The following is a 60,948-nucleotide window of genomic DNA, read 5'->3' as shown; positions in this document are numbered from 1 at the left end:
TACATATTCATTTTGCATTACAATGTCCAAAAGTTAAAAAGTGTTGTGAATCTTCTTCAATCTCAATCTTTTCTAATGCTCTGTCTTTCATCACATAATGTACTTTATAATTTGATTCAAGAAGAACATGATCCAGTGAAAAACATTAACAGATTAAGCTACAGATTTCAGATTCAAACATGGCAATTATTCTGGAACCTGCCCTTTGCATAAATATGACTCAAGAAGTCTGAATTCTCTAAAGTAAATTGTATTTTGGTGTGTCTAAATGACAAATGGGAATTGCTGCATCAGATAAGATTTTCTTTTTTCATTTACAGTGGTCATGTGTAAGCAAAACCGTTCTTTGACTTTGGTAAATGATTAACTTGTTGATCCCCAAACAGTATCAGTATCAGAGTATCAGAGACAGACCAACAAAGATACTTGTGAATTGAGATCAAAATGAGAGCTCCCGTAAAACTCCTCGGCTTCTTCTTTTGGTTGTTTTTCTTTAATTGTGGCCAATGTCAAGGTAAGTGCTTTTTGTTGTTTTTTGTACTTTTTTTTTTTTTTTTTCATGTAGATTTTATTGAAGTGAACATGAATGTTATATTATACGCACTTCCCAAAACATTTAACTGTAGCTCTAGAGAGTGTTGACTAGTTGTGCAAGTACTTCAGCATTTAATGTGTCGTTGTGTGATGTTTGTGCTTCTCATAATATCTTTGAAAAAACATTAAATATGAAAACATAAAACCAGTTTAAAAATCTTAATATGCTGATATTGAAACAGTGATAGTGAACTGCATGACAGGTCATATCAGATTATATTGTACTTAAAAAAATAAGTAAAAAATACTTTCAAAAATATATAAAAAAGTGTAAAAACATTGTGTTCACAGTTTTTAAATGAAACGCAAATGAAATCAATCAGAGCTCATGGGTGGGATAATAATGTCCCTTTCTACGAGTTTATGCTTCCTTGGAAGTTTTTGTTTTTGTCTTTGAATTTGCCTTTATCTTGAACATTTTCAATATCCAATCAAATCATTATACATCTGCATAATGACGACTCAAAAATATATGAGATCAGAATTTTTATGTTTTTAAACTGTTTCCTCGCAGCAAAGCAGAGATCGTGCCGTGATCTATTTGTGGAAAACGGGTTCACATACAGCCACCCCTCCAATGAAGAAGAAATATTTTACTCCTGCAACACGGGTTATAAACCCTTCACTGGGAACTGGTGGGATTCAGTGACATGCAGCAAAGGCTCTTGGTCTGAAGAACCTCGGTGCATCCGTGAGTTTTATTATTGTCAGTCTCAGGTGTTAGACGAATGATAGTGTACTGAAATGTGTTTCCTGTTTTCTGTCTTTACAGGGGAGGAAGAATGTGGTGCTTTTCCCAGTGTTCACCATGGAAAACTAAAGCAAAGCCTTCATGGAACTGTTGAAGTGGAATGTGATCCAGGGTTCATATCAAGTCAAACCTTCATAACATGTATCAATGGTATATGGAAGAAACCAGTTTGTGAGGGTGAGCTTCTCGAACTCTTATTGTATTTTTGTGAGGAGCAGCGACAGCTTATAGTGGAAAATATAATCTATTGACAATGTTAATCTCAGTCTGATTGGAGGTCATGAATTTCCATACATTTCTTTTTTAGTGGGTGGGCATTGTGTCATTCCTCCAAAGGTGGAATATGCATTCATAACATCTAAACCTGAAGAATTTTATGCACATGGATCTAGTGTAACATATGAATGTCGAAGCTCATATTTAATGAATGGGGAAAAAACTGTTTTCTGCCGCAATGAAATTTGGGGGAAACCACCAACATGTGAAGGTAAGATTTTGATTGGTGATGATAACTGACTTTTAAAACGTCTTACAGATTAGTAAAAAAAATAAAAAAATCTTGTATGTGAAAATGAAGAGAGACTGTTAGATATTTGACCACAGATAATTTGTGGTGGGGACAATAATAATTATAAAATCAATTTGCTTTGAAGACTCAGTAAAATCATAATTTGAGTTTAGTCGTGCACTAGATTAATATGTTATTGTAATGTTAAACATTATCAGTTTTAGCTGATATATGCTGGATGACTCATCCTGCGCTACACAGTTTTACGTCCAATCAAATGCTCTCTAGAAACAAAATCAAATGAGTGTTTTAGTGCCATTGTGCTATAATCCTTTCTTATAAAAAAGTTTTCTAACCTGAGAAAAAGGATTGAGAGATTTAAAAATGGTCACAATAATCCTTGGTGAAATCGCTAAACCAAATGATGATAGCAACTCTTTAAATAAAGTAGTAGGGACACTAAGTATAATGTACACACCTGAATGCATCTGAAGCTATTAATGAGGGAAATCTAACTCCACAGTCTCTCTCCACATTCTTGTTTTGTTTTTTTGGCACATGAGAAAGATACGAGTATGAAAATAAAGAAATTCTGAGACACAAGTGCATAGAGCTATTCAATGAAATTCCAGAAGAAAGTGGAGTGAAAATTTAAGAGAGTCACTTAAAATTGAATGAATCAAAAATCACATTTACTTACATAATGGTAAAAGAGTACTAGATACATGAAAAACATCAGCTGGGACTGATGGTGAATTAAGTGGAAAAATGTAATTTGTTTTATTAATTTATTTGTATCACAAATCTCTCACAAGCTAACAGACCTTAGTCAGGATACCATTATATTGTATATTGTATTATATTATCTTGAATTTTTCATGAGGTTGTTAGGGATAGATGTACAGTATACTCCATTTTTAGCTCAGTTTTCTTGGCTGTAACGCTGCTTGTTGAATATATGACAAAAATGTTGTTATGCTAAACCACTACTTTTGCAAAAGTAATTAGCATAGTTACTCTTGAACACTGGGCCACAAAAGGTATAAAAGCTTCTGTGTGGATAAATATGTGATCTAATGTCTGCTTTCTCTAGAGGTAACATGTCCTCTAAACACAGCAGTGGAAGACTTAAAAATAGAGCGATTACCTGATATTGAGGGTTCAGTCAAACCTGGACACAAGTTAATGTTTTCATGCAATGGACAAGAGCTGATATTAAAAGGACAGAGTGAAATCTCCTGCTTGCCAAATGGAGAATGGAGCAGCCCTTTCCCTAAATGTGAAGGTAAGGACACAGACGACAAAAGCCTTGGATTGGACAAAGATAGATCAATGACAGATCTGTTGTTCACATGGAGGATGTTTGATTTATCAAATCTTTATGTTCTTTAGAGGTAATGTGTGTCGCAAACCTGCCAGTAAACATGAGATCAGACGGACACCCGGGGCCTGAGGTTTCAATCAGACCTGGACGCACAATAACTCTTTCATGTGTTGGGAAGGGATCAGAATTACAAGGACGGAAAAAAATCTCCTGCTTGCGAACTGGAGAATGGGACGAGCCATTTCCTAAATGTGTAGGAGGTAACCCTTAAGAACATAAATATATGGGAATATACTGCAAAATATAATGTGATATATTACATAATACATTTCCATAAATGGGAAAGTAGTCCTTATATTTTTCAATATACTGCAATATATGCATTGACCATGTATGGCTATATATTTATACATATAAAATATTTAGAAATTAAGGCAAAAACAGCATTACATGTAATATTCATAAAGTTGTATCCTTTATTGTGTACATATATTTCACATGCATGTTCCCATATAAATGTGAATGTATGTACACGCATATATACACACATTCACGGAATGAGTTGCGGCAGATTTCTAGTTCCCAGCATGCTTTGCTACTGACTGTAAAAGAAGAGTACATTTTACAATTAAGTGTTATTTCATGTGTTTCTGCTATTTAATGTTCTGTTATTTTGGAATGTAAAAGGTTTTCTGTTATGTGTTTTGGGGTTATTGTGCTGAAGAGTAGAGCCTGTGGTTAGGTTGACAATAATTGGCAAAACACCATTAAGACTATGAGCCCTATCATACACCCAGCGCAATGTAGCGCCAGGCAAATGTTTTGACGGCCTGCGCCGCATTGTTTAAATAGCATATGTGCACCCATGTGCGTGCTGGTCTGAAGGGAATGGGAGATAAGACTCTGATTAGTTTAAGTTAACGCACGTAAAGCCTAAAACACACCCATTACTCATTAAGAGAATAGGGACAACCCTCTTAGACCATACGCCGGGCGTGCCGACCACTTTTCCCGTCGTTAAACTAGCAAAAGTGGATTTGGACACGCACTAAGTGCACTTGCGCCATGCACTTTAGACCATGCGTTAGATCGTTAAAATAGGGCTCTATATGTTACTATATTTAAAAAGTAATGGCTGTGCACTCCTCTGCACAGTGAATAGTGTCTTTGCTAAATACTTTAGTACATGCAGGTGTGCATGTGTTTTTTTAATTATTTTTATTTTATTTTTAGATTGAAAATATGAAACATTTAAATAATTATAAAATATAAGAAAAGTAATACATTATATATTTCTCTATAAAGCCTATGTGTGTTTATACTGCATGAGTAAATATATCTGCAATATATTTATTCACATGCATGCCGTACCATATCTTACATCTATATATTATGAAGTGTACTGAATATAAAATTACAAACATTATGATATAATAGTAAATATATTGTCACATATTTACATTCACATATAAGGCAATTCCTTATGTATTTTTCAATATATGGTGATATATTAGCACAATATATTATTCTGAACATTTTCAAATATGTCATTAAATCGTTTAATATACTGATCATTCATATATAACGAAATATATTTTCTTTGCATAAGGTAAGGTTCACAGGTTTAGTTGAGTTTTATTAGCAGTGTTTGCAAGCATCACTATTGCTCATATTAAAGCAAATGCTCAACTTTGATACATAATTCATCAACACATCATCTCTCTTGATTTGGGCCAAGAAGATGTCCTAGCAACCACCCAGAATAACCTAGCAACAGCATAGCTACGCACTAGCACTGTGGCGATGAGCTTTACATGCATAACCGCAACTTCTGACTCAAATTTAGATTTGGTTATAATATATTATATAGAAATATCCACAGATCTCTTCAATACAGACAGGCATTTTTTAAAACATTTAAAAGAAGACCCCAAATTCTCATTTTAGTAATGTTCATTACATAAAATCATGTTCTATGGTTGAAGGTCATAAAAAGGCTTGTGGCTAATATTGAGGTTTATTAATGTCATTTGTCAATTTTTGTGGTGATCTAAAAATAAAAAAAATAACTTTGCTTTGCCTTCAGGGAAATGTGAGCGACCACCACAAGTAGACTTTGCAGATACAACAGAAATGACAAAACCTGAATACAATTCAGGGGATAGTGTTGAATACGTCTGCTTTAATAAATACACACTGGATCAGCGTCACCCCTACTCCAAATACATGACCTGTGAACAAGGCGAATGGAGAGGGAATATTAAGTGTTTGAGTAAGTATGAACACTAAACCATACATCAAAGGCATGTAAGGCTTTTCTAACTGTATTTTTTTTTTTTTTTTGTAAGTTTGATGTAATCTTGTAGTTGTTCTGGTTCTGATGAATCAATGAATGTATATTGTAACAGTGACAGTGAGATGTTGTTTGTTTCAGAGCCTTGTTCAGTGACGGTGGAGGAAATGGATAAAAGAGGTATAGAGCTGCGATGGGGTGGACGGCAAAAGATATTCTCACCACATGAGGATAAAATCACCTTTGCATGTCAGTGGGGCAAATATTTAATAGGCAGTATCCCCCTAATACAATACTGTAATGATGGAGAGATGAATTTGCCTGAGTGTGTGAGACAAGGAGAATAAAACATCACTGATGCATCAGCTGTACTACTAATAAAAAAAATACAAATAAAAAATCTAAATAAATCCTTTTTCCCAATTCAGTTTCTCTGTTTTGAATTCTTGCAATTAAAACTAAATGATAAAAGCAACATGTTTACAGTTTTTTTTCTGATGACTTACAGTTTTTTACAATCGCTATGACAGTTTTTTCAATACATTTAACAAGTTTCCTAAACTCTTAACACAGTTAGCACTACATCCGCCTGTGTAAGCTATACTATTAACACATTTCTTGTTGCTTTAACACAAAATGCATACAATTAACACAAATTTAAAATGCTTGAACTTCTTTTACACACAAGCTCAAACAAGACCAAAACAATGGATTTCTACTGCCAAATTTACCAGTGCTTTAACACTGTATGTCAGAACAGATAACACCATGTTCTAAACCTAACCTTACAGGCTAAAGTCAAGGTAAACCGCTGTTTATATTGTGAACTGAAACACAAATATATCCCCTGTATTTTATTCTATTCTTACTGAGAAACAGCTGATTGAATTATGCAAATAATTAGAAGATCTTTTTATTTATTTATTTATTTTTATTCTTCTGGTGCTTTTTCTGTTCGTATATTTTGTATTTTCACATTATTCCATTGCTAGTGAGAAACAGCTGATTGAAGTTATGCAAATATGGGACAATGTGGCATTCCACCATTCCCGTCTAGTCACAGCCTGGTTTGACGCCCATCAGAGGATGATGTCCATTTTCCTTGCCCCTTACTTCCCTTTCCTCAACCCCATTGAGGAGTTTTCTCAGCCTGGAGATGAAAGGTTTCTGACCATCGTCCACAGGACCAAATGTCCCTCCTGTATGCAAAAGATGCTGCATACAAGACATCACAGCTGAACACTACCAGGGGTGGATAAGGCATGTTACTGTAAAAGATTCTTCCCAAGATGCCTTGCCAGGGAAGATATCAGGTGTGATGTGGATGAGAACGTGGACAAATGCAGAAGACCGGGCAGATTAGAAGATGGCCTTTTCTGTATGTATTTTTTGTATTTTCACATACAGTAATACTGTAAATGGCAGCTATATTGCATATTTTTGTTATCTTTGTTATCTGTCCTTTTGCAAATACAGTTTTTTACGATTGCTATGACAGATTTTTCAATACTTTTAACAATTTTCCAAAACTCTTAACACAGTTAGCACTACATCCGCCTGTGTAAGCTATACTATTAACACATTTCTTGTTGCTTTAACACAAAATGCATACAATTAACACAAATTTAAAATGCTTGAACTTCTTTTACACACAAGCTCAAACAAGACCAAAACAATGGATTTTTACTGCCAAATTTACCAATGCTTTAACACTGTATGTCAGAACAGATAACACCATGTTCTAAACCTAACCTTACAGGCTAAAGTCAAGGTAAACCGCTGTTTATATTGTGAACTGAAACACAAATATATCCCCTGTATTTTATTATATTCTTACTGAGAAACAGCTGATTGAATTATGCAAATAATTAGAAGATCTTTTTTTTTTTTTTTATTATTCTTCTGGTGCTTTTTCTGTTTGTATATTTTGTATTTTCACATTATTCCATTGCTAGTGAGAAACAGCTGATTAAAGTTATGCAAATATGGGACAATGTGACATTCCACCATTCCCGTCTAGTCACAGCCTGGTTTGACGCCCATCAGAGGATGATGTCCATTTCCCTTGCCCCTTACTTCCCTTTCCTCAAACCCATTGAGGAGTTTCCTCAGCCTGGAGATGAAAGGTTTTTGACCATAGTCCACAGGACCAAATGTCCCTCCTGTATGCAAAAGATGCTGCATACAAGACATCACAGCTGAATACTGCCAGGGGTGGATAAGGCATGTTACTGTAAAAGATTCATCCCAAGATGCCTTGCCAGGGAAGATATCAGGTGTGATGTGGATGAGAACATGTGGACAAATGCAGAAGACCGGGCAGATTAGAAGATGGCCTTTTCTGTTTGTATATTTTGTATTTTCACATACAGTAATACTGTAAATGGCAGCTATATTGCATATTTTTGTTATCTTGCAGAAATGTCCTGTTGCAAATAAAGCCGTTACAGCAGTAATTCTGTCTCTGTCTTCTTTTTTTCATAAACCATACATTCCATAAAGCTACTCTAAGAAGGGTCATTTATTTTGTTGTATTGAATTTCTGCTGCAAAAAAAACAACAAAATGCATTTACATTACAAACAAAACAAAAATGTAGAGAGACTTCAAAAGAAACTGCAGTGCAAAACACAATCTATGATCAATACAATATCTATAGATATAATAGATAGTATAATATATATATAGAATAATATGTCTGTTGTATAAGGGCAGACCTGACACATATAAAATAATGCAGTTTCTGTAATTCCATCTGATGTTAGTGTTTTTTATGACATTGTGCTATGATTGACTAAATGTTCCTGGTGGAAGAGAACATGTGTTAATGTTTTGGTAGACATGGTGTATTGTGTTAGTGTATTATTGTATTTTGAAAATTAGTTTTGCAGTTTAGTTTATAATGTGTGATTTTGAGCATGAAATTAACCGTTTTGCCAATTGTGTGTTTTAGGTGTGTTGGTGCGTTAAGAGTTTAGGAAACTTGTTAAATGTATTGAAAAATCTGTCATAGCGATTGTAAAAAACTGTAAAGCCGTTACTGCAGTAATTCTGTCTCTGTCATCTTTTTTTCATAAACCATACATTCCATAAAGCTACTCTAAGAAAGGTCATTTATTTTGTTGTATTGAATTTCTGCTGCAAAAAAAAAAACAACAAAATGCATTTACATTACAAACAAAACAAAAATGTAGAGAGACTTCAAAAGAAACTGCAGTGCAAAACACAATCTATGATCAATACAATATCTATAGATATAATAGATAGTATAATATATATATAGAATAATATGTCTGTTGTATAAGGGCAGACCTGACACATATAAAATAATGCAGTTTCTGTAATTCCATCTGATGTTAGTGATTTTTATGACATTGTGCTATGATTGACTAAATGTTCCTGGTGTAAGAGAACATGTGTTAATGTTTTGGTAGACATGGTGTATAGTGTTAGTGTATTATTGTATTTTGAAAATTAGTTTTGTAGTTTAGTTTATAATGTGTGATTTTGAGCATGAAATTAACCGTTTTGCCAATTGTGTGTTTTAGGTGTGTTGGTGTGTTAAGAGTTTAGGAAACTTGTTAAATGTATTGAAAAATCTGTCATAGCGATTGTAAAAAACTGTAAGCACATTTGTTGTAACTATTGGCTATTTTTGCAAAACTCTACACACAAATAAGAAAACCTTTCACCAAATCAGCAAAACATTGTAGTTCTCTTGCATAAGCTAATAAACCTTGCTTAACTCTTCAAACCTTCGTAAAAATGGTATTTTTGTATCAAACAGTTAACACAAGCCATTACATTAATAAGCACACAATGCGCCAACTACACACTGATGGTATGAATAAAAAACACATCTGGCTTTTGCTTTCTCTGTGCACAAGGTAGGCTATGTCAGTTTGAGGTCATGCTTTTGTCATAGTTCTGTAAACATACAGGGATCCAAACTTCAAGTATTGGTGTTTATTTACACACATCAAAACAAACACAAGTGTTTTTTTTTTTCAAGTCAAAAGACAAAATAGTAATTTCACTGAAAATAAAAATAAAAATCAGTCTACATCATGTCGTCTCTCTGGGTCCGGCCACAAAATTTCGTCTACATCACATGCAATGTCCTCTAGTCCAAGGCACCGGGGAAAATATCTTCTGGAATGGCGTATCCAGGCCTGACATGATGCCTGGTCAATATCCCCACATGCCTCCTCCATTGCCTGTAAAAGAGCTATGCAGTGATGGGGATGACGGTCATAGACCTTCCAGCGCCAGGCAGAGAAGACCTCTTCAATTGGATTCAAGAATGGAGAGTATATGGGGGAGGTTGAGTACAGTGAAGAGTGGGTGATCTGTAAACCAGTTGCAGACCAAAGCAGCCCTATGGAAACTAACATCGTCCCATATGATGACGTATCTGGTCTGCTCTGGTCTCTGAACATTAGTGAGCATGTCATGTAAGGTGTCCAGGAATGTAATAATGTGTGCAGTGTTATATGGGCCTAGGGTTGCATGATGGTGAACAACCCCATTTTGACTTATAGCTGCACATATAGTTATGTTACCACCACGTTGTCCTGGGACATTGATTATGGCACGGTGTCTAATAATGTTCCTGCCACGTCTCCTTGGTTAAAACCCGACTCATCCACAAAGAGAAGCTCATGACCCATGGCATCTGCCTCTATAGCTCCATCACTCTCTGGACAAGACAAACCAAATGCAGCACAGCAGGCCCATGCACAGCACTACAGTATGCACTTCCAGATTCAGTACCAATGATACTATAGCTTACCTGCACATAGTCATATCGCAGTTGTTTTACACGTTCACTGTTTCTTTCAAAAGGGACTCTGTAGATTTTTTTCATTCGGATTCTGTTGCGGGCAAGTACACGAGATAATACAGAAATGCTCACATTGTGTATGTTTTGGAAGGTGGTGTCATCCTCAGTTATGCGCTGCTGTATTTCTCGTAGCCTTATGGAATTATTTGCAATCACCATATTGACTATATGGGTCTCTTATTCTGCAGTGAACATTCTTCCTCTGCCCCCAGCATCTGGACGTCTATCAATTCTGTAAAGTAACAATTTCAGTATTTTTACATGTATGGTATTGTTGTCTTTCTCATTAGAGTATGGCAGTGCTACAAAACTTAGTGCAAAGTGACTGTACTAACCGATTCTCATTTCGAAATGTCCTTATGATGCTTGCTACAGTGTAGCGGCTCAAGTTAGGCTGAACCCGTTGGCCAGCTTCCCTCAGGGTCATTCCATGGTTGATTACATGGTCCACTTCTGTAGCTCTGATGTCATCAATAATTCTATTTCTTCCTCTTCTTACCCTTCCTCTTCCCCCTCCTCATCCTCCTCTTGCTCCTCCTTGTCCTCTTCCTCTAACTTCACCTCCGTGCCCTTGTCGTCCTCTCCTTCTCGCTTCTTCACCTCCGTGTCCTCTTCCTCCTCCTCTTCCTCCTACTTCTTTACCTCTGTGTCCTCTTCCTCCTCTTCTTCCTCCTACTTCTTCACCTCTGTATCCTCTTCCTCCTCCTCTTCCTCCTACTTCTTCACCTCTGTGTCCTCTTCCTCCTACTTCTTCACCTCTGCGTCCTCTTCCTCCTCCTCTTCACCTCCGCGTCCTCTTCCTCCTCCTCTTCCTCCTACTTCTTCACCTCTGTGTCCTCTTCCTCCTCCTCTTCCTCCTACTTCTTCACCTCCGCGTCCTCTTCCTCCTCCTCTTCCTCCTACTTCTTCACCTCTGTGTCCTCTTCCTCCTCCTCTTCCTCCTACTTCTTCACCTCTGCATCCTCTTCCTCCTCCTCTTCCTCCTACTTCTTCACCTCTGCGTCCTCTTCCTCCTCCTCTTCACCTCCGCGTCCTCTTCCTCCTCCTCTTCCTCCTACTTCTTCACCTGTGTCCTCTTCCTCCTCCTCTTCCTCCTACTTCTTCACCTCCGCGTCCTCTTCCTCCTCCTCTTCCTCCTACTTCTTCACCTCTGTGTCCTCTTCCTCCTCCTCTTCCTCCTACTTCTTCACCTCTGCATCCTCTTCCTCCTCCTCTTCCTCCTACTTCTTCACCTCTGCGTCCTCTTCCTCCTACTCTTCCTCCTCCTCTTCACCTCCGCGTCCTCTTCCTCCTCCTCTTCCTCCTACTTCTTCTCCTCCACGTCCTCTTCCACTCTTCCTGCTCCCTCCATTGTACTCCACACGGACAGCTTACCTGTGGCTTATTTATAGTGCTTAGGCTGATTGCAAAGTGAACTAATTATCTAAAACAGTTTTCACATGTGACAGTGTGCCAGACAGTTGGCAAAATAGTGTAAATAATAGCCATACATGTGTATAGTTTTGCTAGGAGTGTGTTGATCATTTGGAAATTGAGTGTAAAGCAGTGAGTTGTGTTTACAGTTCCGCAAAAAGAGTGCTGTGCAGTGGATTGTACCAACAGTTTTGCAAAGTGTGTTTTACAAAATTGCAAACTGAGTGCAAAGCAGTATTTGTGCTTTTAGTTTTGCAAACTCAGTGAGTGGTTTTGCTATAAGTATTACAGTTTTAACGATTGTTATGACAGATTTTCTACAGGCACTACATCCGCCTGTGTAAGCTATACAATTAACACATTTCTTGTTGCTTTAACACAAAATGCATACAGTTAACACAAATTTAAAATGCTTGAACTTCTTTTACACACAAGCTCAAACAAGACCAAAACTTTTACTGCCAAATTTACCAATGCTTTAACCCTGTATGTCAGAACAGGTAACACCATGTTCTAAACCTAACCTTACAGGCTAAAGTCAAGGTAAACAGCTGTTTATATTGTGAATTGAAACACAAATACATCCCCTGTATTTTATTCTATTGCTACTGAGAAACAACTGATTGAAGTTATGCAAATATGGGACAATGTGGCATTCCACCATTCCTGTGCAGTCACAGCCTGGTTTGACGCCCATCAGAGGATGATGTCCATTTTCCTTGCCCCTTACTTCCCTTTCCTCAACCCCATTGAGGAGTTTTCTCAGCCTGGAGATGGAAGGTTTTTGACCATCGTCCACAGGACCAAATGTCCCTCCTGTATGCAAAAGATGCTGCATACCAAGACCTCAGCTGAACACTACCAGGATAAGGCAAGCCAAAAGATTCTTCCCAAGATGCCTTGCCAGGGAAGATATCAGGTGTGATGTGGATGAGAACGTGAACAAATGCAGAAGACCGGGCAGATTAGAAGATGGCTTTTTCTGTTTGTATTTTTTGTATTTTCACATACAGTAATACTGTAAATGGTAGCTAGATTGCATATTTTTGTTATCTTGCAGAAATGTCCTGTTGCAAATAAAGCCGTTACTGCAGCAATTCTGTCTCTGTCTTCTTTTTTTCATAAACCGTACATTCTATAAAGATAGTCTAAGAATGGGCATTTATTTTGTTGTATTGAATTTCTGCTAAAAAAAAATAAATAAAAAATAAAATGCAGTGCAAAACACAATCTATGATCAATACAATATACTGTCTGTTGTATAAGGGCATACCTGACACATAAAATAATGCAGTTTCTGTAATTTCAGCTGATGATAGAGTTTTTTTTGTCATTGTGTTATGATTGACTAAATGTTCCTGTTGGAAGAGAACATGTTTTAGTGTTTTGAATAATTATTTGATTTTGAAACATGTTTGCAGTGTTTTGTTAGACATAGTGTATTGTGTTAGTGTATTATTGTATTTTGAAAATTAGTTTTGAGTTTAGTTTACAATGTGTGATTTTGAGCATGAAATTAACCGTTTTGCCAATTGTGTGTTTTAGGTGTGTTGGTGTGTTAAGAGTTTAGGAAAATTGTTAAAAGTATTGAAAAATCTGTCATAGCAATCGTAAAAAACTGTAAAAACTGTGTGTTCTGATGAAATTGCTGACAATCTTTTTGTCTGTCGCAGTCGATACACTTGAAAAACTTGGTGTATAATTTAAAATAATAAATACAACCATAAATTTCTACTTTACACAGGGACCACTTGGTGGTGCAGTTGATTAAGGGATTCTGGAAGTAGATATTTAGCAGTTACCCAGTATTTTGAGGGGAGAAAAAAGGTTAAAATTGTGACATAATTTGGATGCTTTCTATAACAGGAACAAGACCAATAATCGCATTCCATTTTTTATATATATATATATATTTTTTTACAAACATAGTGTTGACTGCATTCAGTAAGCTAAACCTTCAACTCTGTTAATCAAGTTATTTAATCCCTACAAAAATAAAAATAGGTTTATCAGTACACTACAAACCAAGCTTTTAATTTTGACGTTTATGCAATGCTTATTGATGTAAAATATTCTATTCAATTCAGGGTTTTTAGTATATAAACATGTCTCAAATTCTGGTAATAGGGTTTCAAAAATCACAAACCTCAGGAAATAAAACAACTCCTTATATTTAGTTTGATATTTATGTTCACAGTCAACAATTTCTGAAGGTTAAGAACTGTTTTTTTCAAAAAAAAAAAAAAAAAAACCATATTCATTATTTGCCAAGAATCTGTTATCACATGACAGCCATTTGCAAATAAAGACCTTTGAGTTTAACAATTCTGTGTTTACCAAAAGTCTAGTAAGATCCAGTAAATGACATCCAGCTTTTACATTTCCAAAATTATTTTATTTTTTTTATTATTTTTTTTGTAATGTGACAGGAGGAGGTATAAGGTATAATGTATCATCTAGCCATAAGAGAAAACCAAAATGTCAAATACTTTAAGTGTCATACTCTTCTTTTTTTTTTTTTTTTTATCAGTTCAATAGATTGCTCAATTCTACTGGACACATTTGACCATTGCAATATTTAAAAGTTTGAAAGTGTTGTGAATCTTAAAAACATAAACAGATTAAGCTACAGAGTTCAGATTCGAACATGGCAATTATTTTGGAACCTGCCCTTTGCTTCATGTTCATATGTTGCATAAATATGACTCAAGAAGTCTGACTTCTCAAAAATAACTTTGCTTTTGGTGTGTCTAAATGACAAATACGCATCAGATACGTTTTTTCTTTTTTCTTTTTTTTTTTCATTTACAGGAAAAATTGCTTGTGTACAGAGTGGTCTGGTGTAAGCAAAACCTCTCTTTGACTTTGATAAATGATTAACTTGTTGATCCCCAAACAGACAAGAGTATCAGAGACAGACCAACAAAGACACTTGGGAATTGAGATCAAAATGAGAGTTCCTGTAAAACTCCTCGGCTTCGTCTTTTGGTTGTTTTCCTTAAATTGTGTTCGATGTCAAGGCAAGTGATATTTTGTTGTTGTTGTTGTTATTTATTTAAATGTCTTTTGAATTTAGATTTTATTGACTTGAATATAAATGTTATATTATATGCACTTCCCAAACTGTAGATTTAGAGACTGTTTTGACTAGTTGTGCATGTGCTTCAGCATTTAATACATGACAGTTACGTCTTTCTGTAACATTTGTTTGTGTTTCTCAGAATGTCGTAGAGAGGATATTAACTATAAAAACACAGAACCAGTTGCGAAAGAGTCATACGATGAAGGTGAAACAGTGAGGCTGAGCTGCACGACAGGTTTTACTGGAGTGTATAGATTAAAATGTGAAAAAGGACAATGGAAGACATCCATTGAGCGACCATGTGCAAGTGAGAAAATGGTCAATTCCACATCACCAATGACCACATCATTTTTGGTTATTAAATCAATGTTACAATGCAGAGTAAAACTTGTTTGATTTCTGCAGAGAAAAAATGCAGTCACCCAGGGGACACAGCAAATGGTGATTTTAGTCTTATATCAGGGTCTGAGTTTGTTTTTGGAGCAACAGTGGTGTATACTTGCAAGAAAGGGTAAATGTGCTTTATGCTTTTTATTCTCTTGTATGACATGCATACTGTCCTTTTCAGTTTAACACTCCTTGTACTTGTAAAAAGTGTGCACTTGTACTTGTGTTCTCAGGTTTGAAATGACAAGCAGAATCAGTCAGCGTACCTGCAGAGCTCAAGGATGGGACAATACTCTCCCTATCTGTGAAGGTACGCTTTCTTCAGTAACTATTTTTCTTTTTTGATATTTTTGATTTCTTTTGATTTCCTCTCAGTCATAAACTTCGGAACTATAGTGACTCATGACAAGAGAATTATAACAAAAAAAATTTATTGAGTGATTGGTTTGTTGGTTATTTTATTTTTAATTTGTTATATTTTATTGCCTAGCTGTGACATGTGAAGCCATTCGCACAGATGGGGATGTGATTGCATCGGGCAACACAGAGGAGGGAGGTTATGGTGATGTTATTCACTTTGAGTGTGCATCTAATGACAAAAAGATAGACGGAAGTAGTGACATTCACTGCACAGAGACGGGCGAATGGAGTGACTCTGTTCCAAAGTGCAAAGGTTCATTACACTGTTTATTTGTTTGTTTGTTTGTTTGTTTGTATCACAGTATTTGTATCACAGATGACAACTAGATGAAAAAGTTTGTAGACAAACTTTAAGTTGTCATGAAAAAGCCTTGCCAGAAAGTTTGAAGAATTTTTAAAAGCTTTAAGTTTGAAGGTTTTTAGTTTTAATTAGTTTAAGTTTAAGTTTTAGTTTAGTAGTTTTAAAAGTTTGAATGTTTTCAGTTTTAATTAGTTTAAGTTTTAGTTTTGTAGTTTTAAAAGTTTGAAGTTTGAAGGTTTTCAGTTTAGAAATATTAGATAGATTGGAAAATGAGTCTCGATGAATTAGAAATAGTCAACGCTGAGCCTCTCCAACTGTCAAAATGAGATTTTAGTTTGGAGTTAGTAAGAAAGAAAGATTAATTAGTTAGAAAGAAAGAAAGAAAGAAAGAAAGAAAGAAAGAAAGAAAGAAAGAAAGAAATATAAGATAGATAGATAGATAGATTAGTTAGAAAGAAAGAAAGAAAGAAAGAAAGAAAGAAAGAAAGAAAGAAAGAAAGAAAGAAAGAAAGAAAGAAAGAAAGAAAGAAAGAAATCTTAAATGAGTCTCAGTTGATTAGAAATAGTACATAGAATGGCAGCTGATGGAGTATAATGAGCCTCTCCAACTGTCAACATTTTAATTTAGGCAGTTGAAGTTTAAATACACTGTAAAAAATTTGTAACACTCCCAAATCAAAAATTTCAATTGACCGATAACATCTAAATGTTTCAATTGGCCCAAGTGAAAATCTGTACATTTAATTTTAGAATTTACAGAATTTCACTTGGGCCAATTGAAAAATTTAGATGTTATCGGTCAATTGAAATTTTTGATTTGGGAGTGTTACAAATTTTTTACAGTGTTAGTCTTGGCTCAATTTGAACATTCCGCAATGAAAGTCTATGGGATTTTTCCAAGTTTTGATCAGCAATTTTAGGAAAACAGCAAGTCTGATCAGTCTAAATAGATAAAGCAACTCGAGTCAGAACAGTTTGAAGGTCCTTAGTCCACCTGTGTTTAGTGGTTGTAGCTTGAACAGTTTAGGAGGAGATGCGTGGAGAAATTAGTCTAATAATAATAATAATAATAATAATAATCTTAAATACAATATCAGTAATTTGGCTTTTCCAAGCCAACTTAATGATCACAGATTTCTGAGCTTTATTCAAAACACCAATTTAACTATTCCTCTTTCCCTTGCTTTTCACACAGAGATAACATGCACAGCACCAGATATATCAAATGGTGATATTGTTGAGAAAATGCAAGAATACCAGAAAGATGCCATATTAAAATACAGATGTTCACCAGGGTTCAAGCCTAGAGAGGGAATCCCCAGATGTGCTAAATTTGGTTGGACTCTGAACCCAGAATGTGATGGTAATACACCATTATTTTTACATAATAAAGAATTCATATGGAAATAAAATCCTTCTATCCATATAGCTTTCATTAGGCAAAAGAAAATCTGTATTGTCACACTGAAACAATCTAAAATTAGATAGCCATTAACTTTAAATTAAAAACTGAAAAATCAATAACAAAACTGCAAGTATGTAGTTATTGAAAAATGTTACATACATACATTCAATAAAATATTAGTTTGATCTTAGTTTGATTTATTTTTATTAAAAAGTGTGGGCTTGATGAATGCAGTCAACACACCAATATTTGTAAAACGTGAGAAAACAGAATGAGAATATTTACTTAACTACAAAATTAGCTAATAACTAATTACTACTATGATAATCAATTTATCTGATTATTTCAAAATAGTGTGAATGTTTTATAATTTGTAATGTCAAAAAAGTAAAGAACTTAGGGGGTAATACAGATATTTGAAACTATACTTTTCATGCTAGCTTGATTTTCAGATAATAGTTTAGCAAATATTTATAAAGGTTCTTAAAATAGAAAATGTGCTTCCAATACAACAGTCTATTCATGTAAAGCTAGAATTTTATTTTTCCATTGTAGGATTTTTTGTTTTTATTATTGTCTCTTGCAAAAGACACAGCATGTAAATCAACAATTTTTTGTTTGCTTTATCTCTTAATTATGTTTTGTACAGAAGTAACTTGTGAGCTTAAGTCAACCACATTCAGAGTAAAAAAGATCAACCCAGAGGGTAAAACTATTTTCAGAGCTGGAGAAAGTGTGGAGATCACCTGCACTGAAAAATCCTGGATCTTTCAAACAAAAGAAACCTTCAAATCATTTACATGTGGAGAGAATGGGCAGTGGGATTATGAGCCTGTTTGTGCGGGTAAGATTATAGAGAAACACTTCTGCATTTATTGCTGAACTTACCGCATGATATTAAAATAATGTAAATCTGGTTTCAGAAATTAGATGTGAAGTTCCACATGGCCAGCATGTGTCTAGCCCAAGATATTACTTCTGGGGAGATCTGAAATTGGGAGTAAAAAAATCTTACTATTGCATGTCTGGATATTATCAAATGTCAGCAGAGGCCACATGCACACGAGACGGATGGACACCTAATCCACTGTGTGCTGGTATGTGCTCATATTAATGTTACAGTTTGTGCAAATGATTATCATATAATATGAATTCTAATTAATGATGGATATTTGTTTACAGTAAACATGTGTGCAACACCAAACATCCCAAATGCAGAGATTGTGGGAGATCAGAGAACACACTACGACATCTATTCAAGAATACAATATAAATGTCGTACTGGGTTTGAACCAGAGCAGCCTGTACAAATCACCTGTAATTCCCCGAATGAATGGACAGGCATACGACAATGCACTGGTATGATAGTTACATATACAGATACTGGAACTTTTTCAATATTCAGTCAAATCATTATATATCAGCACAATGATAATTCATAAAAGCACATGTAATCAGAATTTTGTGACAAGTTTTGAAACTGTTTCCTCGCAGCAAAGCAGAGATCGTGCCGTGATCTATCCGTGGAAAACGGGTTGATATACAGCCATCCCTCCAATGAGGAAGAAATCTTTTACACCTGCAACACGGGTTATAAACCCTTCACTGGGAACTGGTGGGATTCAGTGACATGCAGCAAAGGCTCTTGGTCTGAAGAACCTCGGTGCATCCGTGAGTTTTATTATTGTCAGTCTCAGGTGTTAGACGAATGATAGTGTACTGAAATGTGCTTCCTGTTTTCTGTCTTTACAGGGGAGGAAGAATGTGGTGCTTTTCCCAGTGTTCACCATGGAAAACTAAAGCAAAGCCTTCGTGATCGAGGAACTGCTGAAGTGGAATGTGATCCAGGGTTCAAATCAACTCAACGCTTCATTATATGTATCAGAGGTATATGGGAGAAACCAGTTTGTGAGGGTGAGCTTCTCAAACTCTTATTGCATGTTTGTGAGGAGCAGCGACAGCATATAGTGGAAAATAGACACTATTTATTGACGATGTTAATCTCAGTCTTACTGGATTTCATGAATTTCCATTAACTTTTCTTTTTTTTAGTGGACGTCAGTTGTAACATTCCTCCAAAGGTGGAAAACGCACTCATAACATCTAAACCTGAAGAATTTTATGTAGATGGATCTAGTGTAACATATGAATGTCGAAGCTCATATTTAATGAATGGGAAGAGTGCAGTTTTCTGCCGCAATGGAACTTGGGAAGAAACACCAACATGTGAAGGTAAAATTTTGATTGGTTATGATAACTGTCTTTTAAAACGTCTTACACATTAGTAAAAAAAAAGAAAAAAAAAATATATATATATATATATATATATATATATATATATATATTTTTTTTTTATGTGAAAATGAAGAGAGACTGTTAGATATTTGACAATCAAGAGGAATAACATCAAGTCCACAGATAATTTGTGGTGGGGACAGCAATAATTACAAAATCAATTTGCTCTGAAGACTTAGTAAAATCATAATTTGAGTTTAGTCCATGTGCACTAGATTAATATGTTATTGTAATGTTAAACATTATCAGTTTTAGTTGATATATGCTGGATGACTCATCCTGCGCTACACAGTTTTACATCCAATCAAATGCTCTCTAGAATCAAAATCAAATGAGTGTTTTTGTGCTATACTCCTTTCTTATAAAAAAGTTTTCTAACCTGAGAAAACGGATTGAGAGATTTAAAAATGGTCACATTAATCCTCAGTGAAATTGCAAAACCAAATGATGATAGCAACTCTTTAAATAAAGTAGTATGGACACTAAGTATAATGTACACACCTGAATGCATCTGAAGCTATTAATGAGGGAAATCTGACTCCACAGTCTCTCTCCACATATATTTTTTCTTGAGAAATTTTGGCCACATAAAATGAAAGGATGAAAGGAAAGATGAAAGGAAAGATGTGTACAGAAATAAAGAAATTCTGAGATACAAATGCACTGAGCCATATAAAGAAATTCCAGAAGGACGATGAATCTGTGAACATGGAAAATGGAGTGAAAACATTTTTCTGCACAAGAGAGTCACTTCAAATTTAATGAATCAAAAATCACATTTACTTACATAATGGTAAAAGAGTACTAGATACATGACAAACATCAGCTGGGACTGATGGTGAATTAAGTGGAAAAATGTCATTTGTTTTATTAATTTATTTATAACAAAAATCTCTCACAAGCTAACAGACCTTAGTCAGGATATGCATCATATTGATTTTTTCATGAGGTTGTTAGGGATAGATGTACAGTATACTCCATTTTTAGCTCAGTTTTCTTTACTGTAACGCTGCTTGTTGAATATATGACAAAAAAAAACTATTGTTATGCTAAACCACTATTCATTGCAAAGTAGTAGCATAGTTACTCTTGAACACTGGGCCACATAAGGTATAAAAGCTTCTGTGTGGATAAATATGTGATCTAATGTCTGCTTTCTCTAGAGGCAACATGTCCTCTAAACACAGCAGTGGAAGACTTAAAAATAAAGCGATTCCCTGATATTGAGGGTTCAGTCAAACCTGGACACAAGTTAATATTTTCATGCAATGGACAAGGGCTGATATTAAAAGGACAGAGAGAAATCACCTGTCAGCCAAATGGAGAATGGAGCAGCCCTTTCCCTAAATGTGAAGGTAAGGCCACAGAATGTAAAAGCCTTGGATTGGACAAAGACAGACCAATGATAGATCTGTTGTTCACATGGAGGATGCTTGATTTATCAAATCTTTATGTTATTTAGAGGTAATGTGTGTCGCAAACCTGTCATTAAACATGAGCTCAGACGTCACTGAGGACGGACACCTGGGGCCTGAGGTTTCAATCAGACCTGGACACTCAATAACTCTTTCATGTGTTGGGAAGGGAACAAAATTAAAAGGACAGAGTGAAATCACCTGTCAGCCAAATGGAGAATGGAGCAGCCCTTTCCCCAAATGTGAAGGTAAGTAAGGACACAGAATGTAAAAGCTTTGGATTGGACAAAGATAGACCAATGATAGATCTGTTGTTCACATTGAGGATGCTTGATTTATCAAATCTTTATGTTCTTTAGAGGTAATGTGTGTCACAAACCTGACTGTAAACATGAGATCAGACGGACACCCGGGGCCTGAGGTTTCAATCAGACCTGGACACACAATAACTCTTTCATGTGTTGGGAAGGGAGCAAAATTACAAGGACAGAGTGAAATCTCCTGCTTGCCAAATGGAGAATGGAGCAGCCCTTTCCCTAAATGTGAAGGTAAGGCCACAGAATGTAAAAGCTTTGGATTGGACAAAGATAGATCAATGATAGATCTGTTGTTCACATGGAGGATGCTTGATTTATCAAATCTTTATGTTCTTTAGAGGTAATGTGTGTCACAAACCTGACTATAAACATGAGATCAGACGTCACTGAGGACGGACACCCGGGACCTGAGGTTTCAATCAGACCTGGACACACAATAACTCTTTCATGTCTTGGGAAGGGAACAAAATTACAAGGACGGAAAAAAATCACCTGCTTGCCAACTGGAGAATGGGACGAGCCATTTCCTAAATGTGTAGGAAGAGGTAACCCTTATAAATATATGGGAATATACTGCAAAATATAATGCGATATATTACATAATACATTTCCATATAGGGGAAAGTAGTGCTTATATTTTTCAATATACTGCAATATATGCATTGACCATGTATGGCTATATATTGATACATATAACATATTTAGAAATTAAAGGGCACCTATTATCCAAAATTCACTTTTACATGGTGTTTGAACATAAATGTGTGTTGGCAGTGTGTGAGCAAAACCACCCTAGAATGATAAAAATCCACCCAGTGTTTTTTTTACAATCTCAATAAATCATAAGCACTGTCTCAGAATGAGCTGTTCTCATATTCGGCGCAATGTGACGTAGAATTGATCAAGCCCCTCCCACGACTGTTGAGTGACACTTCAGTTTGAGCCTAGACCCACCCTGGGTGAGCTGGACACAGAGTCCGCCATTGTTCGACGCTTGAGCAGCTGTAGACAAGAATGTCTCCTAAGCGATTGAGGTGTGTTGTTGATGGATGTAAGAATGAACATAGCAGTCTTCATTTACTCCCGTTGTTACTCAAGGATGGATCTGTACTGTTTGTGATCAAGCTTACACTCTCCGGAGCAACAGGCCTAACGCCACCTTCACACTGGCAGTTGAAATCAGCTCCGATACGGCAGCGAAACGACCGGAAGTCATTCATTTCCTATGGAGATTCGCAGACCGCATGCGAATGGGTCCGAACCAGGTGCGAACGAGTGCGGTGCGAAAAAAATCGTGTCCGTTGGCCATCCGGATGCGTTAAAAAAATTGAACTCTTGCGAAAGGCTACGGACGGTTTCTATCCGAAAATCCCAACGGAAGTTAGCGTTGCTATGGTACTGATAAACAAACCTGGATTCTTAACTTTTAATAAAATAAATAATGATTTTATAACGATTAGTTGTCATGTCATTTTTTTATTTTCATGATGTTTTAACGTTATTAGGGTAGTTAATACAATTAAATAATTCAATATTTAAATATACTCGCTTCTGAGGCTTCCGACGCTTTTCACCGTTGTGTACGTCCGCTGGGGGCGTATTGCGTATTACGGAGCTGATTTCAACTGCCAGTGTGAAGGCGGCGTAACGTGACTGGACACGGAAGAAATGAAAGTGCGAGCATGCTCTTTATGACAGCTATGTTGAGATTGTCCTGAGCGCGAGCTCGTGAGGCTCCGCCCCCTGTGCCGTGCAGCAGAAGTTAATTTGCATTTAAAGGGCACACACTAAAACAGCGCGTTTTTCTGAGCCCCAAAAAAATTACAATTTAAACATGCTGTAAAAAATGATCTGTTGGGTATTTTGAGCTAAAACTTCACATACATACTCTGGGGACATCAGAGACTTATTTTACATCTTGTGAAAAGAGTCATAATAGGTGCCCTTTAAGGCAAAAAAATAGCATTACATGTAATATTCATAAAGTTGTATCCTTTATTGTGTACATATATTTCACATACATGTTCCCATATAAATGTGAATGTATGTACACGCATATATACACACATTCATATACACCGCTCTACAGTAATTTGAAAGTGATTGCAGTACCAGTTTTGGCCACAATCTTACATACGGCTCCTTTAAAGGAGAGTACATTTTACAATTAGGCCTAAGTGTTATTTCATGTGTTTTGGTCAATATTAATGTAGTGGGAGAGCTGCTAGTGTTTAATATTCTGTTATTTTGGAATTTAAAAGGTTTTCTGTTATGTGTTTTGGGGTTATTGTGCTGAAGAGTAGAGCCTGTGGTTAGGTTGACAATAATTGGCAAAACACCATTAAGACTATGAGCCCTATCATACACCCAGCGCAATGTAGCGCCAGGCAAATGTTTTGACGGCCTGCGCCGCATTGTTTAAATAGCATATGCATGTGCGCCCATGTGCGTGCTGGTCTGAAGGGAATGGGAGATAAGACTCTGATTAGTTTAAGTTAACGCACGTAAAGCCTAAAACACACCCATTACTCATTAAGAGAATAGGGACAACCCTCTTAGACCATACGCCGGGCGTGCCGACCATTTTTCCCGTCGTTAAAGGGTTAGTTCACCCAAAAATTAAAATTCTGTCAGTAATTACTCACCCTCATGTTGTTCCAACCGCGTAAGACCTTCGTTCATCTTCGGAACACAAATTAAGATATTTTTGATGAAATCTGAGCCATGTTTCACTCCTCCATGTAATATAGTAATCGATTGTCAAGTTCACGCGCGTGATCATAGGTACTAAACCTATGCGCGTGAACTCGACAATCGATTACTATGGCCTTCCACCGAAAACAGGATGTAAACAAAGGTATGAGCGCTGGCTGAATTAACTTCATTTTTATTAATATCTCTAACATCTACTGCAGTCAGATCCACTCGTGTTCACTCGGAAGGAATCACTCACATTTTCTGTGCACTTGTAATGACACTTAAAGGATGTTAAGAGGCTAAAAAGCAGGCTTACTACTTGCCCCATTGAAGTCAATAGGGTGCAAATTTTAAAAATAGAATAACTCGGTGTAGGCAACACCGATTTTTGTCGTTGTTCTCTGTATTGACAGCACTCCAAATGTACAAAAAAATGAGCTCAATGTTAAAATTGACCGGAGTTCTCCTTTAAGGTCAGGGCAGGCGGCGAGAATCAGAATCCAGGTACGGTCAATGGTCACGGGGCAGGCTGCAGACAATCAGAGTAGTTAGTAACAGGTAGTGATGTTACGACTGACACCGACGCTCCGAAGCTTGCTTCAAACTCGAACGGTCCTTCCAATGAACCACTGCTTCGGAGCTTGTATCATTACGTCACTAGTCACGTGAAAATGACTTCTGAAGCAAACACACTGGTTCACTCCTGTAGTGAATCACCTGACTGCTTTGACAGCCCAATCCAGTGTTGACAGGTTTGAAACCTGGCGGCTGTATTTCTTATAAAAGCAAAGCAATATATCCTCATTTATACCAGCTTTCTAAACTGTTTTTGTGTACTCCTGCATCATCTGTTCCATGCGAGAGGATATCCTCTAAAGCTGGTGAAATTGTTTAAAAAAAAAAGAAATCGCCTTTCACCAAAGACTGTGGAGAAAATAATATTTCTGAATAAAAACCATACCATTTAATGAACACTTTGTTTAATAAGCCTTCTGCATGTACCCAAAGCACACCCTCTGCCACATTTTTTATTTTATTTATTTTTATTATTAATTAGAGAACATATGAACATAAAAACATGCATCAAAGACAGAAACTTCAAAAACCCTCTGCTACATTATACAAGTACAACCAGTTACACAAGCACATCCTTTTCAACATACAAAAATATCAGTCTCACCAGTTAACAAGTTATAGAGTTCTGATTCCCACAGCTAAACAAGATAAAGCTTTCACACGATACTGCGCTGCTAAAAAAAACTATAGAAACCATTACAGAAATTCTATTGGATTTAATGGTTTTCATGGGAATTTTATTGGTTGTAATGGGAATTATAGTGGTCTCTGTGGGTCTCTACTGATATGTGTTGGGTTCTATTGGTGGGGGTATTAAATCCTAATGGAATATGTCCCAAACACACAACAAAAAAGAATTCTGTAGTGGTTTAAATGGTAAAAGCCAATGGTTCCTATTGGTATTTTAATAGAAACCATTAGAATTTCTGTGATGGTTTTCAACTTTTTTTAAGCTGGTCTGATCATCTGTCCTTGTCTAAAGAAATAATTACACACACACATCTTTAATGTTTTATTATCAAGGTGAACACATGAAATTCATCAGTATCTGTAAAAATCACCTACATAAATGAGTTTCACAGCACTAACACTGTTTCAGCTTTGATCGCCTCGGTAAACACAAAACGGGGCGTTAACATATAAGCCTGCTTGCATTTTATGGTTGTCAGCTTTGTTGCATTACATTTACTTCACCAGGAGATGGTGCTGCAATTTCTATCTGAATGAAGCTTCGAGTAATGAACCATTTTCGACACAATTGTATCAGAAAGCAATAATGCTTCGAAACGCTTCATTTGGCCATCACTAGTAACAGGCAAGGTTCAAAGGCAGGGTCTGACAGGAAAAAACAGAAAACGCTCGGACATTCACAGTGAGACAATACTTCGCAAAGGGCGCCGAGATAACAAGGCGTATATATAGCTTTGGGACCAGAGCTCATTCAGATCCGGTGCGGGGATAATCAGGGTGAAACAATCCGTACTAATCTGAAGTATGCATGGCACTACAGTTCAGAGGAGAGCGCACGGGGCTGAGTTCACGGAGAAACATCAGGGCAGGACGCCGTAACAATTACATTATATATTTCTCTTTAAAGCCTATGTGTTTATACTGCATGAGTAAATATATCTGCAATATATTTATTCACATGCATGCCGTACCACATCTTACATCTATATATTATGAAGTGTACTGAATATAAAATTACATACATTATGATATATTAGTAAATATATTTTCAAATATTTTTCAAAATGAAAAGCAGCAATTCCTTATGTATTTTTCAATATATGGTGATATATTAGCACATATTATTCTGAACATTTTCAACTATGTTGTTAAATCGTTTAATATATTGATCATTTATATATAACGAAATATATTTTCTTTGCATAAGGTAAGGTTCACAGGTTTAGTTGTGTTTTATTAGCAGTGTTTGCAAGCATCACTATTGCTCATGTTAAAGCAAATGCTCAACTTTGATACATAATTCATCGACACATCATCTCTCTTGATTTGGGCCAAGAAGATGTCCTAGCAACCACCCAGAATAACCTAGCAACAGCTACGCACTAGCACTGTGGCGATGAGCTTTACATGCATAACCGCAACTTCAGACACAAATTTAGATTTGGTTATAATATATTATATAGAAATATCCACAGATCTCTTCAATACAGAAAGGCATTTTTAAAACATTTTAGAAGACCCCAAATTCTCATTTTAATAATGTTCATTACATAAAATCATGTTCTATGCGTGTGGCTGATATTGAGATTTATTAATGTAATTTGCCAATTTTTGTGGTGATCTAAAAAAAAAAAAAAAAAAACTTTGCTTTGCCTTCAGGGAAAGGTGGGCCACCACCACAAGTGGACTCTTCAGATACAACAGAAATGACAATACCTGAATACAATTCAGGGGAGAGAGTTGAATACGTCTGCTTTGATAAATACACACTGGTTCACCCATACACAAAAGAAATATATTGAAATATATTTTTGACACTTTAAAATATATTTCAATATATTTATTTTGTGTATGGGTGAACCAGTGTCTAACACTGCATACACACACTATTAAATAACTGTATTCAATTCTGTAAAAATAGGGGAAAAAACTGCATTCTGTGTGTTATTTCATACATAAAATTGTCATTTTAGGCCAATAAAGTCAGTAAAGTATGGAAGTTTTTTCCTAACATAATTAAAATTAAGATGCTTAAAAAGATCAAATAATAAATCAAAGGTTCTAAATCCGTGTATCATTCGTTCAGTCGTTTTTTAATTTAATATTGAAAGCAGAAAAATGAGAAAACAGTTCCTTTTTCGATTTTTCCTTTTTTCCAAAAAACGAAAAACAAGAATTCAGTTTGATTTTTCGTTTTTCGTTCTGAGGTAGAAAAAATGTATAAACAGCTGGAATATTCGATTTCTACACGTGGGCGGGAATGAAACGCCCCTTTCCTCTGATTTGTCAGCCGAAGATCAAACTGTCCCGTCATCAGTTCTTCCTCAGTTCTGCACTGCAGAATAAGAGTCTTCCGTTGTGCGGATTCTTAACGCGTTTATTGCAACTACATTTCATCTTTTTTTCATCAAACAACCAGACTAACGAATGGTTCGACACAACCCGTAGGCCTACTGGGAAATACACTAGACAAGGCTTTCTTCTGTGTATAAATTCACCTACGCTTTGCATCAGCTGGGTATGCAGGGTAGCCTAAATGACGGCTGTGAATTAACCTACCATGGTCACCATGGTCGCCCTTGCCCAGTAATTTTTTTTTAAATAATAAATGAAGATACAAATCAATATAATTAGTTGTAAATTAAATATTTTTAACATTAATACAAAAAGAAAAGAATAATGCATTGACAATAGTATAGGCCCATATTAACGTAAACGCATGAACTGTCATTCAGACTGACTATCTAACAACCGGAGAACAGAGAACAACGGAGATATTAAAATACATACTCTTCGGAGTTTTATGATGTAGGCCTTGTGTTTTATTAAAATGTATGAATTTATATCTCAAAGATGTGCGCTTGTGCGCAGCGCATCAGGTCATGTTGAGAGGGAAACAAACGCATTTTATTATTATCCTATTCAGAAAGAGTGTAAAAAACCGGTAAATAAAATACAACATTAACATTATAAACACTATTAATAACATATAGGCTATGTCTATGCGTATTTGACTTTCCCTTACTGTATGTCAAATCCTTAAATGAATGGTAGGCCATATAGAAAACAACAAGAATAAAAAATAATAGCCACCTAATTAAGCCACGTATAAAAATATAGCCTAATAGCTTATAGAAAATACCCTATTGTGTCTATTAGTATAAACAACATTTAGCCAATTTTAAACGCCAAGCCTAAACAAATTTATTTGGATCGAAACTGAAACTGTACCGACGTTGATTTCGCGCATCTCTCATTTGTTCCAAAGTTTCCATATTCGCAATGTAATATTTGGATGCTAACTAGTAATGTAAAGAAGGCTTTATACTTCAGTCGAGTCCCAATATACACGTATAGGCTAAATCAGCATCTTCACAGCAAGGGAAATTAGTTTGGAATAACAGCAAGTTGTGCGGCACAGCCTTTACAACAGACCAATTAAATTAAGTAGAATAACTTTTTATATGTTTGGTTGACTGTGTTTTATTTTAATAATGAACAGGCTGCGATGTCAAGTTAGCAATGCCAGAAGTGAACTGATAATAGCCTAGAGATGCTGTGTGAGCAAGCGATGCGCGGGCGCCATCACTTGGATTTGTGCTCAGCAGGGGAAATAACTTAATATTCTGTCGTTTAATACTCTGTCATTCGAAACAGTAACATTTATATTTTTATTTGTGTACATTCAAAATGACTACAAAATGTCATGCCTTTGAAAAATAAAGAAAACAACATGATGCGCTCCTTTAGCGCGTCTCAGTCTCCTTGAACATCTTTTTGGTGCACAACAAAAATGAACCAAAATAGAGTGAATAGCCTTCTGACGTGCCTACTTTTCAAAGTCAACATTTAGATTATTTGAATTAAAATGCATTATATAGGAATAAAACACAGCGTGGTTCATGATAAAAAAATAAAAAAAAATAAAAAAATTTAAAAAAGTCACTTTACAGTTCGGAAAATAGGAAAATAGCAAACCCCTGGCACTGAACTCCTACAAAGAAGAAATCCCTGTCTAGTCTATTCCCCAGAACGGGTTGTGTCGGTGTTAGTCTGGTTGATGGAAAAAAGATGAAATGTAGTTGCAATAAACGCGTTGGTTAAGAATCCACACAACGGAGGACTCTTATTCTGCAGTGCAGAACTGAGGAAGAACTGATGACGGGACAGTTTGATCTTCGGCTGACAAATCAGAGGAAAGGGGCGTTTCATTCCCGCCCACGTGTAGAAATCGAATATTCCAGCTGTTTATACATTTTTTCTACCTCAGAACGAAAAACGAAAAATCAAACTGAATTCTTGTTTTTCGTTTTTTGGAAAAAAGGAAAAATCGAAAAAGGAACTGTTTTCTCATTTTTCTGCTTTCAATATTAAATTAAAAAACGACTGAACGAATGATACACGGATTCAATTTCATTTCCTCATTTGGATTTGATTTTTAATTTTCATTATCAACCCAGTATAAACCTGTCATAATGGTCCGTGTACTTTTTGATCATTTCATTTCCTGTTTGGATTGGAATAACGAGAAATGAAAACTAGCTCGTTTATTCGTTTTTTACTTTAGTTTAAAAAAACGAAAAATGAGATTTTGGCTCGATTTATCATTTTTCGTTTGTGGTTTACAAATCGGTTTATGGGTTCGATATTTCATTTGGCACGTGGGCGGTGCTGAAACGCCCCTTTCATCTGATTGGTCAAACCGCTCCGCCTTCAGTAAGCTACTTGCTTTTCTTTCTGTCAGAGTCAGTAGGAGTGTGGCCATAGACGTTGGAACAGGGGGGGGCGGAGGGGGCGGAGGGGGCGGCCGCCCCCCCACCCCTCTAGGGGTCAGCCAGCTGTTTTTTTCGCTGTTTTTGTTTTCCGTTTTTTTATATATAAATACAGAATCTGAATTAAAATGTGTTTGATTTAAGCCTACATTTCAAAATTTTGTGTCATAAAATGTCTTGTTTTTAAGCCTTCCGGACGTACGATCAGAACGGTCAGTGCATCACATCAACTATTAAATTCAAATGTTGAATTTAGCCAGAGACAGGCGCGCTCAGAGCTGTCATATATCTCAACTTTTCAGTGTTTTCAACCACATACTGTTTACTTTAGGTTTCAGACATATAAAGTCACATAAGTACTAAAAAAAACAATACATTATGTCATGAAAAATGACATAAAAGCAGATCATCATTCATTCAGCGCTGTTGACTTTAGAGCGCTCCGTGGATAGACTGAAGGAGTGCTCCGTGGAGCTCGCTGAACTCCAGACACACACACGGCCACGTTTTCTGCGCGTTTATGACCCTGCTCTGCGTAAATGCATTGCCTCTTTTGACGCGTTTTGACATAGATTTCATTGAAGGTAAATTGGAGCGGCCACACTGAGCTGTGCGTAACACCCACAGACGTGAAGTGAACGAGACAGAGGCTGTCCGGTACTGTCTGAAATGGTTAACTGTGGCGATGCATGTGCAAAACAGATTTAACTAATCATAAAGTAACTAACCCATATTTTGTTCTGATGTCACTGTTTGTCACTAACCAACTAACCCTCTTTTTTTCTGATGCTACTTTTATTTTAGAAAATGTGTGTGAAAGCTTGTGACACTTCTGTGAGATGCTGAGAAAAGCGCGTTGTCCTTATTCAGTTGGCTATCTTCGGTAAGATGAGATGTTGTCAGGCCAAATGTCAGTAAAACGAACTAACTTTTCTGTCATACGGCTGACAGCCGTTGTACTGTGCTTGCGGTACGCACACCACGCGCAAATGCGGCGTCCTGTAGCCGTAGTTGTCGTCAATTAACTCATGTAAGAATTAAAAAGGCGATTAAAGCTGTCAAAACTGCATGCATGTATTTGTTATGCGTCACATGTGTCTGGATTAAAATATTCTGCTGTGACTGTGAGATCACAATATAAGGCACAAACTGATATGTAATGTTTTAATGTCCAAATAAATGTGAGCACTGTGCATTTGTACTAGAAGATGGGCATTCATTTTGCGTTAATTTGTAAAGGACAAACACATATGGATAATTTTTAAATCCATAAAATAACTAATTTTACATTCTGGCAACATTACATTATGAAAAATATAACATTTTACATTATGTGCTGTTGACTTCCGCCTTGTTCACATTCTTGCACATGGGGATTCAAAAGAAAACTTTTGTTTTCCTTTTTAATTTAGGTATGATAGAACTGTTGCAATTATTTATTTTGACAACTAGCCTAATATAGAAAGTTAAAAATTTGTTTTGACAAACTCAGAATTGATTGAACAGTTCATTGATTATATAAAACGCATTGAAGGTTGAATAATCTTTGGACTTCAGTAGTTATCTGTAGTTATCTGTTATCTGCAATAGAACAAGCTATTGGAGATTTTGAGAACCAGAACCAAGCTAACTGAGCAAGTTGAACTTTAGCTAGCCTATATTGTGTGCCCTTTTATTACTATTTAATTAATTTTAATATGAGGTGGTGGGTAATAATAAAAAAATTAATAAAAAAATCACTCAGTATTCCATGATTCCTAATTCACTACTATCTCAATTACAATGAGGTACAAATTAACTTTATTCAGTTGTGTATGCACTAAAACAGTCCAATTATGATAAAATAATTAAGATTTCTGTGCCACCCCAGACTGGTTGCTGGCCCTTGCCTGGCCAGCCCTATGAAAAAATCCTGGCTCCGCCACTGGCTATTCGTATTGGAATTGTGTAATCAACACAGTTACAGTATAAAAATTATGTCTAAAGTTCCCATAAAACATGAAAACCCAACAACCCAATGGGAATATATCCTTGTTGTGTAAAACATCTGTTCATAATCTGTGATATAGCTAACTCTAATGTAACAGTTATGGGTAGGTCATCTACGGTTACAGACATATCATCCCAGCAAACACATTTACTTTGTGGCAACGTCTCTGGCACGTTGCATTTCTGCTATGGCAACGTCGCTGTATACGTGCTCGCAACATTGTAACAACGTAGAATTGTAAGACGTGACAGGGCTGTAGCAACGTTATTGCGCGACATTCAGCAACTGAGAGACGACGTTCTGACAATATTTTTATATGGTGTATTTTGTTAGATAATTATATACTTTTTATCATTTATTGTTTATCTATATTATTTAATGGGGCTATCAACACCTGCAAGTGTAGCCTACACTTTAAAGAGTAAAAATGACAGAAGGTTTCGTTAATTCAACTTTATTAAAATTGCATATAATCAAATTGCACTTCCAAAAGTCATACATTTGTGATAAAAAAAAAAAAAAAAATCAACGAATACACATTTATTTTAAGTATAATAAATAAAACATGAAAAGCAAAGGCAGATCAGAACATTTAATGAACAAAACCGGGTCTGTATGGCAGACAGTAGCCGAGCAGGTGTCACCGGGGAAACATATCCACAAATCCAAAGGAGCAAAGAAACGAATGAGACTAAATAGCGGAAAAATCTAACGAAAAACTAAACAGTGCGAGCGATGCTTCATTAATCACATTAGAAATTAAAGCTGTAGGTTGTGTTTGATAGCTGAGGTAACTGTTAGGCTAAACGCAATACTCACGTATCCTTGCTCGATGATGAATGAGAACACATAAGCCCAACAACAGGTGGTTGGAATTTAAAAGGCTGATTTTCCCGCTTCAGGGCAGTGACGAGTACATTATGTAGTCCAGTGGTTGTCAAGACACCCTAGGCACAACCTTAAGCAATGGCCCTGAACGATGGTTTAATGTCAACATTGTGACAACGCTGTAACAACTTCACCACACAACGTAGTTATAGCAACCTTTTGGCCATGTTGTTAAAACGTTGTTAGAAGGTTGGATACGTTGTGCCAACGTTCTGTGTTTGCTGGGATGGTACCATTCAGCCTATTATTGATTTTTATTTCCACTTCCCTTTTATCCAAAGAGACGGGACTATTTGCACTGTATTTATCAATGGGAAATAGCCTATATCATGCTAAAATAATCTGTCATATACGTGGCTCACATTAATGGGGTCGCTTGCAGCACGAATTACGTGAGCAGCAACATATTCTGCTTCAAATATTGTGCATAGTTAACAGTGAGTGGTGGTTTCAGACATTATTTTATTATAGTGTATGATTTGTCCGTGCCACACTCGTACTGACTCTGACAGAAAGAAAAACAAGTAGCTTACTGAGAGCGGAGCGGTTTTACAAATCAGATGAAAGGGGCGTTTCAGCGCCGCCCACGTGCGCAAATGAAATATCTAACCCATAAACCGATTTGTAAACCACAAACGAAAAATGAAAAATCGAGCCAAAATCTAATTTTTCGTTTTTTAAACTAAAGTAAAAAACGAATAAACGAGCTGGTTTTCATTTCTCGTTATTCCATTCCAAACAGGAAATGAAATGATCAAAAAGTACAGGGACCCATAATTAAATCTATAAGTCAATGCTCAAATTATAAATCAAAACCTCAAATTATAAATCAAATGCTCAAACGCACATTGCAAATGATAAATCAAATGCTCAAACGGAAGCCGGAAATGATAAATCAAATGCAAATGAGGACTGTCAATCAAGTAGCGTGGGCGGAGCTTTGAGACAGAACGGGCGGGGTACCTCAGCCGCTATCTGTGTACATTACTGTGTTTACCGCATCGACGACATCGTTTTTTTTTTTTTTTTTTTTTTTTTTTTTTTTTTTTGTATATAAAATGGACAAAAGTTTAATAACTAAACTTTTAAGGGATGCAGCAGAGGCCCTGGAGCAGAGCTCATTGACAACAGGTGAAGCAGTCGAATATACATACTTCTCTAGAATCAAAATCAAATTAGTGTTTTAGTGCCATTGTGCTATACTCCTTTCTTATAAAAAAGTTTTCTAACCTGAGAAAAAGGATTGAGAGATTTAAAAATGGTCACATTAATCCTCAGTGAAATCGCAAAACAAAATGATGATAGCAACTCTTTAAATAAAGTAGTAGGGACACTAAGTATAATGTACACACCTGAATGCATCTGAAGCTATTAATGAGGGAAATCTAACTCCACAGTCTCTCTCCACATATATTTTTTCTTGAGAAATTGTGGGCACATAAAATGAAAGGATGAAAGGAAAGATGTGTACAGAAATAAAGAAATTCTGAGATACAAATGCACTGAGCCATATAAAGAAATTCCAGAAGGACGATGGATCTGTGAACATGGAAAATAGAGTGAAAACATTTTTCTGCACAAGAGAGTCACTTCAAATTTAATGAATCTAAAATCACATTTACTTACATAATGGTAAAAAAGTACTAGATACATGACAAACATCAGCTGGGACTGATGGTGAATTAAGTGGAAAAATGTCATTTGTTTTATTAATTTATTTATAACAAAAATCTCTCACAAGCTAACAGACCTAGTCAGGATATGCATCATATTGATTTTTTCATGAGGTTGTTAGGGATAGATGTACAGTATACTCCATTTTTAGCTCAGTTTTCTTGGCTGTAACGCTGCTTGTTGAATATATGACAAAAATGTAATTGTTATGCTAAACCACTATTCATTGCAAAGTAGTAGCATTGTTACACTTGAACACTGGGCCACATAAGGTATAAAAGCTTCTGTGTGGATAAATATGTGATCTAATGTCTGCTTTCTCTAGAGGTAACATGTCCTCTAAACACAACAGTGGAAGACTTAAAAATAGAGCGATCCCCTGATATTGAGGGTCCCGTCAAACCTGGACACAAGTTAATATTTTCATGCAATGGACAAGAGCTGATATTAAAAGGACAGAGAGAAATCACCTGTCAGCCAAATGGAGAATGGAGCAGCCCTTTCCCTAAATGTGAAGGTAAGGCCACAGAATGTAAAAGCCTTGGATTGGACAAAGATAGATCAATGATAGATCTGTTGTTCACATTGAGGATGCTTGATTTATCAAATCTTTATGTTCTTTAGAGGTAATGTGTGTCGCAAACCTGCCAGTAAACATGAGATCAGACGTCACTGAGGATGGACACCCGGGGCCTGAGGTTTCAATCAGACCTGGACACACAATAACTCTTTCATGTGTTGGGAAGGGATCGGAATTACAAGGACAGAGTGAAATCTCCTGCTTGTCAACTGGAGAATGGGACGAGCCATTCCCTAAATGTGTAGGAGGAGGTAACCCTTATAAATATATGGGAATATACTGCAAAATATAATGTGATATATTACATAATACATTTCCATATAGGGGAAAGTTGTGCTTATATTTTTCAATATACTGCAATATATGCATTGACCGTGTATGGCTATATATTGATACATATGACATTTAGAAATTAAGGCAAAAAATAGCATTACATGTAATATTCATAAAGTTGTATCTTTTATTGTGTACATATATTTCACATACATGTTCCCATTTCCATGTGAATGTATGTACACACATATATACACACATTCACGGAATGAGTTGCGGCAGATTTCTAGTTCCCAGCATGCTTTGCTTCTGACAGTTAAAGGAGAGTACATTTTACAATTAAGTGTTATTTCATGTGTTTTGGTCAATATTAATGTAGTGGGAGAGCTGCTAGTGTTTAATGTTCTGTTATTTTGGAGTTTAAAAGGTTTTCTGTTATGTGTTTTGGGGGTTATTGTGCTGAAGAGTAGAGCCTGTGGTTAGTTTGACAATAATTAGCAAAACACCATTAAGACTATGAGCCCTATCATACACCCAGCGCAATGTAGCGCCAGGCAAATGTTTTGACGGCCTGCGCCGCGTTGTTTAAATAGCATATGCATGTGCGCCCATGTGCGTGCTGGTCTGAAGGGAATGGGAGATGAGACTCTGATTGGTTTAACGCACGTAAAGCCTAAAACACACCCATTACTCATTAAGAGAATAGGGACAACCCTCTTAGACCATACGCCGGGCGCGCCGACCATTTTTCCCATCGTTAAACTAGCAAAAGTGGATTTGGACACGCACTAAGTGCACTCGCGCCATGCGCTTTAGACCATGCGTTAGATCGTTAAAATAGGGCTCTATATGTTACTATATTTAAAAAGTAATGGCTGTGCACTCCTCTGCACAGTGATAGTGTCTTTGCTAAATACTTTAGTACATGCAGGTGTGCATGTTTTTTAAATTATTATTATTTTATTTTTTTATTGAAAATATGAAACATTTATAATGTAAATAATTATAAAATATAAGAAAAGTATTACATTATATATTTCTCTTTAAAGCCTATGTGTTTATACTGCATGAGTAAATATATCTGCAATATATTTACTCACATGCATGCCGTACCATATCTTACATCTATATATTATGAAGTGTACTGAATATAAATTTACATACATTATGATATATTAGTAAATATATTTTCAAATATTTTTCAAAATGAAAAGCAGCAATTCCTTATGTATTTTTCAATATATGGTGATATATTAGCACAATATATTATTCTGAACATTTTCAACTATGTTGTTAAATCGTTTAATATATTGATCATTCATATATAAGGAAATATATTTTCTTTGCATAAGGTAAGGTTCACAGGTTTAGTTGAGTTTTATTAGCAGTGTTTGCAATCATCACTATTGCTCATGTTAAAGCAAATGCTCAACTTTGATACGTAATTCATCGACACATCGTCTCTCTTGATTTGGGCCAAGAAGATGTCCTAGTAACAACGCAGAATAACCTAGCAACAGCATAGCTACGCACTAGCACTGTGGCGATGAGCTTTACATGCATAACCGCAACTTCAGACACAAATTTAGATTTGGTTATAATATATTATATAGAAATATCCACAGATCTCTTCAATACAGAAAGGCATTTTTAAAACATTTTAGAAGACCCCAAATTCTCATTTTAGTAATGTTCATTACATAAAATCATGTTCTATGGTTGAAGGCCATAAAAAGGCATGTGGCTGATATTGAGATTTATTAATGTAATTTGCCAATTTTTGTGGTGATCTAAAAATAAAAAAATAACTTTGCTTTGCCTTCAGGGAAATGTGAGCGACCACCACAAGTGAACTCTTCAGATACAACAGAAATGACAAAACCTGAATACAATTCAGGGGAGAGAGTTGAATACATCTGCTTTGATAAATACACACTGGTTCACCCATACACAAAAGAAATATATTGAAATATATTTTTGACACTTTAAAATATATTTCAATATGTTTATTTTGTGTATGGGTGAACCAGTGTCTAACACTGCATACACACACTATTAAATAACTGTATTCAATTCTGTAAAAATAGGGAAAAAAAACTCTGCATTCTGTGTGTTATTTCCTACATAAAATTGTCATTTTAGGCCAATAAAGTCAGTAAAGTATGGAAGTTTTTTCCTAACATAGCCTAATTAAAATTAAAATTAAAATGCTTAAAAAGATCAAATAATAAATCAAAGTCTCAAAACAACTGTTCAAATGATAAATCAAATGGTCAAAATATTAAATAATAAATCAAACTCTCTAAATGGCTGCACAAATTATAAATCAAATGCTCAAATGCAATTTCATTTCCTCATTTGGATTTGATTTTTAATTTTCATTATCAACCCAGTATAAACCTGTCATAATTAAATCTATAAGTCAATGCTCAAATTATAAATCAAAAGCTCAAATTATAAATCAAATGCTCAAACGCACATCGCAAATGATAAATCAAATGCTCAACGGAAGCCGGAAATGATAAATCAAATGCAAATGAGGACTGTCAATCAAGTAGCGTGGGCGGAGCTTTGAGACAGAACGGGCGGGGTACCTCATAGATATCATATAAAGGCTAGATGTCTCGTGCGCGCTGCTGGCCAATGGAGGTCGACGTCCGCACACGGCGGCCATCTTACCATAGGGTGCTCGCTCACTCGTAACATGGTGCATGTACTTTTAAATAACCATAACTTGCTCAATTTTCTACCGATTTTCAAACGGTTTGGTTTGTTATAAACGTCAGAGATGTAGCTATGACACTGCATACATATGAATAATTATAACAATGGACTTCCATCTGAAAGAATTATAGCCACGTTAATGACGTTTGTAAGAAACCAAACCGTTTGTAAATCCGTCAAGATTTCACCGAGATAAGAGGATTTGTGTGCGAGCTGATCACTCACCTTAGTTCACAGAGCCCTGTGGTAAGATGGCCGCCGGTGATGCCGGAAGTGACTCCGCCTTAAGACATCTAGCCTTTATATGATATCTATGGGGTACCTCAGCTGCTATCTGTGTACATTACTGTGTTTACCTCATCGACGACAACGTTTTTTTTTTTTTTTTGTATATAAAATGGACAAAAGTTTAATAACTAAACTTTTAAGGGATGCAGCAGAGGCCCTGGAGCAGAGCTCATTGACAACAGGTGAAGCAGTCGAATATACGTACTTCTCTAGAATCAAAATCAAATGAGTGTTTTAGTGCCATTGTGCTATACTCCTTTCTTATAAAAAAGTTTTCTAACCTGAGAAAAAGGATTGAGAGATTTAAAAATGGTCACATTAATCCTCAGTGAAATCGCAAAACAAAATGATGATAGCAACTCTTTAAATAAAGTAGTAGGGACACTAAGTATAATGTACACACCTGAATGCATCTGAAGCTATTAATGAGGGAAATCTAACTCCACAGTCTCTCTCCACATATATTTTTTCTTGAGAAATTTTGGGCACATAAAATGAAAGGATGAAAGGAAAGATGTGTACAGAAATAAAGAAATTCTGAGATACAAATGCACTGAGCCATATAAAGAAATTCCAGAAGGACGATGGATCTGTGAACATGGAAAATAGAGTGAAAACATTTTTCTGCACAAGAGAGTCACTTCAAATTTAATGAATCTAAAATCACATTTACTTACATAATGGTAAAAAAGTACTAGATACATGACAAACATCAGCTGGGACTGATGGTGAATTAAGTGGAAAAATGTCATTTGTTTTATTAATTTATTTATAACACAAATCTCTCACAAGCTAACAGACCTTAGTCAGGATATGCATCATATTGATTTTTTCATGAGGTTGTTAGGGATAGATGTACAGTATACTCCATTTTTAGCTCAGTTTTCTTGGCTGTAACGCTGCTTGTTGAATATATGACAAAAATGTAATTGTTATGCTAAACCACTATTCATTGCAAAGTAGTAGCATTGTTACACTTGAACACTGGGCCACATAAGGTATAAAAGCTTCTGTGTGGATAAATATGTGATCTAATGTCTGCTTTCTCTAGAGGCAACATGTCCTCTACACACAACAGTGGAAGACTTAAAAATAGAGCGATCCCCTGATATTGAGGGTCCCGTCAAACCTGGACACAAGTTAATATTTTCATGCAATGGACAAGAGCTGATATTAAAAGGACAGAGAGAAATCACCTGTCAGTCAAGTGGAGAATGGAGCAGCCCTTTCCCTAAATGTGAAGGTAAGGCCACAGAATGTAAAAGCTTTGGATTGGACAAAGATAGATCAATGATAGATCTGTTGTTCACATGGAGGATGCTTGATTTATCAAATCTTTATGTTCTTTAGAGGTAATGTGTGTCGCAAACCTGCCAGTAAACATGAGATCAGACGTCACTGAGGATGGACGCCCGGGGCCTGAGGTTTCAATCAGACCTGGACGCACAATAACTCTTTCATGTGTTGGGAAGGGAACAAAATTACAAGGACGAAAAAAAATCTCCTGCTTGTCAACTGGAGAATGGAACGTCCCATTCCCTAAATGTGTAGGAGGAGGTAACCCTTATAAATATATGGGAATATACTGCAAAATATAATGCGATATATTACATAATACATTTCCATATAGGGGAAAGTAGTGCTTATATTTTTCAATATACTGCAATATATGCATTGACCATGTATGGCTATATATTGATACATATGACATTTAGAAATTAAGGCAAAAAATAGCATTACATGTAATATTCATAAAGTTGTATCTTTTATTGTGTACATATATTTCACATACATGTTCCCATTTCCATGTGAATGTATGTACACACATATATACACACATTCACGGAATGAGTTGCGGCAGATTTCTAGTTCCCAGCATGCTTTGCTTCTGACAGTTAAAGGAGAGTACATTTTACAATTAAGTGTTATTTCATGTGTTTTGGTCAATATTAATGTAGTGGGAGAGCTGCTAGTGTTTAATGTTCTGTTATTTTGGAGTTTAAAAGGTTTTCTGTTATGTGTTTTGGGGTTATTGTGCTGAAGAGTAGAGCCTGTGGTTAGTTTGACAATAATTAGCAAAACACCATTAAGCCTATGAGCCCTATCATACACCCAGCGCAATGTAGTGCCAGGCAAATGTTTCGACGGCCTGCGCCACGTTGTTTAAATAGCATATGCATGTGCGCCCATGTGCGTGCTGGTCTGAAGGGAATGGGAGATGAGACTCTGATTGGTTTAACGCACGTAAAGCCTAAAACACACCCATTACTCATTAAGAGAATAGGGACAACCCTCTTAGACCATACGCCGGGCGTGCCGACCATTTTTCCCATCGTTAAACTAGCAAAAGTGGATTTGGACACGCACTAAGTGCACTTGCGCCATGCGCTTTAGACCATGCGTTAGATCGTTAAAATAGGGCTCTATATGTTACTATATTTAAAAAGTAATGGCTGTGCACTCCTCTGCACAGTGATAGTGTCTTTGCTAAATACTTTAGTACATGCAGGTGTGCATGTGTTTTTTTTATTATTATTATTTTTATTTATTTTTATTGAAAATATGAAACATTTATAATGTAAATAATTATAAAATATATAAAAAGTATTACATTATATATTTCTCTTTAAAGCCTATGTGTTTATACTGCATGAGTAAATATATCTGCAATATATTTACTCACATGCATGCCGTACCATATCTTACATCTATATATTATGAAGTGTACTGAATATAAAATTACATACATTATGATATATTAGTAAATATATTTTTCAAATATTTTTCAAAATGAAAAGCGGCAATTCCTTATGTATTTTTCAATATATGGTGATATATTAGCACAATATATTATTCTGAACATTTTCAACTATGTTGTTAAATCGTTTAATATATTGATCATTCATATATAAGGAAATATATTTTCTTTGCATAAGGTAAGGTTCACAGGTTTAGTTGAGTTTTATTAGCAGTGTTTGCAATCATCACTATTGCTCATGTTAAAGCAAATGCTCAACTTTGATACGTAATTCATCGACACATCGTCTCTCTTGATTTGGGCCAAGAAGATGTCCTAGTAACAACGCAGAATAACCTAGCAACAGCATAGCTACGCACTAGCACTGTGGCGATGAGCTTTACATGCATAACCGCAACTTCAGACACAAATTTAGATTTGGTTATAATATATTATATAGAAATATCCACAGATCTCTTCAATACAGAAAGGCATTTTTAAAACATTTTAGAAGACCCCAAATTGGCTGATATTATGTGGCTGATATTGAGATTTATTAATGTCATTTGCCAATTTTTGTGGTGATCTAAAAATAAATAAAAAAAACTTTGCTTTGCCTTCAGGGAAATGTGAGCGACCACCACAAGTAGACTCTTCAGATACAACAGAAATGACAAAACCTGAATACAATTCAGGGGAGAGAGTTGAATACATCTGCTTTGATAAATACACACTGGTTCACCCATACACAAAAGAAATATATTGAAATATATTTTTGACACTTTAAAATATATTTCAATATATTTATTTTGTGTATGGGTGAACCAGTGTCTAACACTGCATACACACACTATTAAATAACTGTATTCAATTCTGTAAAGGGGCAGCCGTGGCCTACTGGTTAGAGCTTCGGCCTTGTAACCGAAGGGTTGCTGGTTCGATCCCTGACCAGTAGGAAAAATGTGGGTGGGGGAAGTGGTAGAGCACTGCTCTCCCATGGCCACATCCACGGCTGAAGTGGTCTATCTAAAAAATAAACTGAAAATGTGTTGTTTGTTTGTGAAAATGTTAACTTTTTAAATTTCAAATGAAACAATTTGCAAAAGTTAAAACATATATGAACATATATTTAACTAAAATATATTTATTGGGCCAATTTCAAATATTTGCATATATTCCAAAAATATATTTTGAAAATATATTTCAAATATATTTCTTTTGTGTATGGGCAGCGTCACCCCTACTCCAAACACATGACCTGTGAACATGGCGAATGGAAAGGGAATATTAAGTGTTTAAGTAAGTATGAACTCTAAACCATACATCAAAGACATGTAAGGCTTTTCTAACTGTATTTAATTTTGTAAGTTTGATGTAATCTTGTAGTTGTTCTGGTTCTGATGAATCAATTAATGTATATTGTAACAGTGACAGTGAGATGTTGTTTGTTTCAGAGCCTTGTTCAGTGACGGTGGAGGAAATGGATAAAAGAGGTATAGAGCTGCGATGGCGTCCACGGGAAAAGATATTGTTACCACATGAGGATAAAATCACCTTTGCATGTCAGTCGGGCAAATATTTAATAGGCAGTATCCCCCTAATACAATACTGTAATGATGGAGAGATGAATTTGCCTGAGTGTGTGAGACAAGGAGAATAAAACATCACTGATGCATCAGCTGTACTACTAATAAAAAAATACAAATAAAAAAAATACAAATAAATCCTTTTTCCCAATTCAGTTTCTCTGTTTTGAATTCTTGCAATTAAAACTAAATGATAAAAGCAACATGTTTAAATGTGCATGGAAATTACATGCTAACATCCTTTTGTCCAATCTTTAGTCACATTTTCAAAACTCTAAAAACAAATGGCACAACATTAGTCTGTTGTGAACATACTATCAACACAATTCATGTTGTTTCACTCAATATACAGTCAATAAACACATTTCTAAAATGCTTAAATTTTCTTTTCACAAAAGCTTACCCAATATCAAAATCATGGATCTTTCTGGTATATTTTACAAATGATTAAACACTGTATGACAGAAATGAAGGCATTATGTTCTAAACCTTAAATATAGTATAAAGCTTCTACTTTTGCAACAACAGAAGCTCAAATGTACTGGAAAAATATATATGAAATATTGAAACAACTGATAAGCATTTTTAGGTAGATCACTAAAACATTGAAAATCCAATCTCAGTTGGCATAGTCAGGTGTTGAAGTTCTTTTCATTAATTTGACATACACAGTAAAAAGGTGACTTTTTTTTTTTTTTTTTACAGTTTTTTATGATCATTATGACAACTTTTTCAATCCTTTTTTCCTAAACTCTTAACACAGTTAGCACAACATCCGTCTGTGTAGGATATACAATTAACACATTTCTTGTTGCTTTGACACAAAATGCATACAGTCAACACAAATTTAAAATGCTTGAACTTCTTTTACACACAAGCTCAACCAAGACCAAAATAATGGATTTTTACTGCCAAATTTACAAATGCTTTCACACTGTATGTCAGAACAGATATAATCATGTTCTAAACCTAACTTATAGGTTAAAGTCAAACTGAACAGCTGTTCATATTGTGAACTGAAACACAAATATATCCCCTGAATGTTACGCCATTGCTACGTAGAAACAGCTGATTGAAGTTATGCAGATATGGATGATGTCCCCTTTTCTTGCCCATTACTTCCCTTTCCTCGACCCCATTGAGGAGTTTTCTCAGCCTGGAGATGAAAGGTTTTTGACCATCGTCCACAGGACCAAATGTTCCTCCTGTATGCAATGGATGCTGCATGCCAAGACCTCACAGCTGAACACTGCCAGGGGTGGATAAGGCAAGCCAAAAGATTCTTCCCAAGATGCCTTGCCAGGGAAGATATCAGGTGTGATGTGGATGAGAACATGTGCCCAAATGCAGAAGACCGGGCAGATTAGAAGATGGCTTTTTCTGTTTGTATATTTTGTATTTTCACATACAATAATACTGTAAATGGCAGCTAGAATGCATATTTTTGTTATCTTGCAGAAATGTCCTGTTGCAATAAAGCATTTACTGCAGCAATTCTGTCTCTGTCTTCTTTTTTTCATAAACCGTACATTCTATAAAGCTACTCTAAGAAGGGTCATTCATTTTTTTGTATTCAATTTCAGCTGCAAAAAAACACAAAACAAAATGCACGCATTTACTAAATCCAAACAAACAAACATGTAGAGAGACTTCAGAAGAAACTGCAGTACAAAACACATTCTCACTACAATATACTGCTTCATTTTGACCTGAAAAAAGGAAGTATGGGCAATTGGGTGAGAAGTTATGGATTTGTGTTTAGAGTTTCAAGGAAAAGGAGGTATAATTTCAAGAAATGTGTTCAAGCAATCAAGAAAAAACTGTAATGGTATGGTCACAACAGATTAATGTTCTGCTAATTGTGTTTAAAGTTTTGAAAATGTGACTACAGATTGGACAAAAGGAAGTTAGCAATTGTAAAAAAACTGTAATCCATTATCTGCCCCTGTAATCATAATTTTGTGTGAAAACGATTAAAAGTGCTTGCTGTTATACTGCCTCCAGTGTTCATTTCTGCACTGCAGTAATATGAACGTATTGGTACGTATTTTGCATTTTACGGTTTTCAAATGAGCCTGTTTTGGGTTAGTTATATTTCTATATAAGTAGCAGTGCTTCGCCTGTGCTTCCCCCCAATATAGTCCCAAGTCAGTATCTGCCTATAAATCGCCTAGCCTTAATCTGCATTGCTATTTGTACTCGTTGTGAATACACAGGCCACAAGAAGTAATTTTATTTTATTTTTTCACTTTTACTCATGACATGCTAGCTGGCAACAAAGAGCTGTGTCCCAAAATGAAGGCTGCGTCCTTCGAAGGCCGTATTTGAAGGCCGGATGGCCGTATTTGAAGGCCGATTGCGTCACCGCGGCGCGACGAAGGACGTCCCAATTCAAAGGCTGCATCCTTGGAAGGTCGCATTTGAAGGCCGATTGCGTCACCGCGGCTCGATGAAGGCTGTCCCAATTCAATTCTCCATCCTTCGAAGGCCGTATTCGAAGGCCGGTTGCGTCATCGCGCCGCGACGAAGGCTTCCCTGATTCAAAAGCGACGCCAAATGCACCCTTCGTTTCCCCGTGAAAAGAAGTATACATAAATGGACACTTAGCGGCCTATTTTACCCCATAATTCATTGCGCGCCGTTGACGACAGCATTTATTTATTTATTTTTAAAGGCGGCCGAGACTAGAGATCGGTGGTGGACAGCAAATTCACATTTAAATGTAAGTATTATGTTTTCATTTACTCAAATAGCTAGCGAAACCGAGTTAAATTTTCAAATAAACTTCTTCTTAACTCCTTCGTCACCATAGCGTGGCTTCATTTGTCAGGTAGTTTTAGGCAAAACTTGTGGTAATAACGTTATTAGTTTAACGACCTATTTGTAATATTTGCACTTGTGTATTATAAGAAATATCACTCACCCAATAAAGCCCAAAACAATAAGAAAAGCAGTAGATAAGGCAATGGGGTTTCACTTTTATGTGTTTTTGTAGTGCTGTCATGCAAGCTATGTGGTTTTAACCAAATTTTAGTATACAGAAATATGATTTCTTAAGTAATTTGTATGCATGTCTTGATGTGTCATATTTTGCAGTGTTAACAATGCACTTAAGATTGCTCCTCTGTGTTAAGTACCCTTTTCTGCTTTTTTAGAACAATTCAGGAAAAAATGGGTCTATATATATATATATATATATATATTAAAGAAAAGTAATACACACATCTTTGCTGAAATGTATTGTCCTGTTGTTGTTAACAAGCCATGGTTAATTTGCTCAGCCTTTAGGATTGCAAGTGTCCTGGGACAGGTGAGGGTGTGAGTGGGAAACCCACTGCTGCAACTTGGCCCTGGTTTGTCCTCATGGATGAGGTGTTGGGACAGAGGCATTGCACCAACCCCCCTGTCCTCATCGCCTCAATCCCTGAGGACACACCAGGGCCGAGTTCAGCAGTGGGTGCCCACGGTGAAGAGGAGCCAGGGGCAGCAGCACCAGCATGAAGGCGGCGAGACAGGACGAGTTTTTGGACTTGATCAGAGAAGAAATGCAACTACAGAGGGAGGCAGAGGCGAGGAGTGCACAGGAAAGAAGGAAGAGGATGGACAGGCTGTTTTCTCTTCTTGGGAGAATGATTGAAAAATATATATATTTTCTACATATTCTTGTTTAACTTTTTTCACTTTTATTTTTTAAAAGAAAAATGATGTACATTTATTTTTATGCAACTTTAATTGTGTAAATAAAAGAGAATGAATTGTTCTGGACATTGTTTATTTTTGTAATGACAGTAATACTTTCTGCATGAAACAAATTCTGTACCTTTTTATTTTTTCAAATAAAATTGGTAAATGAAAATCATTTGTTCTATAGGCTACATTAAAGTACTTTTTCCAACTATTTACAAAATACGTTAAACATATCAAAATCAACATAAACATTTAATTTTACAATACATAAAATAAGAAAAAAATGATGTAGACTATTGAGCTGGGCTGCTGGACCGGGATGGGCTGCCCCTGGTAATGCCTCCTGCTGGTGGGACATCATCTGGGATGGTCTCCAGAGCGTTTGAGTGCATATTTCCACTATCCACTAAGTTGTCTACCAACAGGTTTGCAGGGCTGATTCAATCGACAGCTTTCTGAAAAAAGTACTTTTAATAACTACTGCATTTATATTAGGCTACTACTGCATTACTGCGTAGGCTATGTTGCATTTTACTTCTGTATATTTTCAATATAATATCTGGTTGTTACATTATATACTTTTGTGTAGTGTAATGTAATCACATTGTGATGTGAGGGAAAAAAGTACTTCAGGTTAGTTCACATTTGTAAGTGAAAACTAATGAAATATGCAGTTCCGAAAATTAAAGTAACAAATGTAGGCTTATTGTCACAATATTAACAAATTGTTGCTAACTACAGCAGCGTCCCATATCAAAGGGCGCATCTGACGCGTTCGGACCGGTCTAGCCTATGAAGGATTGTTCTTGTCGCCTGGCAACTGTGACAGCTGCAGCTGACGAGCGCGAGAAATACTGGACTTTTTATATTAAATTGGGTTTTGTATTCAAACAGGGCTAAACCGAAAATACATGATCCGGCAGCGCCGGGGCACACCATGTCCTCCAGTAAAATATAAAACATAAAAATGACAATAGCCAATTCTGGCTCCATAGCTGTTTACTCAGTTATCAAAATGAATGATCATAGCAGCTGTCCTCTCGCACCGTTGCTTGGCGCCAGGAGCGGTGATCGGGAACACCTGGTTGCACAATTAGGAAATCCTAGGAAGGCTACATGGTGCGTCCTTCAGAGGACGCATAGGCTGCATCCTTGAAGTCTGCGTCCTTCGAAGGATGCAACCTTCAACTTTGGGACACAGCTTCAGGATTCCATACATTATGCTAAGCTAAGCTATCAGTGGCGCTGCCAAACTAAATCAATGCATGCACTGAGACAAAAATGCGTTTGCCCACCTATCTAGATGTAGGAAAGACGGTGAATAAGCCCTATTTCAAAAAACGGTGGAATGTTCCTTCCTACAGTGGAGCGCGCATGCTTGGCCATAATCAATAGCGTGTGCACAACGCGCATGCACTTTGCTTATCTCATCTACACACAGACGCAGCAGTTCTCATTTTTAGAAAACCATACATTATTACAAGGAACAATATTAACACACGAGGGAAATCATTGTTGTGTCCATGAAGAAGTGAAAAAATAGACATAAATCTAGCTTACACATTTACCCAAATTATTATAGGCCCTACGCCTGTTTAACTGAAGCTAATTTGGTTGGGTTTCTCCATCCCCATACAATGTCACTTCTCTGTGTTTTACGGCCCTGACGAGAACGTCGGTCTCCTCGGCTGGGAACCGCTCCTGGCGCGCGCCTGGCAAATCCGCCGTTATAATAGCATTCCGCCATGGAACAAGCGCGCCTGCTCTTAAAGGGAATGTGAGATGTCGCTCTGATTGGTTTATTTCACGTTACGCCCAAACCACACCTATGAATAATGAGGCTACTTCAGACCAACCCATTTTAGATTTGCGTCGGGCGCAAGAGTCATTTATCCCGCCGGTATAATAGCAACAGCGCCCAAGACCCGCCCACAAAGTTACTTGCGTTTCGCGCTTGATACTTGCGTTTCAGATCGTTAAAATAGGGCCCCATATCTATTTGTTTACCGTTAGTTGTAAGTGTTTTGTGTAATTCACTGTGTATGTTGATGATAATGCAAGGGAGAGATAACGAGTTTATGGATAAGACTTTAATGTGCACTTCATCTTTTGTGTAATGTACAATAAACTTCATAAAACTCATCAGTAGGGTAGAGTGGGGGAAAACGCCCCCCTTAAGGAAAATGTGACATTACAGTGAAACAAAACATAAATGTGACTAGAATTGCCATCCCGGTTTTGAGTGACTATGGCAGGAGTTATTCACCAAATATTAAAATTGCTCAGCCTTCATAATTAATTAGTATTTTCACTGAAAATATTTTTGTACAAAGGGGGCGTTTTGCCCCAGCGGTGGGGTAAAACGCCCCCCAAGGTGGGGTAAAATGCCCCCTTTCTTACCAACCAGTTTGCTTCATAGATCAACAGCAAAATTAACAGACAATAGTTTTTAATCTCTAAAGGTAAAAGGCAAGTAATGTATCAACATGTATATATATTAATATTTATTTCAGCAATGTTTAAAATAGGCTAAATTAACTACCTTCCATCAGTGAGCTAACTTTGCTAGCAAGCTAGCTAGTTAATGCTCACTTGAGGTAATTTTTTCATGTTTTGTTCAAATATTTTGATTTTACCACCTAGTTATACTGCATTAAGTGTAAAACAAAGGATTTGATAGACAGAAATATTTTATTATAGTAATTATGATAGAGAGAAACTATGCCCCCATGGGGGCGTTTTACCCCTCAGCGTAGGGGGCGTTTTACCCCACAAGCTATGAGTTTTTAAAAAAAAATGTTTAATTTTTAAAATATAATTATATTCCTTATAAATAATATATGATCTCAAACTACAGACTTCACTATTCATCTATCATACATCACTGCAATATCCTGCAGAACAATATTCTCTTAAACACTTATTTACTAATATCTGAAAATTATAGCATTTACCATGTAATCCTCTTATCTTCAAATATGTTGCTGGTGTCAGCTTCTCCATAGAGATTTGTATATCCCCGTTATCAACGTAGTGCATAGCAACAGTAAAAATGTATCTTGACTACTTTTAGTGGTTATTTTGGGAAAAACAGTTTTCCCCCACTCTACCCTAATGCTATGGCCATCACAGGGTCCGCTACAACAGGCTAATAGTGGATAAAAGCAAAATGACAGCATAAGTTATAACCGTAATTAAATTAATCTAAACTATACCTCTTCTGTCTCCATGCAGCATATATTCTCTGTCTCTGTAAGCATTATTGTCCGACTCCGGTTCGAACTGAACACCGCTATTGAGAGTTTCTGACATTTTCAGTGCGTCCTGACTCCGGAGCATGAGCTCTTGAAGCTCCGCCCTCTTCTTGAAAGGGGGCCAGGAGCACCAGCTCATTTGCTTTTAAAGGGACACACAAAAAATGGCTCGTTTTTTCTCACCCGCAAAAAGTGTCCATATTTACATGCTATAAAAATGATCTGTGGGGTATTTTGAGCTTAAACTTCATATACAAACTCTGGGGACATCAGATACTTATTTTACATCTTGTAAAAAGGGGTATTATAGGTCCCTTTAAAAAAAAAAACTAGGGCTAAATAAGTAAAAAAAAAAAAAAATCCTGTCTGCTTTCAAAAGAAATCATCTTTTGACAGCCATAGTAAGTAACATAAAAAAAAAAAAAAAAAATCTGCACAAGTGGAAAACAAATGCTCAGTAATACAGCAGTCTTTATAGTTTAGAAAGGAAGTCCCTTGCAAGGGCATCTTTGTATTCGATGGTCTTTGGCATCAACAAGCTTGAAAACCCCTCATCTAAATAAATTGATATCCAATGCACATGCATTATCTAACTTTCTACCTGCTCTACATACATAACAACCCACTATCTGCAAGTGATGGAGAATCAAACTGAGATATTGAAAACTATAAGAATCACGATTCAAAAATAATTTAAGACAAGAATACTGGATATTAACTACCAAGAATTGCATCAGATTATGATGAAATTTATTTAAAAATATTTCAGTACAAACTTTATTAGTCAGTGCAGAATTATAGAAATCAGGACACTTTAATAATATTCAAATATGTAATATCAATATATGAAACTTGTATTTTTAATGTTTTTCAATTTTAATTTATGCCGTATGTAGCAAAAAAATGGCAGCTCTGGTGACAGACAAACAGGAGAGAAAATGTGTAATTTAATCGTACTAATTTGAAATAATCAGCCTCACACGATTTGCTCAGAAGAGGTCAGATATCAATACATTGTGAAATCACAGAAGACTTGCTTCATCTACCTTCAAAAACATCAATTCCAGGATATTTGTATTTGATCTTCCCATACAAAGAGCACTTCATGTTTGCACAGAGTATTTGCTTTGCAGTGTGGTTCAATTTGCAAAGTATGTAAAATGTTTGTTTTTTTACCACAACAGTTCCAAGGGTCCTAAACTCACATTTGTCAATGTTTTGATGCTAGAGTACATCACACACAGCAGAGAGAAATTACGCAACTCCCTCAAGTGGTTGTTATTGCAAATAAAATTTAAAAAACTAGAATTTTTTGAGATCTCAGACTTTGATTTCTTTTTTTACATTGTATAAATAAATTCAAACTGTAATTTCTACAAAATAATAATAATAATAATAACCGAAATATTGAGAAAAAATGTAAAAAATAATGACAGAAGCTTTTTGAAGCTGGAGTACATCACACACAGGAGAGAAACATTACACAACTCCATCAAGTTATTGTGAATAAAGGTTTTTTTTTTTTGTGATCTCAGACTTTGATTTCTTTCTTTTTTTTTACATTGTATAAATAAATTCAAACTGTAATTTCAAAAAAATATACATAATAATAACCTATATATATTGAGAAAAAAATAAAAAAATAATGACAAAAGCTATGAAATGTTTAAGATTCATAGGTTTGCAATGCTGAATAAATTATGTATTTTCTTCTGTTCTCTTCTATTTTCTTTCTTCTTTTTTTTCTTTTTACTTTTCAGTCAAATTGCTGATGATTTACTTGAATTTATTACTATGAATTTAAATATAAACAGAATTTTTTTTAATTGGACCATTATCACGAGCGCTCAGACTTTTAAATCTCATTATATATCTGTTTCATTATTATTATTATTGTTGTTGTTATTTGGACAAAATAGACACGACATCTTTTTCACATATAAATAACCCTATATGAACAGTCCTGCCCAGACCTGGCAAATATTAACTAAGTTAAAGACCTTGTTTGGTGAGTTTCTTCATCTCCTAGAGTGAACAAACTAACAGATTGGGGAAAATGAGATCAAGTTTTGCTATTTTATGTGTTTGGATATGCTTTAGTGTTGATGCATCGACACAGAATGGTAAGGCATTTCTATTTTAAATGAATAACATACAGAAATGATAGCAATGATGTCATTTTCTAATTGTCTAACAGGTTGCTCTGAGATCCCAGAGGAGGAGAATGCCGAACTTTCTCAAAGCTCAAGGAAAGACAACTACTCTGATGGTGATCAACTTGACTACAATTGCAAACATGGCTATGCATCTCCACTAAAAATCACCTACATGTGTAGGGATAATAATTGGACTAAATCACATGATGGAAAATGTTCACGTAGGTATACAAGACACACACACAAACAGAGTTTAGAAATCAGTGGTCTGCTCTAAAAATACTTTCAAATCTAGTTGTTTGCATTAAACGTACTTAGAGTAACTTATTATCACGTAATTTCATTGTATTGGACTGCACGTGGCGGTACTGAAAAAGTCACCTATACACTTGAAAATGAAGGGTCCAAAAGTTGTTTTTCACAGAAGAATCATTTTTGGTTCCCCAAAGAACCTTTCATTGAACAGTTCTTAAAAGAACCCTTTTTTTCTTAGTTGAAGATCATTTTAAAATTCTAAAGAACCAAATTCCAATATTCTAATACTTTTTAAGTGGCTGGGCGGCCTGATATAAATGCTTTCGTGCGTATTTTATATCTCATTATCATTTATTTGATAATCTATTTATGAAATTTATTTGATATATCATCATTTCTTTATAAGATAATGCATTTTGTTACAAAATAATATGTTGTATAGTTAATATTAATGGGTTGATATTATATATGCTCTTTTATAATATTATTTCATATTTTGGGGCATTTCTTTCATTATTATATAAAAAAAAAAAAAAATTGTTCACAGATACAAATGAATTAGATTTCCCAATGGTAGAGATACTGTCAGACTTCACGTTACATCATGCTGACGTTTTTCAAAATACTTTCGTGACGGCAAGAAGTTCCCTTTCAATTGACGCAGTGGGAATGCTCTGCATGTTTGCGTCGTGAAGCACGTGTGAAATCAGTCCAATGGTGTGACAAGATGTCAGAGGCGGGTGACGTCACAAACCAGGAAACTATAAAGCATGCCCAAATAGTGCAACACTAGCTTCTGTGCCTTCAGTAAGCGCTATATGTGTTGTCTGTCTACCTACAGTACCAGTCAAAAGTTTGGAAACACTACTATTTTTAATGCTTTTGCAAGAAGTCTCTTATGCTCATCAAGCCTGCAGTTAAAAAAAAAAAACAAAACAAAAAAACAGTAAGATTATGAAATATTATTACAATTTAAAATAATGGTTCTCTTTTTTAATATACTTTAAAATGTAATTTATTTTTGTGATGCAAAGCTGGATTTTCATCAGCAAGTACTCCAGTCTTTGGTGTCTTATGATCCTTCAGAAATCATTCTAATATGATAATTTGATACTCAGTTATTATCAATGATGGAAACAGTTGTGCTGTTTAATATATTTTTTTGGAATACTTTTTTCAGGATTCATTGATGAGTAAAACGTTAACAGCATTTATTCATAAAAACAGCATTTATTCAAAATAAAAACATTTCTAACAATATAAATCGTTACCATCACCTTTTATCAATTTGACGCATTCTTGTTGCATTAAAGTTCTAATTTCTTTAAAAAAAAAAAGTTATTGTTCCCAAACTTTTGAACGGTAGTGCATATTGTTACAAAAGATTTCTATTCTAAATAAATACAGTTCTTTTTAACTTTTTATTCATCAAATAATCCTGAAAAAAGTATCTCAGGTTATAAAAAAATATTAAGCAGCACAACTGTTTCCAACATTGATCATAAATCAGCATATTAGAATGATTTCTGAAGGATCATAAGACACCAAAGACTGGAGTACTTGCTGATGAAAATTCAGCTTTGCATCCAAAAATAAATTACATTTTAAAGTATATTAAAAAAGAGAACCATTATTTTAAATTGTAATAATATTTCATAATATTACTGTTTTTTTTTTTTTTTTTTTTTTTTTTTTTTACTGCAGGCTTGATGAGCATAAGAGACTTCTTTCAAAAGCATTAAAAATAGTAGAGTTTCCAAACTTTTGACTGGTACTATATATATATATATATATATATATATATATATATATATATATATATATATGAAGAGTTCAGATGCAAAAGCCATCTAGAATTCTAGAATTATAATTTTTATAAAGCTTGTATATTTAAGTAATTGCACTTAAATGACAATTAATAGGTAATTTGCATTGCCAATTAAGTGAAATTATTGAACTTAAATATACAAGCTTGATAAAAATGATCATTCTAGAAGAAAATTTCAGATGGCACTTAGAGGCTTTCGCATCTGAATTCTTCATATATATATATATATATAGTATGGCAAGCAAACAGCAGTTTAGACTGTGATCGCAGATGGATCTAACAGAGGGCTGAGAGACGGGCCTGTCCTTATCTTTGCCCTCACCTGATAGATCCAGTGCCTTCTCTTAAGGTGCATTCCATTAGACAGGGTCCCTACCCAGTGTTCACTGCTCCCTACTCCCTGAACACGGTACATCAGTTGAAGTGGACTTCGCTGACAATAATTGCTCATTTGGAATGTGCTGCAATGTCATCAAAGAAAGGCAACAACGGGGTTGCACAGATTATGATATAACTTAAATAAATATTGTAATTTACTTTCAAATTTAAAATCATATTAATAGGCCTACATATACAAAACACGTAACCTATCTAATAAATAAAAATCAAAACATTGTATTAGTTTATTAGACTACTTTATGACTAAACATAAGCTGTACTGTAACGGTCATTTAATATGAAAATAATTTTTGTAATTCTTATTAATGTGCTCTTAATATAATCTAAATAATTGTAGAGGTCTCATCTCATGCGTTTTCTTTCCCACCCGCAGCTGCATAGCATTAGCAAACATTCCTGAGGTAAATAAAGTAAAATAAAAAAAAATGACTGCGCCTCAGCTGCTTCTCAACACTTTTCATTTGTGTAGATATTCATACAATAGACTATGGAAATGTAACATTCATCACCCCAACCATTCATAAATACTCTAGTTTGTTTAATAATAACAATATTCATGAATACTCAAATGTATAGGTAAACTCAGAGCCGTTAGAAATTTAAATTTAAAATCTCTTCCAACGGCTCTGCTCTATGGTTAGTTCAGACTGGTGATGCAGTGCACAATGACAGTTGGTTGATTTTCGCTCTCCACTTCCTGCGAATGTATCGTTGTTCCCTCATTTCCTACACCGTTTGCAGTGCCCTTCAAACTGAACATGTTTGTTCCCTTCGGATTGGAATCTTACTTAAGATGGCGAAAAACCCTGTGAAGTCCACTTCGCAGTCCACTTACGGTCGAATGGAACGCACGCTTTGCAGTTACTTCCGCACTGGGTGAGGCACTGGTGCTTTGAGTATCCAGCTCTAAGGAGTTGGATGTTGAAAGTATCGAGGCAGGAAAGGTTGAAGACTCGCCACCTCACTCTCCAGCCTGTGAGGAGCTGGTGGAGGTTGTGAGGAGCGCTGATGCCAAATTAAACATCAACGCTCTCAGCACAGAGGTTCCAGGAGGCCAGCAAGCAGGCGGCGGTGTTCCAGAAGTCTCTGGGGCTGCTGAGTGAGAGCAGTCAGCTCCTCACACTGTGCTGCACAAAAACAGAGCGTCGCTACCCCCAGAAAGAAGGGCAATCGGGAAGGCGCTCTCAACCGCTGCCTTCGAGGGGTAAGATGGATCATTATCGCCAAGTAGGCTGTGGTAACAGCTCGTATAATACTCCTCATTATACGGTGCCCATTCCCCCTTCAGGGCGCAGCGGTCTCTGGTGAGCCCAGATATCAGTGACTGCCCGGAAACGTAGCAGCTCTAGGATGCTCGCCCCCCTCTGAGGAGGGTCTCAGAGCTACCAGTTGAGTTGTCCCCTGCCAGTGCGCTGTTTTAGGGCACCGAAGTGGTTGCTCAAAAAACACTAGCGGCCAGTCTCGAGAGGCTGGTTCTCTTAGTAGATTTTCTGGCAGCGTGGAAACTACTACTAAATATATCTTGATGGGTCCTGCGCACAGTCGAAAAAAAGTGTTTAGTCTACAATTTGAGTCTCGCCCACCCAGATCTATGGGGGTTCCAACCCAGAGTAGAGGGCCCCGAGAAGGCTCTGGTTATGGAACAGGAGGTAAAAGCTTTGTTTGGGAAAGGGGAACATGTAGAGTAATAGTATTTGTAAATTAATCAAAAATGCCCCTCTCAAACAAATATCAATGATAATATTGTGGTTAATAAAACAAAATGCATTTGATTGTAATTAACATGACAATGTGTACAAAACTAAAGTAGCCTAAATTCACGTTTATTTTTTACGTATTTGTCAGTCTGAGGCGTCATTGCTAATGCGTTGCTATGGGTTGCGTCACTTGCGTGTGTCTTGCTTTGGACTTGACTGAAGGGGGTCAGTCTCCGTTTTTGAGGGTCTAAAACTCCGGAGTAGTGTGCTGTGGACGGTAGGTGTAACCGTAGCAAAAGTTATGCATTTTAAAACGAAAATGCACTAGTGTAAACGTAGGAATTCCACAGTCTGCTCATGAACCTGATCTCGAGCCAAATTTGAGTTGCCTAGCTATGGCTCGACGGCAGGAAGAAATAAACCAAACAATTTTTCAACTTTTTGTTCAATAATCAAAGGTAGTGTGTCGATTTAATAAAAAAATCCACATATCACATATTTTAAAATATTACATAATTCATTGATGCCTGTTTGTCATGTGCACCGACCAATCGTCACCTGGGCACAACAAGTTAAAATTTCATTGGACAATGTGAAGTGAAGCCGTATCTTTCATTCATAAATCATTAGAAAATTACATGACAGACGAATTTACATTTATGAAGCAATCTGAATCTGCGTCGTTGAAACAATGGATGTTAATTGACTACAAAGCACAGCACAAAACCAGCACCAAAAGTCACATTAATGGTAAGTAGTATTAATTTAGCTTGCTTGTATTTAGCCTATGTATATTGATCCACCGTTTACCATTTGATCAAACTATAGTTGGTTATAGTTGGTAAACAGAAAGACTAACATTAGCGTAGATCCCATTCTTCTTATGATGTAACGAGTACATCGGGTGTTTTAGGAAGTGTCCCCCGTTCCGACTGACCTTATCTATGCAGCCTAATAATCATTTAACTGATTTGAATAATAGAAGTGTATAATGTTCTATGTGAATGCCAGGTCAAAGAGATGCGTTTTTAGTCTAACTGGTTAGATTTAAACTGACAGAGTGTGTCTGCTTCTCAAACAATGCTAGGAAGACTATTCCAAAGTTTAGGTGCTAAATAGGAAAAGGATATACCGCCAGCAGTCGATTTTGATATTCTAGATATTATCAACTGACTAGAATTTTAAGATTCCAATAGACGTGAAGGACTATAATGCGTTAGGAGCTCGCTCAAGTACTAGGGAACCAGTAAACCATTACTAACTACTAAACCATTTAGTGCTTTGTAAGTAAGTAAGTTGCCATACTTCCTGTGTGTCAGTCAGGGACTTACTTCAGCCTATTAGAAGCTAGCTTTGAACTGTTTGGACATGCTTTATAGTTTCCTGGTTCGTGACATCACCCACCTCTGTCGTCTTGTCACACCATTGGACTGATTTCACACGGCTTTATGACGCAATCATGCAGAGTGTTCCAACAGCATCAATCAACGCAGCTTCTCGTTCCCTCTTCAGGGAACCAAGATTACAGTCGTAACCAAGGTGTTTTCAGAATATTTTCCTATTAACGGTAATTTAAAAGTATCCATAATTCATATTCTTTTGCAAGCAACATTTAAAATGCAAATATGGCATATCAAATGAAATAACAGACCTTATTCAGGAAAGAAACCATATTGAATTTTTCATAAAGTTGTTAGGGATAGACATATATTCCATCTGTAACTCAATACCTTATAACAAAAATGTAAGTTGTTATGCTAAACCACTACTCAGTAGTACACAGTTAAAATCAGTAGTATAGTGAATCCAAAACACTGGGCCACATAAGGTATAAATGCTTCTGTGTGGATAAATATGTGATCTAATGTCTGCTTTCTCTAGAGGCAATGTGTTCTCTAAACACAACAGTGGAAGACTTAAAAATGGAGCGATTCCCTGATATTGAGGGTCCCGTCGAACATGGACACAAGTTAATATTTTCATGCAATGGACAAGGGCTGATATTAAAAGGACAGAGAGAAATCACCTGTCAGCCAAATGGAGAATGGAGCAGCCCTTTCCCTAAATGTGAAGGTAAGGACACAGAATGTAAAAGCCTTGGATTGGACAAAGACAGACCAATGATAGATCTGTTGTTCACATGGAGGATGCTTAATTGATCAGATTTTTATGTTCTTTAGAGGTAATGTGTGTCGCAAACCTGACTGTAAACATGAGATCAGACGTCACTGAGGACGGACACCTGGGGCCTGAGGTTTCAATCAGACCTGGACACACAATAACTCTTTCATGTGTTGGGAAGGGAACAAAATTACAAGGACAGAAAAAAATCTCCTGCTTGTCAACTGGAGAATGGGACGTCCCATTTCCTAAATGTGTAAGAGGTAAGGCTCACATGTTTACTAGTCGAGTTTTATTAGCAGTGTTTGTAAGCATCACTATTGCTCATATTAAAGTGTAGGTTCGATGATTTTCAGCTGATGTTACAATGTCTGTAGTATATGTAAATGTACAAGGCTCAAACTTGAGACCATTGTGGCCCCGAAATTAAATCTGTGTGACCTCAAAATTTATTTGGGAGCATTTGTACAAGTGCAAGTAATTGTTGTGGTGCGACCTTTTTTCTAGATATGTTTCATTATTGTTGTTGTTATTTAGGCAAAACAGAAATTACATCTTTTTCACATAGGCCTATATGATCCCAAATAAACATCATTCAGCACACAAAAGTCCTGCCCAGAACTGTCAAATATTAACTAAGTTAAAGACCGTGTAGTTTCTTCATCTCCTAGACTGAACAAACTAACAGATTGGGGAAAATTAGATACATTTTTTGCTATTTTATGTTTGGATATGCTTTAGTGTTGATGCATCGACACAGAATGGTAAGGCATTTCTATTTTAAATGAATAACATACAGAAAGGACAGCAATTATGTCATTTTCTAATTGTCTAACAGGTTGCTCTGAGATCCCAGAGGAGGAGAATGCAGAGGTTTCTCAAATCTCAAGGAAAGACAAATACTCTGATGGTGATAAACTTGACTACAACTGCAAATATGGCTATGCATCTCCACAAAAAATCACCTACATGTGTAGTATTAATAAATGGATTAAATTGCGTGGTGCAAAATGTTCACGTAGGTATACAAGACACACACACAAACAAAGTTTAGAAATCAGTGGTCTGCTCTAAAAATACTTTCAAATCTAGTTGTATGCATTAAACGTACTTAGAGTAACTTATTATCACGTAATTTCATTGGATTGGACTGCACGTGGCGGTACTGAAAAAGTCACCTATACACTTGAAAATGAAGGGTCCAAAAGTTGGTTTTCACAGAAGAATCATTTTTGAACCTTTCATTGAAGAGTTCTTAAAAGAACCCTTTTTTTCTTAGTTGAAGATCATTTTAAAATTCTAAAGAACCAAATTCCAATATAAAGAACCTTTTTTTTTTTTACTTTTTAAGTGGCTGGGCGGCCTGATATAAATGCTTTTGTGCTTATTTTATATCTCATTATCATTTATTTGATAATCTATTTATGAAATTTGTTTGATATATGTAAAAATGTAAGTTGTTATGCTATACCACTACTCAGTAGTACACAGTTAAAATCAGTAGTATAATGAATCCAAAACACTGGGCCACATAAGGTATAAATGCTTCTGTGTGGATAAATATGTGATCTAATGTCTGCTTTCTCTAGTGGCAATGTGTTCTCTAAACACAACAGTGGAAGACTTAAAAATGGAGCGATTCCCTGATATTGAGGGTCCCGTCGAACATGGACACAAGATAATATTTTCATGCAATGGACAAGGGCTGATATTAAAAGGACAGAGAGAAATCACCTGTCAGCCAAATGGAGAATGGAGCAGCCCTTTCCCTAAATGTGAAGGTAAGGCCACAGAATGTAAAAGCCTTGGATTGGACAAAGACAGACCAATGATAGATCTGTTGTTCACATGGAGGATGCTTAATTGATCAGATTTTTATGTTCTTTAGAGGTAATGTGTGTGTCACAATAACGAGTTCCAGATCCAAATGCAAGTTACTCAGTTTATTAGACAGAGAAGATACTCAGATCAGACAAGATGCAGGAGACTGATGAAACTTGACAGACGAAATCATAAAGGAATACTCAGGGTGCACTACAAGAGACTGGTCGATGTGAATTCCCGAACTGGTAATCCAGCGCCACGTGGGACTCAGAAGAGAACGCGGGGAGCAGAACACAGCAGGCAGCTCAGACGAGGTAACTGGCAACAAGAACAAGACATAAGTGACGAATCGACAACCAGCATTACTCTCTCCAGCTAGATATAGGCAGTAACTAGCTGCAGCTGAAGTGACTGATTGGAGTGATGAGCTGGTCACTAGGCAACAAACAAGCAACAGACATAGACCCCACACCTAACACACACCAACAGATCCACAAAATGAACACAAGGATTTGTGAACCGTGACAGTACCCCCTCCCCTAAGAGTGCCTCCTGGCACTCCCAGGAGAACCTACCTGGCGATTGTAATCATCGATAAGGGAGTGATCCATAATGTCCCTAGCAGGAACCCAACTTCTCTCCTCCGGACCGTAACCCTCCCAGTCCACCAGGTACTGGAATCCGCATCCCCTCCGTCTCGAGTCCAGAATACGATTGACCGAATACGTAGGTTCCCCGTCTACGAGTTGCGGCGGTGGGGGAACCGGGGATGGCGGATTAAGGTGAGAACGAAAAACAGGCTTCAATTTGGAGACATGAAAGGCGGGGTGAATTCTCCTGTACGCTGGAGGAAGTTTGAGGCGGACTGTCACCAGACTAATGATCTTGGTGACCGTGAACGGGCC

General features: G+C 36.1%; 3 protein-coding genes and 3 long non-coding RNA genes across 10 annotated transcripts in view; 5 read left to right on the top strand and 1 right to left on the bottom strand.

Annotated features, from left to right (window-relative positions):
• Positions 1 to 386: 386 nt before the first annotated feature.
• On the top strand, positions 387 to 5,908 carry LOC311296154 (complement factor H-like). The gene is made up of 8 exons (XM_084417835.1): positions 387 to 514; positions 1,109 to 1,285; positions 1,367 to 1,522; positions 1,653 to 1,832; positions 2,947 to 3,138; positions 3,246 to 3,437; positions 5,264 to 5,449; positions 5,612 to 5,908. The coding sequence occupies exons 1-8, from the start codon at positions 445 to 447 to the stop codon at positions 5,815 to 5,817; spliced, it is 1,359 nt and encodes a 452-aa protein (XP_084273961.1). The 5' UTR covers positions 387 to 444; the 3' UTR covers positions 5,818 to 5,908.
• Positions 5,909 to 14,523: 8,615 nt separating this feature from the next.
• LOC311296139 (complement factor H-like) lies at positions 14,524 to 42,977 on the top strand. 3 transcript variants are annotated; one of them, XM_084417801.1, is made up of 22 exons: positions 14,535 to 14,745; positions 14,947 to 15,114; positions 15,213 to 15,318; positions 15,428 to 15,504; positions 15,685 to 15,867; positions 17,111 to 17,278; positions 17,970 to 18,164; positions 18,244 to 18,417; positions 18,503 to 18,679; positions 18,815 to 18,991; positions 19,073 to 19,234; positions 19,373 to 19,552; positions 20,779 to 20,970; positions 21,078 to 21,278; positions 21,390 to 21,578; positions 21,686 to 21,892; positions 34,960 to 35,151; positions 35,259 to 35,465; positions 39,551 to 39,742; positions 39,850 to 40,056; positions 42,469 to 42,535; positions 42,691 to 42,977. In XM_084417801.1, the coding sequence occupies exons 1-21, from the start codon at positions 14,598 to 14,600 to the stop codon at positions 42,498 to 42,500; spliced, it is 3,534 nt and encodes a 1,177-aa protein (XP_084273927.1). In that variant the 5' UTR covers positions 14,535 to 14,597; the 3' UTR covers positions 42,501 to 42,535; positions 42,691 to 42,977. The 3 variants fall into 3 exon arrangements, with proteins under 3 accessions (XP_084273929.1, XP_084273927.1, XP_084273928.1); XM_084417802.1 differs by lacking the exon at positions 21,078 to 21,278; XM_084417803.1 differs by lacking the exons at positions 34,960 to 35,151; positions 35,259 to 35,465 and having other exon boundaries at positions 14,524 to 14,745.
• On the top strand, positions 21,900 to 26,821 carry LOC311296180. The gene is made up of 2 exons (XR_014628515.1): positions 21,900 to 24,602; positions 25,936 to 26,821. It is a non-coding gene; the product is annotated as an uncharacterized lncRNA (long non-coding RNA).
• Positions 40,064 to 41,744, top strand: LOC311296178. Its single transcript, XR_014628513.1, has 2 exons — positions 40,064 to 40,433; positions 40,750 to 41,744. It is a non-coding gene; the product is annotated as an uncharacterized lncRNA (long non-coding RNA).
• An 8,751-nt stretch (positions 42,978 to 51,728) lies between the features above and the next one.
• The window catches only part of LOC311296143 (complement factor H-like), a 21,711-nt gene continuing 12,491 nt past the window's right edge, over positions 51,729 to 60,948 (top strand). The window contains exons 1-6 of one of the 3 annotated variants that reach the window (XM_084417805.1): positions 51,729 to 51,886; positions 51,961 to 52,140; positions 57,980 to 58,171; positions 58,279 to 58,482; positions 59,058 to 59,237; positions 59,809 to 60,000. In XM_084417805.1, the coding sequence (XP_084273931.1) occupies positions 51,820 to 51,886; positions 51,961 to 52,140; positions 57,980 to 58,171; positions 58,279 to 58,482; positions 59,058 to 59,237; positions 59,809 to 60,000 (1,015 nt within the window). In that variant the 5' untranslated portion in view covers positions 51,729 to 51,819. The remainder of the gene's footprint in view (positions 51,887 to 51,960; positions 52,141 to 57,979; positions 58,172 to 58,278; positions 58,483 to 59,057; positions 59,238 to 59,808; positions 60,001 to 60,948) is intronic. The other 2 variants (XM_084417806.1, XM_084417807.1) reach the window with 2 other exon arrangements.
• The window catches only part of LOC311296173, an 18,855-nt gene continuing 16,183 nt past the window's right edge, over positions 58,277 to 60,948 (bottom strand). Inside the window, exon 3 of the long non-coding RNA XR_014628507.1 lies at positions 58,277 to 58,340. This is a non-coding gene — a long non-coding RNA (uncharacterized lncRNA). The remainder of the gene's footprint in view (positions 58,341 to 60,948) is intronic.

This window comes from Rutilus rutilus (genome assembly GCF_951802725.1).
Source record: "Rutilus rutilus genome assembly, chromosome: 8".
Lineage (NCBI taxonomy): Eukaryota > Metazoa > Chordata > Actinopteri > Cypriniformes > Leuciscidae > Rutilus > Rutilus rutilus.
The sequence above is the reverse complement of the archived record's forward strand: the minus strand, read 5'-3'. Positions and strand labels throughout refer to the sequence as shown.

What these genes read in the sequence shown, in the direction of transcription:
- LOC311296154 (XM_084417835.1), top strand. Translation starts at nt 445, where the DNA reads ATGAGAGCTCCCGTAAAACTCCTCGGCTTCTTCTTTTGGTTGTTTTTC. An exon ending in TAATTGTGGCCAATGTCAAG is followed by an intron (nt 515 to 1,108) that starts GTAAGTGCTTTT and finishes GTTTCCTCGCAG; the next exon opens with CAAAGCAGAGATCGTGCCGT. An exon ending in TGAAGAACCTCGGTGCATCC is followed by an intron (nt 1,286 to 1,366) that starts GTGAGTTTTATT and finishes CTGTCTTTACAG; the next exon opens with GGGAGGAAGAATGTGGTGCT.
- LOC311296139 (XM_084417801.1), top strand. Translation starts at nt 14,598, where the DNA reads ATGATTAACTTGTTGATCCCCAAACAGACAAGAGTATCAGAGACAGAC. An exon ending in AAATTGTGTTCGATGTCAAG is followed by an intron (nt 14,746 to 14,946) that starts GCAAGTGATATT and finishes TGTGTTTCTCAG; the next exon opens with AATGTCGTAGAGAGGATATT. An exon ending in CCCTTTCCCTAAATGTGAAG is followed by an intron (nt 35,152 to 35,258) that starts GTAAGGCCACAG and finishes TATGTTCTTTAG; the next exon opens with AGGTAATGTGTGTCGCAAAC.